The sequence below is a fragment of the Spermophilus citellus genome (assembly GCF_964194105.1).
Source record: "Spermophilus citellus genome assembly, chromosome: 1".
NCBI classification, from domain to species: domain Eukaryota; kingdom Metazoa; phylum Chordata; class Mammalia; order Rodentia; family Sciuridae; genus Spermophilus; species Spermophilus citellus.
This window is the reverse complement of record NC_138182.1, coordinates 258,268,663-258,340,751: the sequence shown is the minus strand read 5'-3', so window position 1 is coordinate 258,340,751 and position 72,089 is coordinate 258,268,663.

Below are 72,089 nucleotides of genomic sequence, written 5' to 3'. Positions count from 1 at the left end.
AAGATCAAAAGAGTATTGGTGAAGTTTCATACACTGCTAAAAATAAAGCAAAAGAGGCAGAGTTGAGCTGTCCTTTTTATACACAAGGACAAAATCACTGAGGTAGCTTTTACTTTCATTACAGTGAAATATCTACACACAGACAGATGAGTAATGATGACACGTGTCCCAGCCATTCCTGGGACCCTGCTAACTCAGTTCATTAAGTGTATGCAACTAATGAAGCTGAGGTCACAAGATCAATCCCCCTGTGGTCTCTATATTTTCCTAACTGCCAGCACATGAAATCATTTTGAGAACTCAGACTGGAAATATATAGTCACTCAATCTAGTTAAGCATCTTAATTAGGTCAGTCCCCTGCCATCAGAAACCAGCATCAATTTGAAAGCATTTTGTACAAAAGCTTTTTACAGTTTGTTTCATAACCTACCATTCAAATAACTACACTCTTCTAATTTATATTTCAGTATGCTAATCTGCATACATTTTTTTTCATTAACAGAGATGATAGTCACATGATCTCATAATTAAAGCACCATATTTATCCATCTTTCTCTCTTCTCTTCTCTCTTTCTCTTTCTTTTGGTTTAATTTCCATTTGTCCTTCAGACAGTGAAAAATTAGGTTAGTTAAATGACACTTAGGATCTCAAAGTAGACAAACACTTTCTCAATTATTAATATTTCTACCTGTGTTTTCACAGAAGGCTTATGCATTTTTATGTGCTTAAAATATATATGATAATTAGATAGCTATATTTTGGTAGCTAGCTAGATAACAATGTACATGTATTTTAAAACTTGTGGGTGTATGTTGATAAGCAACTACTTCATATAATGGGTACATGGTTATTAATCATATACTGAGCATTCAAACTAAGCCTAACTTAAAATTTAATTTTTTTCTATTTTAAAAGTATTTCCATATTGATAATTATAAACTTGCATTAAGTTAATGTCACTAAAAAGATTCATCATAAATTTGTTTGGTTCATAAGTATTTATTGATAAAACACCCTTATTTCTGGAAAATAATTGCAAGTTGGATGTGAAGTACAAATTATATTTGTATTATGTAGATGAATAATGTACGAGTGATGATCATGTAATTTTTATCATAATAATTATGATTTGCATTACTAAGGGCATATGAAAAAGGAATGAATTATAAATTTAATTTATACTCTACTAGTTGGTGAAATACAGAATTTTCTGTAATATTATTTCATATCTAGTTCTTACACACTCACACACATATGTATATTTGCATATTTATGTCCCACCAGATTTAGTGATAAAAGTTAAAATATATAAAATGTTGATAAACACAGTGTGTTAATTTATATTCAAACCTTGGAAGGTGGTGTAGCATTTTCTGTACTTTTTACAGTATTTGAATAGAGGCAGGATATAAGGGATTGACACCATCCAATAATGTGAAAGAACAAGAAGAACTTAAGACTGTTTATTATGGAACAAATTTACTTGGGTTTGATTCCTTATTCTGTTACTTATGAGATGAATAATGCCAGCTTTTTCTGTTATCCATACCTTTTCTAAATTTTGTTGTGATGTTTAAATGAGTCAATATGTGGAAAAGCACATAGCACATATATGCCACGTGGTAGTGCTATGCGTACTTTTCTATGTATTTCTTCTTACCATGACCATCATTATTCTTAATCTTCATGTTACAAAAATGACTGCCACCCTTTATAAAGAGTTTGAACTAGACAGATTCCCAAAGTTACTGGGTCTAGCCACATATGTAAAACTAAAATGTTTGTATGGTTAAAAAATTGCTTTTAATAATTATTTTAACAGGTTATTGGATTTGACTAATATGTTAAATTATTTCAAGAATTCCAGATTTTTGCCAGAAATGATTTCTTTTATTTAAAAAGTATATTAAAAATGAGTGTTAAAACAATAAAGTAAGCAGGGGTTATATATGGAGATTTGAGGAAAGCGATCACGTTTTGGACACAGAAATATTAACAAATATAGGCAATCATTTTTTGACTCCATAGCCTACTTTGAAAAGAGGCAGGCTATAAAATGTTTCTGATTGAAGGATAATCAAACTATGAAATTTTCTAAGATGAAATCCTTCTCAGACATTACTTGCCAAACACTCAAAAAACATTATAACCAACAAGAACAGAAAGTAGTAGAGTGATGTTTACCAACTAAGTAATAGAAACAACACCTGAAAGAAATGTAAGATGGTGTAGTTCTCAAACACCCACATATTGGTTTACATATATACTTTTTATTATAAAACACACAATAAGTATATGTATATTTAATGATAAATACTCAAGACACATTCTTATTTGATGTCAAAACAATGCACATTTAATCATATATATATATATATATATATATATATAGCTTAATATATAAAATGACATGCTTTTATAATTTTTATAAAGCTCAAGAATAACAAGAAAAATTTGGTTATGGTAAATTTTAAATATAAAGTCATAAACTTACAAGACTTAAAATTGAAAAGACTTCCCATTTTACAGAATAAAATTGTTTACTGTTTGCTGGTAGAAGAAATGGGAAAGGAACAGAATGCTTTTAATACTGATAACATTAACACAGATAATAAATTTAAATTGGTCCAAAGCACCTCTAGAGGTTTTGAAGCATGAATTTATGCAAAACACAATAATCTTCTACTTTTAATTTTTTGTGGCTTGTTGTAATAACTCCTTGGAGAGAATTTGGTACCCAGGACAATTCTATTAAACTGTCCATTTCTGTGCCCAAATTGCACTCTTAAATTCATCTGCCTTCATTTTCTTTATCATTAAAATGAGTGAATGTATGGGATAATTTAGCAACTGGAAGGTGATTTCAGAATGATAAATCTAATTCTACCAGATTTTCTTCTCAGTGTGGCACAACTGTCTGAAGTTTCTCTGATGAAATTTTGAAAAGATTCAGGTAATTACCTTTTATTTTCTCTTCTGTACCCTAAGCAATATTAAACTGGCCCATTGGTTTGTTTGTTGTTTCTGCTGCCCTTGTGAACTTGGTTTGTTTTTAGAGCTGTTTGTTCAGTTTAATAGATAATTAAGGGTATTTATTTTTAAAAGCACTATTAGAACTTGAACATTTTAGTATATTTTATGGCCAATTTTATTTCTCCTTTTAGTTCTAAAATCATCTACAGATTTCCCCCAAATAGATTTTGGCTCTACCACATGTGGCTACATTTCTCAGTGCTCTTTATTTCATTTGCAAATGACTTTTCTCTTTAAATTGTCATTGCATGGGGTGCAAACCCATTATCAGGGCAAATGGAAGTGATAACTGCACAGTGAAATCTTTTATAGAACTTCAAGTCAAGTTATTCAAATGCTAGATCCTTAGCCACTTTCTCTTACTTTTGTACACAGGAAAAATTCTCAACAATTCTGTCAGACAGATAGATGGATGAAAGCTAGATTAATGTCCACAAGATTTTCCTGACCAACATTTAGTCTATAAAATAGTAATTTTGGATTTTAAAAATTTGAATATACCTCTCTCTTTTCTTTGACAAATATACAAGAAAGACATCTCTAGTGGGTTAATGCTGCTCATTTGCAGAACCATAGATATGAGACATAACTATATTTAGTGTTCGGAGAGTTAATTTCAGGGACTAACATTAAGTTATAGCTTTAAAAATGACAAGCAAAAGACAATATGATTATTAGCAAACAAAAATATGGAAGAAAAAAATATTAAGTCATCACTAAATACAATAAATGCAAAGGTTTAAAATAATTGGTTAAAAGTAAAAAAAATCCATATTTTGATTTAAAAAAAAACATTAAAAACCAAAAGACAGAAACTATAGAAGTTGTTTTAACATGATCATTATCTGAGTAAAACATACATTCAGAAAAGTATGAAAATCAAAAGAAAACAACTTTATACATTTTCAAATGTTGAAGCAAGAGACTTACAGCTTCCTCTTATGATAACTACTAGACAGTCTATTTCTCTAAGACTGCTATTATTTTAATTTTCATTGCCATAGACCAGTTTTGTCTCTATATGCACTATTGATAGATGGAATCAAATAGCACGTACTGTTTTGTGTTTGTATTTTTTGCTTCAATTTTTGTTTATAATATTTATGCAAGTTCTTTCACATAATTATTATTCATTTGTTCAATTAGCTCTCTCTCTTTCTCATATCCCACTATTTTATTGCTGTGAGTTACCTCAAACATTGAACTTAAAACAACAAACATTTATTCTCTCAAAGTTTCTGAGGGTCAGGGATCCAAGCAGAATTCAGTTAAATGAGTCTGGCCCATGTCTCCATTAGGCTGCAGTCCAGGGTGGCCATCTTTTCAAGCTTTAAAGACGGACAGTTTATATATATATAATAGTTGTTGATGGACCTTTATTTTATTTATATGTGGTGCTGAGAATTGAACCAATGCCTCACACATGCCTCACACACTGAACTATAACCCAAGCCCCTAAAGAGGGATTTCTGATTCCAAGCCATTTAATGTGCTCACTAGATAGCCAGAGGTGCTAGTTACCTGCCTTGTGAGGATCTTCAGGGAGCATCTCACATTAGTGCAGGTTTCCCTCAGAGTAAGAGAGGAAATGAGAGAAAACACTCAAGAAAAAACCACAATCTCTTTATTACTTAATCTCAGAACTAAAATACTATCCCTTTTCATATATTTTATGAGTTAGAAATGAGTCATTAGGTTCAGTCCACTGAAAGGGAGGTGACTACGTAATATGCAAATACAAGGAGTCAAGAATCTTAGGGGCCATCTTAGATGCTGCCTGCCACATCTGGTGGGTGAATATATCAGTGTATCCATTTTGAAGGAAATGCATCATTGCATTTTTTTTTTGTTTTATAGCTGCTATAAAAGGAACTCTAAGGACTATTATCACACATGTTTGGGGAAAATATATACATATTTCTTGACTTTATTCCAAAAATGTAATGGCTTTTTTTCAGAGTATTTACATATCCAGCTTCCACAGACACGTTCAGTTATCCAATGTGGTTTCAAATCTTAAATTCCAATCAGCAGTGTATAAAATGTTAATAATTTTATTACATTATAAAATTTCATCTGTTTTATTTCTATGCCTTTTATAATCAAGATATTAAGGGTCTTTACCTTTGTTATAACTTCTGTTTATTTTGCTTATAGTTCATATTTTTATTTATATTAGAACTAAAATTTGTGTTATGAAATTTTTTTTTTGAAAATTTTGTTGTAAGTGAATATTTAAATATATATAATATGTATAATATATATATATATATTTTTTTTTTTTTTTTTCCAGTTGGTCCAGTGACATCTAGGAAATGACCTGCCTATCCACATTGCATTACAGTGCAATAATTACAAGTGATAGATTCTCTTCTGTTTAACTACTTTTGTTTTCTGTTCTAAAACCATGTTATTTTAGTTATTATAGTTTATAGATAATTATTCATATCTAAATATATATATGTATACACACATACATACATACACACACACACACACACACACACACTCTGGATTTTTCCTTTTCAAGGTGGTTATATTTTATTAATCTTCATAGTAATTCCTGCTTTTGTATTTCTTTTTAATATTCAAAAATTTAAATTAGCTCATCAATTTACCACAATGTGATTCTTCAATCAATTATCCTGGTAATTCCCTCAGTAGTGCTAAAGTTGCCTTTTATTTTTGTGACTCTTTGTTAAAGTTTTTCATTTTGGTGACTTTTAACCTTTTCATTTCCCATTCTTCCTGATTTCAAGTTATTGCACTTTTCTCACTTTGCTGACAGCTTTTACTGTTGATCAATATTATTGTGGAATTGATCATTTTCAGCTTATGTACTATTTTATCATGTTATTGATACTAGTCTTGAAGATAAGGAGCCAGTCCTTGTTCCCTGGTGTTGAAGATTAAATACCTGAGAAATGCCGGGACAAACATTGAAAGCAAGTTTTATTTAAGAAAGTGAAATCAATAGGTTTCTTTGAAGAAAAGAGGACCCAGATCTGGGTATCCAAGGAGGGGTTGCATCTTGCTCTTTTATAGACCCCAGCACCCTTCTTTTATTATTGCTTTCTCTTTCTTTGTGTATGTACGTACAGTAGGAATATGGAGATTAATTTTTAATTACCTAAAGTGCCCAGAAGTAAGATCACAGAGTTTAACAATCCATTGTCCTCTCTGTTTGATAACCAGTGATGAACAGTCATCATCTCTGCACCCCCATCATTCCTTACCTACACTGACTGCCTGACCTTTGCCCCTGACTCAGTTTGCTGAGGAATGTGACATATCCTGTCCACTCAGTTGGAGGTGCAGGCAGATTGCTTTTTTTGCAGAGAAAGAATGTGGGGTGTCAGCATAGTGGGCTTATTTTATAGAATCAATCTCCTAACCTTATTTTCCTGTTAATCTCATCTATCTGTACACATACATTATAAGATATGTAGAAGAAAAAAAAGTCATGAGTGGTCACCTTCCACTCTTTATGTAAAAAGCAAAGAAATACTCCTGAGCTAAACTGATTCTATCAGTCCTAGGAGCTGGTCTGGTTCACAGGTAAATTTTGGTTGCCTCTTGTTGATCACAGGCATTTTAACAGAACATTAGCATCATACAGGGCCACTCTTAACCACTATGGAACAAGACAAATACAAAATTCTCCCTCCTCATGTCTAAAGTCAGATCAACCATGTTCATGCCACAAAACACCAAACACTCACAATCTCTCTTTCTGATATGATTGAGTGTTGATTCTTTGCTAATTATAATAAGTATTTGGCTTGGTTTTCCTTCCTTCTAAAGATATTAAAATTCTCAATCATAGAATTACACTTACTCCCTGACAACATCCAACCTAAGGTCTTTCACTAAGCTAAATCATCCCCACAATCACCAACCTCCCATAAGCCCACATCCTGTAAGAAGTCTTCTCTAAAACTCACCTACTGATTCATTCCACAATATCTCATGGTGTATGTTTCCCTTCAGTGCAACAATAAACTCAGGCTTTTAATTAGAGGTGTATTCCTGGCCACCTTTGTCTACGCTGTTATGTTAACCAATATAAGTCATTTATAAACACCATCTTCATGTTGTATTCTTTCACAAAAGTGAGAGAAAAGTTTATCAGAATTCATTAGCTTTATAGTTGACAATTTACTTATAATTTTCCAGATTAATAACATAATTTGGGCTCTTTATATTTTATAAACATTAAAAATATTATTTGCATAAATATTTTGATTGTTTCAGACATTTAATTGAATCAATTCTTAATGAGAAAACATTTTTCTGAATATTAGTGATACTGAAAATATGAATACATCGAGTGAATAAAGGAACAAATATTTTGTCTGGTGTTGTTTACTTACTAAGGCTACTTATCTCTATCATCTTCACATTTCTAATCACATGCAATATTCACCTTCAAGCATCTGCCAATTCATGTCCCTAGAATGGATTACTTTATAAAATCTTGGAAAATATAAACATTAAATGACAAAATGCAATATCTCCATAGTGCTGCTTTATAGGTACTACCTAATATATGCATGTTCTCATATTAATTCATTTTATTTTCTCTGCACAAACAGTTTTCATGGGATTTATGTGCATTGTACTATTTATGAAGTTTAATGAGATTCAACATAATAAAGTCATTTGCATTTCAACAGGGTCCTTCAGAAGATTTTATGCCAAGAAGCTCACATTGCTATGTAAATCATTTGCTTCTTAGCCATCTCTGGATGGGAAATTTCATGACCTGGCCTTATTGCTTGATGGCACTTAACTCTCACAGACACTTCACATTTAAAAAATAAAAAGGTGACCGTCTTTAGGATAGATAAAATCTCTCACTCTGCTGAATTATCATATACTTTTATTGACACTCTTTTATCACATAATGAACACAAAATTGAGTCTCCTTTTGTTTTTACAACAAAAGTGAGTTATTGTCCCAAATCCATCCTAATTCTGCCTCATAGATAAAATTCTTAGAGATGGTTATTATAATATAAATTCATTCTTATTTCTTATTTACTTTTGTATTGGGTCCAAACTAAGTCATTCAAATTTCAATTTCCAAAACCACTACTTTTCTATCATACTTACCCCTCCATAAATTATAATAACATAGACAATCCTCTTTGTTACAACTGTCCTCTTCTGATTCTTGTGGCAAAGATTTTTTTTTGTTGTTGTTGTTGTTGTTCTTGTTGTTGGTGGTGGTGATGTTGTTTTTTTGGTACCGGGGATTGAACCTAGGGATGCTTAGCCACTGAGCCACATACTCAGCCTTTTTTGTTTTTTTTATTTAGAGATGGTCTCACTGAGTTGCTTAGGGACTCACAGAGTTGCTGAGGCTGGCTCTGAACTTACAATCCTCCTGCCTCAGCCTCTAAACCACTAGGCTTTCACCAAACTTTGCCTTCCTTTTTCCTTTTGGGGTGATTTTCTACCCTATGGAAAATCTTCCTCTTATTTTCTTGATAATACAAAGTAACTGAGGGAATTCCCAAACGAACCCCCTTAGCTTCAATTTATGTTAGTTGACTTTAAAAATCACAAATTTTGAACATCATATATCAATGTTAGTAGTCTCCATTAACTTGACTATGACACCTCTCACCGAAGCCTCCTCATAGTTTAAAAACTGTTCTCCTGAGAAAGTTCCCTTTTTGTTCTCTTCCCCTGTTCTGTAGCTTAATGAACAATTGCAGGTTTAGCTGTTCCTAAGAAAAGACATATTTCTAATCAGCATTTTTTGTATATAGTCAAAGAACCCAGAAGGTCAGGTGACCTTCAAATAACAGCAACATGTGTGTCAGAAAAGCAAATGACTGCAGAATTTTGACCACCGCTCTACCTTGTCCAAGACATCCCCCAAACCTCTATATAAACTAGTGACCATGAGGAAAGGCAAGATTTTTTATTTTTTTAATTTTTTTTTTTAAGGATGAGAGACCCAATCTTTCAATTTGCCATCTTGTTGCCAAAAAAGAAGCACCTTCACTCCCTGTCACTGTCCTCCAGTAATTAGTTTCATCAGATGGTAGCTGGACCTTTTTTACTCAACACCAGAAGGCTTCAACATCTGCATCAGTAACTCTTCTCATTCCTCTTCGCACCTTCACATGATCTTCTAAGATGAGCCATAATTAGCTTAAAGCTTCATTTCTGGATACTATGACTTAGGAAGGAAGCCTTATACTTATGAATGTGGTGAGAAATAAATGTACAATTTCTAATACACTTTCTCTCTGATGAACTGGCATGGGAATGAGAGAATGAATTACAGATGAATAATTCCTTAGCAGTGTGACCTGCTACTAGGAAAGATGCCATTGCAGACTACAAACATTCCAATATTTCTAGAAGGTATAAAATGGATGACATTGATTGATGAGAAAACATAACAAAATTGAGGGAATTAGAACTCACTATAGTAACTCAATAACATTAAACAATGTATTTTTTTCTTTTAAAATATTTTTAATACATTTTAATTTTACATAACAGTGAGGTTCACTTTCATATTCATATGTGCACATAACATAATTTAATCCAATTCATTCCCCAGCACTTCCTCTTTCACTTTCATCCCTCCCCTTTTCCCCTTCTTCTACTGTTCTGGTCTCCCTTTATTTATTTACATGTAATTTTTTTCATGATGCATTATAATTATACATAAAAGTGGGATCTATTGTTGCATATTCATTCATGTAGATATCATAATTTGGTTGATTTTATTCTCCATTTCTTCCCCTTGCCCTCCCATCCTCCCTCCCCTTTACCCCCTACCTTTCTTCTACAGATCTCCCTTCTATTTCTGTGAGATTTCCCCTTCTTTTTAACTCATCTTTGTCTAACTTCACACACAAGGGAAAACATTCAACACTTGACTTTCTAAGTCTGGCTTAATTCATTTAGCATGATTCTCTTCAGTTTCATCCATTCACCAACAAATGACATAATTCATTCTTCTTTATGACTGAGTAGAATTCCATTGTGCATATATATCACATTTCTTTATCCATTCATCTGATTATTGTAAATTGCACTGCTATAAACATTGGAATGCATGCACTACTATAGTATGCTGATTTCAGGTCTTTTGGATAAATCAAGGAGTGGAATAGTTGGGTCATATGATGTTTGCAATGTTAATCTTTTGAGAAACCCACATACTGATTTCCAAAGTGGTTGTACTAATTTGGTACACCAATGTATAAGTGTTCCTTTCTTCCTTCTTCTTAGCTGCATTCATTTTTATTTATATGCTTGATAGTTGCCATTCTAACTAGGGTGAGATGCATTCTCAGTGTAATTTGATTTGCATTTCCCTGATTGCTCATGATGTTGAACATTTTTTCATATATTTGTTGACAAATTTTAGTTTCTGTTTTCAAATATGTTCATTTAGGCTATTGATTGGACTTATTTGAGATTTTGGGTGTTGCTTTTTGAGTTTTTTATATATTCTGGATATTAAACTTCTGTTGGAAGAGTAGCTGACAAGGATTTTCTCCCATTCTGTAAGCACTCTCCTTTTGCTCTTGACTTTTTATTTTGCTGTGCAGAAGCTTTTTAATTTGATGCCATCCCACATATAAGTTTTGATTTTATTTTTTTGTGCTTTCGAGGTCTTATTAAGGAAGTCAGTGTCTTGTGCTTTTATGTTGGAGTGTTGACTCTATGTTTTATTTTATCATTTGCATGGTTTCTGGTCTAATTCCCAGGTCTTTGATCCATTTTTTTAGTTAACTTTTATGTGCAGTGAAAATAGGGATCTAGGGATCTTCACTCTTCTACATATAGACATCCAATTTTCCCAGCACCATTTGTTAGGGTGTCTTTTCTTTTCTTTTTTTTTTCTTTTTCTTTTTTTTTATTGGTTGTTCACAACATTACAAAGCTCTTGACATATCATATTTCATACATTAGATTGAAGTGGGTTATGAACCCCCAATTTTACCCCAAATGCAGATTGCAGAATCACGTCGGTTACACATCCACAATTTTACATAATGCCCTATTAGTAATTGTTGTATTCTGCTACCTTTCCTATCCCCTACTATCCCCTCTCCCCTTCCCTCACATCTTCTCTATCTACCCCATCTACTGTAATTCATTTCTCTCCTTGTTTATTTTCCCATTCCCCTCACAACCTCTTATATGTAATTTTGTATAGCAATGAGGGTCTCCCTTCATTTCCATGCAATTTCCCTTTTCTCTCTCTTTCCCTCCCATCTCATGTCTCTGTTTAAAGTTAATCTTTTCTTCCTGCTCTTCCTCCCTACTCTGTTCATAGTTGCTCTCATTATATCAAAGAAGACATTTGGTATTTGTTTTTTAGGGATTGGCTAGCTTCACTAAGCATAATCTGCTCTAGTGCCATCCATTTCCCTGAAAATTCCATGATTTTGTCATTTTTTAGTGCTGTGCAATATTCCATGGTGTATAAATGCCACATTTTTTTTTTTATCCATTCATCTATTTAAGGGCATCTGGGTTGGTTCCACAGTCTAGCTATTGTGAATTATGCTGCTATGAACATTGATGTGGCAGTATCCCTGTAGCATGCTCTTTTAAGGTCTTCAGGGAACTATCTTATATTTGATAAAGGGGCTAAAAGCATGCAATGGAGGAAAGATAGCATCTTCAACAAATGGTGTTGGGAAAACTGGAAATCCATATGCAACAAAATGAAACTGAATCCCTTTCTCTCGCCATGCACAAAAGTTAACTCAAAATGGATCAAGGAGCTTGATATCAAATCAGAGACTCTGCGTCTGATAGAAGAAAAAGTTGGCTCAGATCTACATATTGTGGGGTCGGGCTCCAAATTCCTTAATAGGACACCCATAGCACAAGAGTTAATAACAAGAATCAACAAATGGGACTTACTTAAACTAAAAAGTTTTTTCTCAGCAAGAGAAACAATAAGAGAGGTAAATAGGGAACCTACATCCTGGGAACAAATTTTTACTCCTCACACTTCAGATAGAGCCCTAATATCCAGAGTATACAAAGAACTCAAAATATTAGACAATAAGATAACAAATAACCCAATCAACAAATGGGCCAAGGACCTGAACAGACACTTCTCAGAGGAGGATATACAATCAATCAACAAGTACATGAAAAAATGCTCACCATCTCTAGCAGTCAGAGAAATGCAAATCAAAACCACCCTAAGATACCATCTCACTCCAGTAAGATTGGCAGCCACTATGAAGTCAAACAACAACAAGTGCTGACGAGGATGTGGAGAAAAGGGTACACTTGTACATTGCTGGTGGGACTGCAAATTGGTGTGGCCAATTTGGAAAGCAGTTTGGAGATTCCTGGGAAAGCTGGGAATGGAACAACCATTTGACCCTGCTAAACAATGTATTTTTTTTTTAAGAAGCACAGAATTTCTAATTATTAGAGGCAGGAAGATTTGTAGATCAGGATCAATTAGTAGAAATTAGAGAAATGATTAGCACTGAAAGTATAGAATAAGTATCTCTTCCAAGCTATCAGGTTAAATGAATGCAGCATTTTCTCTAAAATAAAATCTTTTAAAATGAAAGAGCTGTTTTATAACACAAAGCTGTAGAGATGTTATGTTGAAGGGAGACTATACTCTAGGGAGTTTATCACAAGAGAAATAAATAGAACAATAGAAACAGAACAATAACATTAAGTTGCCCCGAAATTCTATGATGGACAGAGATCTTGTGTACCTGGCAGACAACTTCTCTATAGATGCAGAATAGATAGGTCGGGTGTGAAAAACCACCACCAAAGATTTTATAATAATCACCTGCATTCTCTTGTTGACAGCAGTTTTATATTTGTGAAAAATTTCATTTGAAAATACTGAACAGCATTGAATACATTTTGTAAGTGTAAAGATGGAGTTGCAACTTATCTATTATTTGAGAAGAATTTCTGAGTAGTTAGGTATCAAACTGAAACAAAATCGTCAAAACAAAAAAGGGATCCAATCATTAAGGGAATAGTGTTTACAATAAGGGAAGATATGAACAGGTGAATAAAAGTCTGATTTCATAAACATATTTTGGGATAGAAAACTTTATCCATGACAAGAAAATAGTATACTGTCTTAAATTAACAAATAGAAAAACATGTATTTTTTAGCAATTAAAAGCAGGATTCCTAAAATGTACAAATAAACCAACCACGATGATATGCTGAAAATTAATTTGGTGATATACAAAAGTGAGTTAATTTTCTTCCACACAAGCAAAAGTGTGCTAATTTGCAACTTGTACACTATTTAAACCTCCTAGTTCAGAATTTATTCTATGAAGCCATTGTTTTTTCTTTTTCTATTGATAAACAAATTTTTAATTTTATTTATTTATTTTTTTTTATTTTTAACTTATGGTCGTTTCTGAATGAGTTCTTATCCAAATTCATTAGGAACTAACCCTGAAATATAACCATTGAATGACACTAAATATCAGATATTATTCTTTTCCAAAAAGGTTTACAGCTAGTTGACTTGTCATCTAGAAATAGGCACTGTTAGGGTTTGGTTGGTAGGTTAAGAACATCATCATTAGAGACCCAGAATCCTGCCCATGTGTCTTATTGTCTTTAGTGTGCTGGCTCTTCAACCATCTGTTCATTGCTTGTGGTGAAGACAATGGATGTTTTAGCCTTATATGTTTTTTACATATACACAGGGTAACACTCCCATGAAGAAATATTCTTTGTTTAGAAAGAAATTTTTGAGTTCTTTTTTTTTCTAAGAGAGAGAGAGAGAGAGAGAGAGAGAGAGAGAGAGAGAGAGAGAGAGAGAATTTTTTAATATTTATATTTTAGTTTTCAGTGGACACAACATCTTTATTTTATTTTTATGTGGTGCTGAAGATCAAACCCAGTGCCCCATGCATGCCAGGAGAGCGTGTTACTGCTTGAGACACATCCAGAGCTGAATTTTTGAGTTCTTAATCCTATCTGATCCAAAACTCAAAAATAGATTTTTGTGACCACTTTTCATTGATTTTATATAGCCAGAAGTGCTTTCTTCATTACTTAAAATTAGTCTTTAATACAGAGGACATATAATCATGTTCACATAAATCTCTCTGATTTTTGGAAACAAATGTTCACAGCAGCAGTATGTTTAAAAATTTTTTTCAGTACATTATACTTATACATAATTGTGGGTTCATTTTGATAATCATACATGCATGGGATATAATTTGCTTAAATTAAGTCCCCAGTGATTCCTCTTTTCTTCCCCCTCCCTCCCCTTATTCATTTTCTATACTCTATTGGTCTTCCTTTTATATATTTTTAATAATTGATGCCTTTTAGATATACATAAAAGTGCAAATTGTTATAGTATATTTATATATGTGCAAAATATAATTTTGTCAATTTCATTCCGCATTTCCTCCCTTTTCTTGACTCTGTTTCCTGCTCACCATTTTTCTTCTTCTACTCTACTAATCACCACTTTATTTTCATAGGATCTATCCTCATCCCCCTTTTCCATTACATTGTTCTACTTTCTAAAGAAAACATTCAGCCCTTGTCTTTGAGTCTGACTTATTTCACTTAGCATGATATTCTTCAGTTGTATCCATTTACCATCAAATGATATAATTTTGTTCTTTTTTTTGGTTGAGTAAAACGCCTTTGTATACATATAGCACATTTCCTTTATCCAATCATTTATTGATAGGCACCTGGCTGGTTCAATAACTTGGCCATTGTGAATTGTACATTTATAAACATTGATATGCCTGTATTATGATAGTCTGCTGATTTTACTTCTTTTGGATAAATACCAAAGGTTGGGACACCATGATCATTAATGGTTCCATTCCTAGCATTTTGAAGAATCTCTATATTGCTTTCCAAAGTGAATATGGTAGTTTGTATCCTATAAACAATGTATAAGTGTCCTTCTCCCATATCTGCATCAACATTTATTATTATTTGTATTCATGATGATTGCCATTGTAACTACAGTTGAGGTGTAATCTCTATGAAATTTTTATTTATTTATTCCTAATTGTCAGGGATAAACAATCATGAACTAGATCTAACATTAAATAGCACATGTCAGCTCTGTTATTTACTATACTGATGACCACATTCATATGAATAGCGGAGGGTAGAAATTATATAAGTTAAATATACCTAACATATAATGAAATTACAGTTCTTTAAATGAAGAAAAATTATGTAGAACAGAAAGAAAAACTTTGAAATATTTAAAGAGTGAATATAGGGAAAGCAGAAGGAAAGTAGCAGGTAAAAGTAATGGCTGTATTGAGTGAGAAGTAAAAATTAACTAAGAGTAATAAAGAGAGGAAGAGGTAACAGGAGTTTTTGGCTACTAGATGTGGAAGAAAGAGAAGAAGGAGTAGCAAGAGGAACAACAATACAGATAAGACAAATAAATTCAAAATATAAAAAAACCTAAAAACAAACCCATTGAAAATTTTACACCTTTTATTCAAGAAAAGGCTCAATAATAAATGGATAAAGAAAAAAGCAATTAAAATGAAAGAAAATTATTTACATATAATATATATACTAATATATGTTATAATTATATAATATATAATTATGTACATGCATATATTACAATTATATATTAATATATTATATAAAATATATATGTATTCTCAAACTTATTACATTCAATGAGAACATACACACACACACACACACACACACATAAACACACACTCTCAGAAACACAATATGGAAAAGTTAAAAAAAAAAACTGAAGGTAAGAAAATAGAAAAACAATTCTGTTTTTTCCTGGATGGGGGGTTTAACCAGGGATCGAACTCAGGTATACTTGATCAATGAGTCACATCCCCATCCCTATTTTGTATTTTACTTAGATATAATGTCTCACAGAGTTGCTTAGTGCCTTGCTGTTGCTGAGACTATCTTTGAACTCATGATGCTCCTATCTCAGTTTCCTGAGCTTCTGGGATTACAGGCATGCACCACTGTACCCTGCAGGAAAGCAATTCTTAATGAAAAATGAAGGGCATATACCCAATGAGGTGGTCAAAACTGTTGGCAAAGATGAATATTTTTGCTTATGCTCTTGGACCATTCTCTGAGTTTCATTTTGGGCTATGTACCAGTTGGATCAAGGGTTGGGGGATTGTTAAATCTGATCTCTTTGTGTTTCTCACCAAGATGCCAGCAAATGTGGCCTGGAACTTCAGATGGTTGTAGTAGCCCTGAGCTTCCCATCTCACATTATTATAAGGTAGGATAGTTTGGGGAGCAATGACAATTGGAGTTATCTCTGGACAGACTAGGTCAATCAAACTCCAGAGCACAACTGATACAGGGCTTTAAATGGGAAGTTTCTGCAGATGGGGTTTAGTTTTGACTGCCCTTTGTAAATTTGTGAGTAGATCCATATACCTTGTTGCTGTGTAGATGCAAATCTCTGCTGGACTCTGAGTCTCATGGGCCTCCCCTAAATTTCACACTTGAAGTAAGGAATCTAACCCTTCACAAGTCTCACATATTTCACTGCCAGAGATGGGAGTTTGTGAAGATCATATCTGGAGTGCAACTGCATCTAACATTTCTGGCCTCTTCCCAGCTACTTGCAAGGGTACCACAGCAATAAAGGAACTTGACTGTCTCTTCTCAGCATCTCCAGACTGGATCAACCTGGTCAAAAATCCTCTGTTTCTCTTTCGATCGCATTGGTCTAGGCACAGGTTGGACCTTGTTACCGGCAACTTTAGGGACAGACTGGCAACACCCTTTATGAGTTCACAATCTCCTGCCTCATTGCTATATGCCACTTGTATATGATTTCTGTCAAGACTCAGAGATTCTGTCCACTTTTCACTCTTCAACTTGCCCCATTGCCCCTGGATTAGCTAAGATCAGCCTGCCTTGCTGTCATGAGCTTTTTCTATAGACTCAGTCTGAGGCACAGTTAGATTCAACCAAATCTATTTTATTAATGTTCATTGCACTTCAGATACACATCCTAATTCTAAGTTTTTACCAAGTCTATACCCAACATGTCTTAAGTCTGTGTTGTTGGGACTCGATCTGGGCCAGAGGAGTCTGGCTCACTGGGGCAATAGTGATGGAGGTCTTGTCTCTCTGTGTCCTCTTAGTCCTGCTGGCCCCCAAAAGTCTGGGTTTTTAAGTCCTAGTTCGGTTGTGCTTGCAGCTGTGTGAGGTTTGAAGTGTATTCCCAGGGTGTAGACACTTACATCACTAAGTCTATCTAATTTCTGCAGTTTATCTAAGTTTTGTAGTTCACATTAGATTATGGACATATTGCTTATAGTCTTTTATCCAACACACATGTTAATTAATATAATCATCAGCCAATAATCCCATATACTTCTTGTACGTATATCACTCTCTATTCTACAGGTTCTCCCAAGCAAAATTTATTCAAAGTGCTTTTCTCTGTTTCTGTCTATCTGTTTTAGTCAGCATTTTTCAGCTGTGATGAAAGGACCCAACCAGAACAACTGTAGCAGAGGAAAAGTTTTTTTGAGGGGGCTCACAGATTCAGAGGTCTCAGTCCATGGAGAGTAGGTTCCATTCCTCACCACTTCAGATGAGGCAGAACATCATGGTGGAAGACTGTGGTGCAGGGAAGTAGGTCACATGATGATCAGAAAGCAAGCAGTGAGAGAAAGAGAGAGAGAGAGAGAGAGAGAGAGAGAGAGAGAGAGAGAGAGAGAGAGAGAGAGAGAGACTCCACTTGCCAGCTATAAATATATACGCCAAAGCTATGTTCCCAATGCCCCACTTCTAGCCTCACCCTACCTGCCTTTAATCACCACTCAATTAATCCCATCAGGTGATTAATTCACTGATTGGGTAAAGGTTCTTACAACCCAAACCTCTTCCCACTGAACCACTTTGCATTGTCTCACACATGAGCTTCTGGGGGACACCACATATCTAAACCATAACACTGTGTTACCCATTCCAAAACCACCACCAAAAACTAAATTGGCATGTCTCTAGTATATTATTCCTTATTTTATGTTCAAAGTTTCTGACTTTCTGTGTCTCTATGATTAGTTTGCTGTCCAATGTTGAATTTCAATGGATTCCCTAAATCACCCACTTCCCTGAGAAGCCATATTCTTGCTGTTTAAATCTCAACCTAAGGAGCAACAGAAGGGTACACTCTTTCTCTAATTTGTCATCTTCCCTCCCTGAATATTTCTTTTTAAAAATATCTTTATTTGTTTATTTTTTTTTCATGTAGTGCTGAAGATTTAACCCAGTGATGCACATGTGCTAGGCAAGTGCTCTATACCACTGAGCCATAACCTGAACATTTCTTATTAAAAATATAAAGAATTGTGATGTTTATATTTCTTTTCAGTAATAAATTGTGAAATATTTGAAAGATTAAATCTAAAATAAATCTCTATAGTGACTTGTTCTAGTTTCATACTCTATTTTCCACTTTTATGTTATATATGGATCTGGTCTGTGATGTGGTAGACATTTCATGTTTCAACCTTCATTTTTAATTTTTGGGCTTGTGATCAGTTTGTCACATATTGTTAAATACTTTTAAGCATTCTTTCATGTATGTAGTATAGGTTTACAACTCCTATATAAAATATGTGAAGGCAAGTGATCTTTTATTTATTTGAGTTTCCTCAACAAAGACTATTGTGTCTGGTGTTTAAGGCATGCATATTTTAGAACATTAAAAAATGTATGTATTGTGCATGTTTTACATGTTTCAACTATATTTACTACACATTATTTTAGCTCCCTAATGGAGATTTATCTTAAGACGGAAATTTGAAAACTTTAAGAAGTTTAAAAAATTATTAAACTCTTTAAAAATTCTAAAAATGTTGATTTTTTTATGAAGAAAGGACATTCAAATTTTCAATAAACTATATATAAAATAGATCTTTGCTTACATTTTTTTTGTTTAAAAGAGACATACTTTTAAACAAAATGATATCATTTGTTTTTCTTTAGATCAGAGATACTTTATGTTATTATGGATGAATCCTCCTACCTGAAAGTGAGAGAACTTTTTTTAGTAGTTACAAATTAGTATTTACAAATTTTAAAATTTACCTGGTTCCTCTGTAAAACATCCACCAAAAACCAAAAAAGCAGTTCACACTAAATAGTACTAAAAAGGGTTAATTCCTTACTTTCAGACAATATTGTATGAAGTATAAAGACATGTCAATGTAAAATGTATTACTTTTTTGATATTTTTAAGTTATATATGGGCACAATATCTTTATTTTGTTTGTTTATTTTTATGTGGTGCTGAGGATCTAACCCAGGGTCTCAAACGAGCACTCTACCACTGAGCCACAACCCCAACCCCTGTATGATATTTTTAATCATGCATTTATTTCAAAATGATTAGACACATATAACACATGTTATGGCCCACACTATATGGGCAATGGCCAAACAGACTCCATTTTACCCCGAGACTCCATATCATGTAAGAAATGCTTCTCCTGTGGGAAAGCCCCACCTCTGTACCCATTAATAGTTACCTAGCATAGCATACTTGCCAACACAAAATAGTAATTCTTATACAATGTAAAATTGTTCTCTTTGGTTTCCATCTTTGTTGGGCAATGTACCTTGTCAGAAATAGATTGTCTAGACATTAGTAACCAATCTCTAAATTTTACGGAACTAGGGTCATTTTGACCCACTGTCCTTCTGCTTGCTTGCCGCTATGCCAACCTGGGAAATACTGTGGGGAAATACCAATGTACCCATTGCATTTTCTCACTAACTGCCCAATTCAGCTTCTGTACCTGCTTGCTTGCACCTACATCAACATTGATGTGTTTTTTGCAGTTTTTGCCTTTAAATATCCTAAAACGCTCTGCCTCAGGGTTGTTCCTTGCAGCGACAGTCATGGGTCCTGTGGGGAGTCATCACCAGCCAGCTGGCTAAATAAAGGCTCTTCAATTTGGACAAAACAGGGACTTGGGTGTGTATTCCTGCCCCACAACACACTGCCCCACAACACACTGCATACACTTAGAAAAGAGTATAATAAGCTGCTTCATTTTACTTTAAAATCTTAGTCTATTTTCTTTAACTTGATACAAACATGGACACAGCCTAATTTGGTTTCTTTATGTTTTTATATACCATATTTGATTTTTATCCCAATCATTTGGGATTGCTATAATATACAAAAAGAATTGCTTGATTGACAGCTAAGGAATAGTTTTGAAAGAATATTATATGCATAAATATAACTGTAAATGGAAAAAATCAGTACTCAAAAACAGAATCTGTCAAAATTTCTGTTACAATTCCAATCAAGTGCAGCCCTCAAATATTCCTTTTAAAAGTGTACTTTGCTATCATAAAACACTCACATGAAATATGAGATAAAATTCCAAGTATAGTTCATGACATTTTTTATTCATGATAATCCTATCGTTTCTTTATGCTATTTCAAATGTTATTACCATAATCTCTTAAATATTTTTGCTTTTAGCTTCTATAATATCTTGGTATACTGAGTGAAGACCATTTCAAACAAAAGGACATTTTCCATTTTATGATTAGATGAGAAATTGAGTTTCAGATAGATTCTCCTGATGTATTCATATATCTTTGTAGGTTTGAATTATATAAAGTATTAAACTTTCTTCTCTTTTAAAAGTGTATTTTGAATGGCAGTATTTTTAACCTATCTCAACATGAATTCTCTTCTAAACTAGCTGACATTATTATTTCTGCATTTCAAGCTTTGATTTATCACTCTTTTATTTGCTAAAAGGACTTTATATGCTTTGATCCTGTTTTGTCTATTAAATAAAGAACTTAGTCTATTTACTATTTTTCACTTGATTTCTTCACTTCATTATTATTCCATTTTCTCTAATCTCTTTATCTCTCAATAAGCTGTTTTTCCTCTCTTGTGTTTTCAGGACAACATAGGAGCATACATTTTTGTAGCAATAATTTTTTGTGTGTTTTAGAAAAAAACTTTGGTTAATACAAATTCTTAAGGAGTAATTTCTACTACCATTAAAAGTATTTAGCAGCTGGTCTTGAATAACTGGTCATTTCAATTTTACAAACACACAAGAGAAACATAATTTATTTGTTTGTTTTATATTTGGAATAATTTTCATTATTTATCCTGTCCCCCTTTTTTTTTCTTTTTTAATAAGTCAGCTAAATTAGTACAAAAATAAAATTGAAAAGTTTTTCCTGGATATAAAATAGATATGAAATTGCACAAACACAATGAGAGTATGATAAATGGAAATATATTTATACTACATGTTAAGCTATATAATACTAATATGTAATATATAAAATAGTAATATTTGAAAAAAAATAATGCATCTCAATGCAAAGAGGGTTTATGGAATTTTTATAGGAATATATCAGTATAGTTAGGGCCCATACCTCTTAATATATTTATAAAGTAGATATAGTTTTACATATTATTTAGATTCTACCAAAACTTTACTTATTTATAAGTTACAGGGAACTGTAGATAATTGTATCAGGGTAATAATCCAATATGCTAATTAAATAAATAAAATGTTAGAAATAGAAAAATATCAAATTTAATCATTAAACATATTCTTTGGAATCTATCAAAAATACGATGAACCTAGGAAAGACTATTACAGGGTTATTTGAGGAATGTACAAATTAGTCTATTCACAATTAATATAATTATACATACTGAGTATTTTTAATGCATTTATGCACTCATACATATAGCAATGTATTTAAAATATGAGATAAATTTAATGATTTTAAGAAAATATAGTTTGATGAAATTGATTAAGTAACACAAATTTGAATTATTCAAAGTTATATCACAGGAATGAAAAGACATTAAAGTTATGTTCATCATATGCATAGTTTTAGCATATACTGAGTGATAGATCACTCCTCCAACATTTACATCTCTTTGTATAATTAAAAGGACAAAAAATGAAAAGACATGATTTCCACCTTTGATCTTCCTTATGAATAAAAGTGGAAAGTTCTACATAACGTATCAGAAAATCATATCCAGCTGAGTACTTACTTTGTTATAGCTATTCAATTTTCAGCTCCACATATTATTCTCAGTACATGACAAAATCATTGATTAAATTTCAAAGTCTATTCCTACATAAAGACTTAGAAACCTAAAAATAGAAGGAATACTTCATAGATTTGTATTGCTTGAAATAGAATAAATTCACAGTCACATTATGGAGATAGGAATTTCCATTAATGTCAAAAAGATGAACCAGTACTGTTCACTGTGCTTGTTAAATTTCGCTATCCATCTTAGACTATGCTCTACGTGGAAGATAGAAACTGAAAATAAATAAATAAATAAATAGACAAATACTTAAAATGAGCAAAACACAATTGAATTTTCTAAGAAAATAACACTATATAACTTGAACATGCAAGAAAACAAATTATAAAATATTACATATTAATAACATTCCGTATTTTACATTACTATCAATATTATAAGTAGTCCACTTTCTGTATGACATCACTTAAAATAGAATATTCCAGATGAAAGAAAACAAATCACATTTCACAAGAAAGTTGCTACAGAGACATATGTTTAATATACCAAATCTTACAATCTCTTAAACTTCAATTTTCTTTTAGGATTTTTTAAAATGATGCAAGTCATTCTCATTTTTCACAAACAGGGACAAGAATGATAAAATATTTATGAAGTAAGAAATTATCAAAATAAATAGGATAAAAGAAGCCCATTTCCACTACAACCAATTCTCCTCCTATTAAGTAATTGGTGAATATTCTTTGGTATCAATGGATTAAATTATAAATTCCAAAAATGATATGTCAAAAATAACAAAATAATAAACTTCAGAGAAATTTTAGCTTATAAGTTTTACATCAAAATCTCTTTAGTTAACTTTAAAAAAAGCAATAAATTTGAAATGCTATTTTCTGTACTCCAGCCCTAGATATCCTCTGTATGCTAGACAGGTGGATGGAGAGATAAATAGAATGACAGACATTTTTTTTCTTGCTTTCTCATTTTTTTTTTTTTTTGTACCAGGGATTGAACTTAGAGGCACTCAACTACTGAGTCACATTCCCAGTCCTATTTTGTATTTTATTTAGAGACAGGGTCTCACTGAGTTGCTTAGCCCCTCGCCTTTGCTGAAGCTGGCTTTGAATTTGTGATCTCCTACCTCAAACTCTGGAGCTGCTGGGATTATAGGCCACTGCACCTGGCACTTTTTCACTTTTTATTTTTCTAAAAACAAATATCAGGAAGAAAATCAGGGTTATATCAGAGCATATTGTTATGTGTCAATCCGTATATGATCATTTAATTTTTTGCACCAAATTTTTATCATGATAGTGAGAAGACTAAAAAAGCATTCTTGTGAAAGTATTACTAGTAATAATGAGAGATCAACATGGTTATTGAAAAGTTTTTGGCTTACGGTAGCAAAAAACTTATATTTTGTTTCTTTATTCAAGCAGATTTAAAGCACTTTGCTAAAATATTCTTACCTTTTAGCCATGGCAGATTAAAAAGTGCTTTGCTAAAATATTCTTAAGTTTTATGTATTCTGCTTCATTTTCTAGATTTTCCATGAATCGAGATGTAGAAAGAACCAGATGTTCTTTCTGCCTTATTGGTGATTTAATACTTTATTTTTTTATCATAACTAGATGTCAGATCACATGGATGATCTTAAAAAAATATTGATCCAGATTGCCATATTATCTAATTCATCTGAGGAAGATTCAGGTATTTATATTATATTAAAATCTCACTAGATAAATTAGGTTTGAAAAGATTTGATGATTCTTAAAATTCAAACCAAGTAGCTATGTTAGATATTTGATATTAAGACTTACCAGATATAAAGGTTTTCTGGTTGTCTTTCAAACTCAAAGGGGACTTATTTGTGGACTAAAATTCTTTTGAGCTCCTGAAAACTAGCAGTTAGGAATTTAGATCATTGCAAAATACCAATTCTTCTGTAAGTGAAACAATAATAACAAAAAACAGCTTTGTTATTTTCAAAGAGTAGCTCATAGAAACTGAAATGAACTTGTTTTTTGAAACATTGTTATGATTATTGCTTTAAAATCTTTGTTAGATAAGTCCAACATCTAGATTCATCTGACTTGCTATCACTTTATTATCAGTGTCTTTTCTAATTCTTGACATTAACCTGTGATCTTTGATTGCTGTTTGGATGTTAGATTAGAAGATTATTGATTTTGCTTAAACCTTCTGCACTCAGCCTTCTCTTAATTTAATTAATGTAATTGTCATATGTATTTATGAAATACAGTATGATATTACTATACAAGCTAATTAATATATCCATCAGCTCATATATTTCATATTTTTTTAAAGTGAGAACATTTAAAATGTATGACTTTAGTAATTTTGAAATATACAATAGATTATTATTAAATATAGTCACCATGGAATAGATCACTAAAATTTATTCTTTTTTTGCACAGAAACTTTGTACTTTTTGATCAACATTTCCTTTTTTCTATACATGTCACCATCTGACTGGTATTAGAAACAGTTTAATGGCTCACAACTTGTAAGCCTGTTCTGCTCATCTTTCTTGTTCTGGCTCCTGGAAACTGCCTTCTGCAGTCAGTGGGTGCTGGTTACTGAGACAGAAGGTACTACTCTAGGATTCCCTTATGTTTCTAGGCAGACGATATGGGGTACTGGGTGGAAAGTGTTTCCTCTGGCCTCTTGTTCACACACCCAGTACCATGAACACCAGACTTACCTTTGCTGGTTCTGTTGGGGGAAGGTATCACCTACCTGGTCAGTCAACTGTCCCTTGGTGGGAACTAGTAGTTTACCTTTTGCGTTGGGTGGAAGAAAAAGAGACGATACTGGACCTATGGGAACTGGGATGTGGTCATATCTGTTCTGTGTTTACCAGAGTTGTTGGGTGATAGATGTGCCACTCTGTGACATCACCAGTGCTGTCATCGCCACTGGGTTGATGGATGAGTCCCTTTGTTAGATGTCTTTTGATCTTATCCTTTCCTAGTTGTTTATCCAGAGATTGACTGGTGTGGTGTGTGTGTGTGTGTGTGTGTGTGTGTGTGTGTGTGTGTGTTTTCAATGCTCTGATGCTAGTTGGCAGATCTGCCTAGTGTGCATACTGGGGTTGGGTTGTAGGGAATAAGAGTAAACATCAACAAATTCATGAAGCAGGCTTTGGGCAGGGGATGGTAAAGAGATAGTTCTGCAAGAAGAAAATCTGTCATTGCAGGTGAAAGCTTCATTTAAATCTTATAGTGGGCAGTACTAAGACTAGACTATTAACAGTCATAAGCAGCAATTTTTATCATTGTTTCATAAAATAGAAATGTATTAAATATAAATTTCTGACCATTATGTATTCTTTAACTAGTTCCTTAATGAAATTTTTCATGACATTCTTCTTCAAGTTAAAGAAACTTAACCAGTTTATTTTCTTCTTTCCACCTTTCAGATACCCTTTACAAGTGTTTATTTAATTATTTCAATATATTTTGTTAAATTTTAAGGACAGGAGGAGAATGTAATATGCCTATACTATCTTATCTGGTACTAGAAATACTGAAATTAAACACTTTTCACCAGTAGAAATGCTGTTCAAATTGTTTCTTTAATATTTATAATGGCACAATCCATACTTTCATGTTCTAGATTTTATCACTCCAAATAGTAGAATCATAGCCAAATCTAACTTTAACATGTACCTACCTTTTTATATTCTTTAAATAAAGATTCGAGTCTCAGGTGACTACTTCAGTGACCTGAATGTTTGTGTTCATGATTTATGTTATCTTAAATCCTAAAGATAAGTCAGATATACCTCTCTTTTACTTTCTTTTTCTTTTCCTTTAAATATTCTACTTTTTCTTTATATATTTTACATTTCTCATTATGTCCTCTGTGATCTTATTTGCAAATATATTACATTCTCAGTGGATGACTAATTCAAAGTATTATTGAATTAGCCAATAATAAGACAAAAAGACAAAATTAATTAACAAATTATTAACCATAAATGAAGATACATTATAATTATCTTTCAATAATAAAATATGTGGGTTGGGGATGTGGCTCAAGTGGTAGCGCCCTCGCCTGGCATGCATGAGGCCCAAGTTCAATCTTCAGCACCACATACAAACAAAGATGTTGTGTCTGCCTAAAACTAAAAAAATAAATATTAAAAAAATTCTCTCTCTCTCTCTCTCTCCCTCTCTTTCTTTAAAAAAAAATAATAAAATATGCATTGAAATAAGAAAGATAGTAGAATAAATCAGACATTATTTTCCTATGTTCATATATGAATACATGACCAATGTAATTCCACATCATGTACAACCAGAAAAACAGGAAGTTGTACTTCATATATGTATAATGTCAAAATATATTTTACATGTATAACCTAAAGAACAAATAAATAAATAAATAAAAATAAAACAAAGTATGAATTGATATATTCTAATATAAGTAAATAAATGAGAGAATTCCTGTAAGAATACACATCTTCTAAAAATGCTGAAGAAGTTCTTTAAGAAAAAAATTCAACAAGGTGAGACGGTAAGTAGAGCAAAAACAGAATCAGTTAAGATTATTATGCTATTATAATAAGCAGTATGAATGCATATTTAGTTTTTAATTTTTTTTTAAATTGTAGATGAACACAATACCTTCATTTTATCTGTTTATTTATTATGTGGAACTGAGGATAAAACCAGTACTTCACACATTCTAGGTAAGCACTCCTCCACTGAGCTACAACTAAAGCCCAAATGCACATTTTTTTATTCTTTCTTCTCTTGACTGCTTAAAGAGAAATTGTAAATAAAACTATATTATTGGTCTTATAAAATATGTAAATGTAATATATTTGCAAATAAAATCACAGAGGATGTGGATAAGAGCAAAACTGTTTTGGAGTAAGGAAATGATCCTAGGTAGTAGCTTGAATAAAATAAAGTAAATGAAAAGACCAGAAATGCCTCACCTCCAATATATACACAGACATACATATGTATACACAGCACATATATACAAACACATAAATATCTAAATACCTGTGGATATGTAAATATAGTTACATAGCAAGTCCTTTGACAATATGGGAGCAAAATAAAAAGTCTAGGGGTGGGGGTTGTAGCTCAGTGATAAAACACTTGCCTAGAATGTGGGAGACACTGGGTTCAATCCTCAGCACCACATACAATTAAATAAATAAATAATGAAATTTTTTCTTTCTTTCTCTTCATTTGCATTGCTAAAGATTTATCAATTTTATTTATTTTTCAAAGACTTAACTTTTTGTTTTGTCAATTTTTTGAATTTTTTCTTTTGTTTCAACTTCATTGATTTTAGCTCTGATTTTAATTATTTCTAGCCTTCTATTGTTTTGTGTTGTTTAGTTCCCTTTTCTATGGCTTTGAGATGCAATGTTAGGTCATTTGCTCATTGACTTTTTATTCATTTAATGAATGAGCTAAATGCAATGAACTTTAGTCTTAGTACTGCCTTCGTAGTGTCCCAGATATTTAGATCTGTTATATGAGTAGTCTCATATACCTCTAAGTATTTTTTTTACTTCATTCTTGATTGATTTCTTCTCCTGTTTATTCACCATTAAATAGTGCATTATTTAGTCTCAAGGTGTTAGATAGCTTCTATTTTTTATTTTATCATTGATTTCTAATTTCATTACATTAGGATCTGAAAGAATACAAAACATTATCTCTATTTTTTTTGTATTTAGTAAGAGTTGCTTTGTTAAATAAGATATGGTCTATTTTAGAGAAAGATCCATGTGCTGCTGAGAATAAAGTGTATTTGCTTGTTGATGAATGAAATATTATATACACATATATGTCTCTTATGTCTAAATTATTGAATGTATTATTCAGTTCTATAGTTTCTTTATTTAATTTTTGTCTGAAAGATCTATCCAGTAGTGAGAGAGATATATTAAAGTCACTGAGTATTATTGTGTGGTGGTCTATTGGATTCTTTAATTTGAGAAAGGTTTGCTTTATGTACATAGATGCTCCATTGCTTGGGGCATATATAGTTATAATTGCTATGTCTTATTGATGAATGGCTCCATTAATCACTATGAAATGCCCTTCTTTTTCCATTTTAGTTAACTTTGGTTTGAAGTCCACTTTATCTTATATGAGGATGGAAAACCCTATTTGTTCATAATGGACACCATTGAAATACAGAAGATAATTATTAGAAATAATAATTACAAAATATAATAGTTATCACAAATAATTTTGAAAATTTATACTCCAATAAAATAGAAAGACATTGACAAATTTCTAGAGACATATAAACTACCCAAACTGAATCTTGGAGATATACAATATTTAAACAGATACATTTCAAGCAATGAAATAAAAGACACCATCAAAAGCCCACCAACCAAGAAAAGCCAAGGACCAGACATATTCTCAGTCAATTTCTAAAGACCTTCTAAAAGAAACAAGAAGAATTAATACCAATGCTAGTCCATTTATTCCATAAAATAGAAAAGGAGGAAGACCTTCCAAACTCATTCTATGAAGTTAATATCCCCCTGATATCAAAAATCAGAAAAAGACACATCAAAGAAAAAAAATTCAGACCTATATCCCTCATGAACATACATACAAAAATTCTCAACAAAATTCTAACAAATCACATACAAAATCATATTAAAAAGATAGTGCACCATGATTCATCCCAGAGATGCAAGGTTGGATCAATATATGGAAATCAATAAACATAATTCATCACATAAATAGACGAAAATAATTTAAAAAATCATATGATCATCTCAATAGAGGCAGGAAAAAAAATTAGACCAAATTCAGCAATTCCCCCCATTTTCAAAACACTAGAAAAAACTAGGCATAGTAGGAACATACATCAATATTTTAAAAGCTGTCTATGCTCAACCTGAGGCCAACATAATTCTAAATGGAGAAAAATTGAAAGTATTTCCTCTAAGAACTGAAACAAGACAAGGATGCCCTCTTTTACCACTACTATTGAAAATGGTTCTTTAAACTCTAGCAAGAGCAGTTAGACAGGAGAAGGAAATTAAAGGGATATGAACAGGAAAAGAAGAACTCAAACTATCACTCTTTGCTTATGACATGATTCTATATTTAGAAGTTTCAAAAAATTCCACCAGAAAACTTCTAGAAATCATAAATGAATTCAGCAAAGGAGCAGGACATTAAATCAACACCCGTATAACAAATGCCTTCCTATACATCAGTGATGGAAAATAAATTAGGACAACTACCCCATTTACAAGCCTCAGAAAACAATTACATGGGAATCAATCTAAAAAAGAGGTGAAAGATTTCTACAATAAAAACTCTACAACACTAAAGAAAGAAATTAAAGAAGACCTTAGAATATGGAAATACCTATCACACTCCTGGATAGACAGAATTAATATAGTCAAAATGGCCATACTAACAAAAGCATTATACAGATTTAATGCAATTCCTATTAAACTCTCTATGACATTTTTCATAGAATTATAAAAAGCAACCACAAAATTTATTTGGGGGAAATAAGAGATCAAGAATAGCCAAAATAATCCTTAACAAGAAGAGGGAAGCACAATGCAAATGGTGCTGCAAAAAGTGGAAATCCATGTGAAACCCTGCACAAAACTCAACTCAAAGTGGATCAAAGACTTAGGTACTAGAACAGATACACTGTGCTTAATAGAAAAAAAATAGTAGGCACAAATATTCACCATGTTGGTCTATGATCTGACTTCCTTAAAAGACTCCTAAAGCACAAGATGTAAAATCAACAATAAATAAATGGGATGGATTCAAACTAAAAAGCTTCTTCTCAGTAAAGAAAACAATCATAATGTGAAGAGAGATCCTTACAGAATGATAGAAAACCTTTACCATATGCACCTCAGCTAGAGCACTGATGTCCAGGATATATAAAGAACTTAAAAACATAACACCAAAACAAACAAACAAACAACCCAATCAATAAATGGGGTTAGGAACTGAGCAGTCACTTCATAGAAAAAGAAATAAAATCTATCAACAAATATATGAAAAAAATGTTCATCTTCTCTAATGATTATTGAAATGCAAATCAAAACTACTCTAAGTTTTCATCTCACTCCAGTCAGAATGGCAATTACCAAAATACAAGCAATAATAAGTGTTGGCAAGGATGTGGAGGAAAATCCACTCATACATTCCTGGTGAGACTCAAATTTGTCCAAATCTTATGGAAAGCTGTTTGGAGATTTCACAGAAAACTTGAAAAAGAAACATCATTTGACCCTGTTATCCCACTCCTGGGTTTGTACCCAAAGGTCTTAAAATCAGCATACTACAATGACAGAGCCACCTCAATATTTATAGCAGCTCAACTCACAATAGCTAAATTATGATGCCCTTTAACAAATGAATGGATAAAGAAAATGTGGTATATATACACAATGGAATATTACTCAGCCTTAAAGAAGAATGAAATTATGGCATTTGCAGGTAAATGGATTGAGCTAGAGAATATGCTAAGTGAAATAAGCCAATCCCCCAAAATAAAAAAATAAAAAACAAAGGCCAAATGCTTTTTGTGATATGTGGATGCAATTCACAGTTACAGTGGAGGTGGGGAGGGATAGTGAATAATAGAGGCACTTTAGGCAGAGGAGAGTGAAGGGAGAGAGTGGGAATGGGGGTAGGAGGGATAGTGGAATGAATCAGACACTATTAAGTACATATATGATTACATGATGGGTGTGATTCTATATCATGTACAACCAGTAGTTATACTCCATTTATATATCATGGTCACAGTGTCATGATATGTCACTACTGTCATGTGTAACAAATTAGAATAAATAAATAAATAGGTTTAAAAAGTTTATACCAACTCCAGGTTTAGTGGCATGTGGATGTATCAAGTTATGTGTGTGTGCATAACTTATGTGTGTGCACACACACATACAACAGCCACCACTTAAGAAAACATTTAATAGCAATATTTATAGCAAGAAAGTATAGACAGTTTAAAGGAAGAGTTTGGAATAGGTGGCTTTCTCCAATTATAGACCTCAAATTTAAGAGATCAAGGGCAATCCTGAGTATGGAGCTTCAGGGAAGGGATAAGAGATATGCAAATAAATTTAATGGAGAGGTTCCGAATTAAATGTGTTGTACTGTGAGAGCTAGAAATTCTTCAGTGATTAAGGGAAGCAAGAATGTTTAGGGCATAATGAGATATTTTCTGGTGACTTTTTAGAAAAAAATATTTGATGATTAAGCTTATTTCAAAAATGGCCATTCAGAATATAGTAATGGTGAAGGAGGAGCTTTGAGCAGGGGATGGCTGAGAGAGAGTCAGTCCTGCCAGAAGCAAATCAATATCTGGGAGTAAGATTTACTTTTAAATATTTCAGTGGATAGTATTAAAGCTAGATTACAAATAGCCACAGGCAGCAATTTTTGTCATTGTTTCATAAAAATAGGAAAGTAGTAAATATAATTTCCTGACCATTACTTATTTCTTCAACTCATTCCTTAATGCAAATTCTCCCTGTTCAATGTGCAAGCAATTAATCTCAGATTTAAATTACATCAATGTCCCTACAATTAATTCAGTAGATTTGGTAATAATAAATATTCACTCTTTCAAATGTTATTTTATTTTTATTTTATTTCTTAGTGCTGGAGATAGCTTTGCATATTTGCCACTAGAAGTTGTGCTTTTCTTTTTGAGATGAATTTTTGGAAGTGGGATTGTTGCACTTTCTGAATCAAGGTTACCTTCAAGTTCATGTTAACACCTAATAACAGATTGCTTTTAAGTTGTAATGAATATTGTGTAGGAAATAAATGACTGCCAATACATCTCTCCTTCTAATCCCTACTGGTTGTATATTAACATGAATTTTATTGTATTGTTTCCTCAGTTTGATGAATAAGAAATTAATAAGTACTTCACATTGATATTTTTGAATCCTATGAAGGTTGATGCTCCCTGCATTTACTTGTTTTCTTTCTAGATAGGTGTGCTCTTCTGTGAATGCTTTCTTTTTGTATCTGAAATGAAGCCATGGGTTCTTAACCACTGAGCCACGTCCCCATCCTTTTTTCTTTTTATTTTGAGACAGGGTCTCACTACATTGGTCAGCATCAGCCATTTTCCAGATTTGGTATTTCAGTCAGACTGTCAACTCAAGGGCTTAACATGTGGCTACTATATTGAAAGCTCAGGTGTAGAACATTTCCTTGACTCAAAAAAATTCTAAGGGGTAACACTGGACTATAGAATATATAATTTTTGTGGTCTCTAATATGAATATATTATTATAAATTTGAATTTTCTGGTTTGCTTATAAAACATCTTATCTGTATAATGTATGCATATTTTTTCTAAATTCTTTGATAAGTGTTACATTGTTTTAAATTTTGCAATCAAATTTTAATCTCCTGGAATAGATGGAGTAAAAGTGCAGTCACATTTAAAATTTCTTCTTCATATGGGAAAACAATAAAACACATATTGCCAGACAGAAATACCTTACATATTAGTAGATGCTTTAAGTATTGTATTATTTTCCATTGGTTTACTTGTTTGTTCCCGAGTCAGTGCTGAAATCTCCTTATTAGCATACAATATGTTTTCAACATTTGGCCTATTTGAAATAGGCCTGCTTTTATCTTCTATGCATTTACAAATACTCTCAGAAAATATTCTTTCATAAAAATATTAAAACCATTGTGTCAATCCCCAAAGAAAAAGTAAATGGCATTTCATTGAGGATTACATTATCTTAACATATTTAACTTTGGGAATTGATTTGGTGTCCTTTGTTCTATAAATCATTCATTTCTATAAGAAAAGTTCACAAAGGGAGAAAAATGTCCTTAATAATAAAAAAAGCTTTTAGACTTTTGTGTTCTGAAGTTTCCCCTTCAGTTGCAACAATTCTTAGAAGATGATATGAAAGGTTCTTATGAAGCAAACCCAGGGAAGAGCACCATGGAGGTCAACCCCCATTTGAAAATCTTCATATAAACCTGAGATGATCATATCCAAATTAATGTAGATGCTTAGAGAAGGTAGATGTTAAAAAGCTAGGTAGTTACATCTGGTGTTCCTCTGGATTTCCCAGAAAGGACTCAGAAACTATCTAAAAAGCCAGCCTTAGAAGGAGTCTTCTAAAATGTTGAAGCACACACACAGCTGGGTGTGCTGCCCATGTCATGGAGGGTGATACATAGCTTCAGATAATGTGTCACAACAGACAGCAACAAAAGGAATATGTGACTGTGGAAGTTGGGGATAACTAAATCATAAATTAAACCCATATTCCATCTAAGTGTTGAGAAGATATAGGACCCCAGAAGAAATCTGCAGAAGACAGAGCTGTTATTTAACAATTCTACAATGATGCAATCAGAAAAAAAATGTTTGGAACATGGATAACTCTCTACATAGTTTATTCATTGAATAAAGTGATGGGTATAAGTATAGTGGGTATTAATAATATTAAAATAATATGCTTTTTATTTTAGGTTATTAATAGTTTTTTGGGATATGTTTTTATAGTTCCTCACTTTTACAGATAAATACGGACATTCTTTTTAATTAAATTCTAGTAGTCCTATCTTATCCATGGAAGGTACACTCCAAGACACAAAATGGATGTGTGAAATCTCAGACAGTACTAAAGTCTAATATACTAAGTTTCTTCCTATTCATGCATACATGTTATAAATTTTAATTTATAAATTATTAGAGTAAGTGATTAAGAACAAGAAGAATAGAATAAAAAAATTGTACTGATATAACACTTCAAATTTATAAATTGTTTATATCTAGAATTTCCATTTAATATGTGTGAAACATGATTGACCTCATGTAATTCAAACTGTGGAAAGGGAAATCATAGCTAAGAGCAACTACTGTTTATGATTCAAAAAAAAAAAGAACATTGGGAGGATAGGAGAAGTGTTTGGAATATAAATATAATATAATCAATCAAGCATGGCATTTTGAGAAAATACTAAGTGTTTGCATGTACACCAAACATATATATGTTTTCTTCCTTACTTTTTTAACTCATTATATCCCAGTGTCCCCTATATAGGACACCTAATTTAGGTGGGATGTTAGGACATCCTACCTATGGGAAGCTGAGACATAATGGGATTTATGTTTTAATTTTTTTAAGCACAAGTTTTCTTTCCCCCTAAATCCAGTTTTGTTTTCTTTTCATTCAGTTGGAGGATTTGAGATTTGCAGAGGTAATTATTTTCATTAAATAGAAGTAATGGTTGACTGACTTGAAATTCATTGCTAAAGGCAGCAATTGATGTCAGAACTAATATTATGGTGTTTTTGTCATTAACTCTAAGATAAGACCTTCATTGACTTTCTTTGATATATGAATTACAGAGGAGATTTTTTTTTAAATGCAGATTGTGTTTCACAAAAGAAAATGAGAGTGGATCTTTGATTAGACCACTGACTTTTATTAGGATATTGGTTTAATATGTATTTAAATATATACCAATAGATATAAGAAGACTCACATTTGCCATTTTAGAATAAAGAAAAATTGTTAGAACAGTATAGGTTTGAATAAATTTAAAAAAATGTAAGAACATTATAGGTATGAATAAATCATTTGTAGTTAAAATTGAAAAAATATAAAACAAGGGTTCTCACTCTTAACACTTTTATTTTGATGTGGGCTGTGCTATTTGCTTTATTTCCAAGTAACAAAGACATTCCCAGGATGTGTGCTCAGTGGATAGTTGGCTCCTATTATCATAAATACTATGGTATGTTAGGAGCAGTGACTGAACTGTGTGTATTGAACTGTCCTGTGACAGAGGCCATGCCCCCCTGGAGAACTTTTGGGGCGAAGGTGAAGAAAAGATAGCCCAGTTGTTATGGTGATGCCCTGATCAATGGGGGTTCTGTGGCTGGCACAGAGCTATTCAGTTCTTAACATTGAGTTTCAGATGACAGCTGCTCAGGGGTAAAAAGTTATGGGTGTAATCTGACACTCATAACCGGGTTGCTCAAACTCATGACCTTAATGCTTTAGCTTGCTTTGAATTTACTTTCCCACAATAAGCCTTTTAATGTAAAACTTATATAATATATGTACTGAGCTTCCTCATGGTCAGTCTTCTTCCATCAGAGGCAGGCTGAACCACCAAGCCCCAGCTTTTTCTCTATCTATGTCTGTCTTTTCTCCATTCCTTCATCAACAGGTTTGGTTACCCCTGAATGAATTGTCTTACTGGTTGTGACAATGGTAGCTTCTCAAATTTCTTGTTATTTCACATGTTGTACTTTGCATGAAATATCACTAAATAAGTAAAAGTTTTGAGGAGGAGAATGAATATTAAGGTAGAAGTCTCCTCAGTATAACATCAAACTCTATTTAATATTGAGGAGACTACTACCACTGAGCCATGACCCCAGCCCAGGATGCAAATTATTTTTAAAACCCTTCTTGACAATAAAATAAAAATTGAAATAGAAATTGAAGTATAAAAGGTAAGGCCTTACTTCTCTTTCTAATAAACATGTATCATATTTTGCTGCAGTCCAGCTGCAGCAAAATAACCGGGGGGTGACGAAAAACTTGTGTAGATTGATATAGCAGGAGTGGGAGCCGTTTATTGTAGGACAGGAGTGGTATATATACATTCCACACAGCTTATCTTAATTAACATAAAATAGATACAGCAGTCAACCAATAAGGAATCTCCACACTTAATGGCTCGCTGGCGTTACTTCACAAACCACTCCCTCTGGCAAAATGCCAGGCGCCATTCTGACTTGTTTACAGACTTTAACAATATTTTATATGAATATTGTCTTAATAATAACTATATTCATCATAAAGTGGTCATTTCTTAGATTATTTTTAAATTGGAAATAATATTATTGCCAATATTTCATTTTAAATTTTATGATAGCAAAAATTTTTTTAAATGAATTCTTAAATATTTCCAATTCTTTTTCATTGAAATGTTCATTATATGGACATGTTTATCTAAAACTAATTCATTTTCTATTTAATTTCATTAATGGGAAGATAATTGAAATCGCTTTTGTAAACATTGTTAAAGATATTCAAAATTTCAGAATTCTATGAACACGTAACCCATTGTGGTTAGTGTTCAAAACTCTAAAATTCTTGTTGAGTTAATTCTTTTTTTTTTTCAGAAAGTAAAATTATTTGCACTCTTCTTTTAGGATTTAATTTTTTAAATATTAACTTGTATTTTGAGTGCAAATGCTACACATATGAACATATTATTTGCAATATATTTTTCTATGCAGTGTTTGCCCATCGCTTATGCACATTTTCTTTCTGTTGATCTTTTATTCTAGATTTAAAAAGGTCTTATTTGGGATGTGGGGTTATCTCAGTGGTACAGCACTTTCTTAGCATTAAAAAAAATGCTGTTAAGTGTTTAGTGCGTGCTTTCTTCTGTATGTGGTTTGTATTTTTAATCCGATGTGATGATTTTTAACATGAATATATATGATCAAATTTGTCACTATTTTCTCATTAAATACATAAGAGTTTAATAATATCACATACTCCCAACTTATCTATGAGTGAGTCACCAAGGTTTTTGTTTTTCACTTTTCTATCTTTATTTTTATGCTTAAATCTAATGCCACTTGAAATATCTATCCTGATATTTGAGGAGCAGATCCAATTTTAACCTTCTCCACATGACTCTATAATGACACTATAGCTATTCCAGAATCACTTACGTAAAGCATCATATGTTTTATGCTTATTTGAGAATTTGGCATTATCATATATGAAATTCCATATTCAATTTTTTTTGCAATTTCCAGAATGATTACTTAGATAGATATTGCTGTGCAAATGACTATAAAATGTCAATAATATATTCTATTCTGTTGCAATTTTGACTTGTTTTTTCCAGGAAGGCAATACTTTGTATAGCTACCAATATAAGTGAGAAAAGTCTTCTATTTGTTTTTCCACTGATCTCCACAGTGTATCACCCATTTTTCAAAAATAGCACTGGCTTTTTTTTTTTCCTACGCTTTAAAGAATCCTGCTTAGCAGTTCAGCAATGAAAAGAATGTGTTTTTGATCCCAAATGTTGAGTCCTCGTTCTGTGATCTCTTATGGTCACCAGGTAAGCAGATGACATTCTAGGCAGTTGAATAATGTATAAACTGATCACTTTGGATTATGATCTCAAGCAGTAAAAATTTTATTCCTAACAAATACCCTAGATCATTTATGATCAGGAACACTCCTCTTGATGTCCTGGAAGCAAGCCTAACCACAGCATGTCCAGTGGCCATCTTGAATTTGTCTCCTAGTGTACATGCTGGTCTTGGTTGTTACAACATAATTGACTCAAAGACAAGGAGAGACAACACCAAAGTTAGGCACATTAAGGGAAATTAAATGTCTTTTCTATAAGAAATATTAGCCCAATTTGTCCTTCTGTGCATTCATTTTCCTGCCTGATCCCGATTTTTTTTCCCAAAAGATGTCAGGAAAGAGAACAAATTTACCTAAAACAGAGATCTTGGACCACTTTTCCTACCAGTGACACAGAAAAATATTAAACCCAGAAGAGATCATGTCAATGTCAATTGTAATAATGTTTGTCACATTATATTGTTTGCCTATCTTGTAAAAACTTTTCCTATTTAAAAAAATATAGAGAAAGATATAATGTCCATAGCTAAAATTAAGAATAAAATGAGCAAGAAGGCACATGTATGAATTAATCAATTCCTTTTCTCTAGAATCCTCTTTTTATGGGTGCATATTATTATACATATTTATTGTGCATATTTATAATATTGTTGTACACCAAAGTTATATACTGGTTCCTTTTCTTTCGAATCCTCATCAGCATTAATTGTTGTTTGTATGGTTAATGATTTCCATTCATTCTGACTGGAATGAAATGGAACCTCAGTAGTTTTGATTTGCATTTTTAAGAGGAAAAAATATGTTGAATTTTTTTATATGATTTCTGGTCAATTGTGTTTCTTCTTTTAATAATTTTCTTTTCAGTTAATTTATTTACCCACTTATTAAATGATGATCATTTTTTTGATGTTGAGTTTTTCATGTTATTTATGTATGCAGAATATTAATCCTCTCTTGGAAGCATAGATTTTATCCCATTTGGTAACAACTTTCAATGTTGTTGTTTCCTTTACTATTCAGAAGTCTTTTAAAACTGGTACTATCCCATTTATTGATTCTTGGTATTATTTCCTGAGCTATAGGAATCCTATTTTGAAAGCTATTTCCTGTGCCTATAAGTTGGAGTGTTTCCCCTATATTTTCTTCTAGTAATTGCAAAGTTTCTGGCCCCCTTTCTAGGTATAACACATTTTGAGTTGACTTTTGATTTGGGTGACAGATAGGGATCTAGTTCCATGGTTCTATGTATAGATATTCATTTCATGTAACACAATATGCTTAAAAGGTTGTCTTTTCCCCAACATATATTTTTGGTTTGTCAAGAATCAGATGATTGTATTTGTATGGTTTTGTTTCTGTGTTTATTCCATTTGGGTGTGTGTGTGTGTTTCTTATACTATGCTGTTTTTGTTACTATGACTCTGTATTATAACTTGAAATTGAATGTGGTGGTGTCTGTATCTCCAATATTTCTGTTTTGCTCAGGATTGCTTTGATATTCTTTGTTGTTGTTGTTATTTTTATTGCATCTTAATTTTATGATGGATTTTTGTGATTGGTGAGTCTGTAATCCACTTATTATAATATGGCCATCCTAACAATATTGAGTCTGCCTGTCCATGAACACAGAAGGTCTTTATATCGTCTAGTGTCTTCTATTACTTTTGTCAGTGTTCTGTAACTTCTCTTCTAGAGAGTCCTCACCTCCTTGTTTAAATTTATTTTTGAGTATTTTCTTTTACTTGGTTTGAAGCTATTGTGAGTGGAATTGCTATTTTGATTTCTCAGTGGGTTTGTTACTTTTGTATATAAAAGCTCTTGATTTCTTTTATGTTGGTTTTGTACTTTGTTACTTTGCTGAATGCTTTTAATCATATTTAGAAGTCATCTGGTAGGATTATCAAAGTATAGGATCACATCCACTGCAAACAGAGATAATATATTTGACTTTCCTTTCCAACTTGTACTCTTTTCTTTCATTTACTTGTTCAATTGTTCTGGCTAAAACTTCAAGTACTATATTGAATAGGAGTGGCAAAAGTAGACATTCCTGTTTTGATCCTGATTTTAGAGAAAACATTTTTTTTCCATTTTGTATAAGTCAGTTTGAGTTTGTAATATGTAGATTTTATGTTTAGATAGGTTTCTTATTTTTAATATTTATTTTTTAGTTGTAGTTGTACACAATACCTTTGTTTTATTTATATATTTTTATGTAGTGTGAAGATCAAACTCAGGACCTTGCATGCACTAGGTGAGCGCTTTACCACTGAGCCAAAACACCAGTCCCTAAGTAAGTTTCTTTTATTTGTAGTTTCTTCAGATTTTTATCATGAAGTGGTGTTGAATTTTGTCAAAGTTTTTTGTTTCTATATCCATTAAGATACTCATGTGATTTTTGTTCTTGATTCTTGCTGAGGGCCATTGCCAAGTAGGAATGACACATCAAAATTTCCTTGCTAGCGTACCCCATGTTAAATGGATTTCGCTGTTGACATTGCATGTAAGGTGACCTTGCTCAAGGACCAAGGCGGATCTGGGTTTAGAGCTGATCAGGTTTGAGGAAGTATCCCGGTCCTTGGGTTTAGGGCGTTCCTGGTTTAAGACAATAGGGGTTTTAGGGAAGTTGGAGGTTGAAGATTATTGCTGCCGGGATTAGGGTGTTCCTGTTGCTTGTTCCGTTGAGTTCTCGTGAGATTCAAATGGGATATTGGAAAAAAGCCTCATGGAGTAGGTGAATTGGGCGGAGGAGAACTGGGATTGCCCCAGAACGTGTGTAGAGGCGGGTGTGAGTTCGGGAATAAAGAATTGCTGTTTGAATCTACAAAGCTGTGAGTGGCTCGTGATCTTGTGCCCAGCCAAGACATTGGCAGATTCTATTTATATGATATATTATGTTAATTGATTTCAGAATGTGGAACTATCCTTCTATCTTTAGGATGAAACCAAATTGATCATATTGCATGATGTCTTTGATGTTTTGCTAAATTTGATTTTCAAGTATTGTATTTACAGATTTTTTACATTAGTGTTTATCAAGAATATTGATCTGTAATTTTCTATTCTTCAGTACCCACATCTGTTTTGAAATCAGTGTGAAGCTGGCTTTGTAGGATCATTTTGGAAGAATTCCCTTCTTTTCTAATGAAATAGAAATAGGAATAGTTTAAAAGCATTCATGTTAGTAATTTAAAGATCTGATAAAATTCAGTTTTGAGTCCATATGGTCCTGGGTTTTTCTTTATTGGGGAATATCTTTTTTTCTTTTTCTTCTATGCTGTTGCAATTCTACCAAGCAGTGATTTGTTTAGATTTTTACACTGGTCTTTTTAAATTTTCTATATACATTTGATTCTTTGGGTAAATAATATGTGCCTAGAAATGTATGAATTTCTTCTACATTTTCTCATTTATTTAGATATTGACTTTAATAATACTCAATAATGTTCTTCTGGATTTCAGTGATATCTGTTATAATATCTTTTTCTTCTCTAACTGTATTAACTTGGATCTTCTCTTTACTTTAGTTAATTTTGATATGGGTTTATCAATTTGTTTATTTATTGGAGAACCTAATCTTTATTTAATTGATCCTTTGTATTTTTAAATTCTCTTTTTAATTAATTTCAGCTTGATCTTAATTATTTCTTTTCTTCTATTGGTTTTGCAGATTTGTTTTCTTAAGACATTGAGATACAACACTAGGTTATATATTTCAGATTTTTTTTTAATGTAGGCACTCACAACTATCATTTTCCTCTTAGAATTGCAGTTACTGTATTCCACAGGTTTTGTTATGTTTTAATTTTTATTTTATTGTAAGATTTTTTACTTCTCCTCTACTTTCTTTGATGAGAAATTCAGCAATCAGACATGTATTTTTAAATCTCTATGACATGATAGAGTTTCATTGGTTTGTCTTGCTGTTGTTTTGTCATTTCACACAATTATTGTCTGATAAGAAGAAAGAATTCCCCATTTTTAATTTTCTAAGTCTTTTTTCATGGCCTAATATATAATATATTATGAAGAAAATACTATGCTCAGTCTAAAATAATGTATATCTAGTAGTTGTTGAATGAAATATTATTTATAACTCTGTAAAGTCTATATGATCATGAGTGTTGTTGAACAGTAGAGCCTTTGTTGATTTTCTGTCTGGATGACCTGATAGTAAGAATGGTGCATTAAAATCACTAACTGATATTCCATTGGGACATATCTGTTCCTTTATTGGAGAGTTATAAATATTTGGAAGCATCTTATTAACATGCTTTCTTATATTTCTTGTGTTTCTTATTTGGGAATTGTACATCTGCTGGAATGAATACCTTTTGTGCCTTTTAGTCAATCTATCTTTCTTTCTTTCTTTCTTCTTTCTATTTATTTATTTTTTTTGTCAAGGATGAGTGTATATATTAGTGTAAAAGTACCCACTCAATGTATTCACAGTACTATTATCAATCCTTACCATCATTTTGAGGTGATATAATGATCAAAGGTAACTCTACTGCTAAACCAATCCAGAAGTTGAAAAGGGTAGCAATAGCCTATAATAGCTCAAATATTGGGCTATAGTACTGGGCTATGTGATTACTTTATTTATTTTTTATTTTTAAATCTGTTTTGATTAGTTATATATGAAATAAAATGCATTTATGCACTTTAATGTATCATACATAGCTGGGTTATAATTTCTAATTTTTCTGAGTATGCATGTTGTAAAATCATATTGTTCATGTAGTCACATTTATACATACAGTAATAATGTCTGTTTCTTTCTACTATCTTTCCTATCCCCACATCACCTCCCCTCCCATCCCATCAATTCCCTCTACCTAGTTTAAGGTAACACTATTCTTTCCTAGTGAAGATTACTTTAAAGACAGTAAAAATGTTACTAAATTATATAGGGCAAGAAAATAAAAGAGGAACAGGCAGTAAAAAGGGGAAAAGGGAGAGAAAGAAAACAGAAGAAAAGCAAGGAGAGAAAAAATATATTTTAGAGCATATAAAAGAGAATGAATAAATGGAACAAATAAATCAACACACTAAAACAATAAAAACAAAGGAGGAGGGAAGAGAAGAAAAAAATAATAGGGATAAAAAAGGAGAAAAGAATGATGATGGGGTGAGTAACTCCAATGAACTCATTACAATGTTATAAAAACACATAAAATTGAATTAATGTCTACAATGTCAAATAATGGGGTAAGCTATCAAATCGACACAGAAGACAATACCAATGAAATAAAATAAGTTAGCATTAAAGAGTCTAAAATTACTCTTTGCAGAGAGAGGTATTTACAGCGGCTTTCAGCTTTGAATTTGACTAGATATTTGGAGGTAGAATAATGTCCAGTAATCTATTATATGATCTCTTTAGTCTCCAGGTCAGAAGTAGAGATCATACTTGCCATCTTCATGTTGGTTAGTGAGCTGTATGTTTAGTTATTCATACCTCTAGCCTTCAGCTTTAAAAGCTGCTCAGAATTCAAGGTAATGTGCCTGTTCATAGTAACTTACCTACCTCTTATGTGAACTTGTCAGCTTCAGCATTTCTGTGGCATTTCTTGGCACCTAAAAGCTCTCAAAAAGGTCTAAAAAGCCTGCCCTGATTGCCTGCAGACTTATGGTCAGATTTTTTCCTGGCTTTGTGTTCCGCCTGGGAAACTCCCTGTCCTAGGGACCATTAATAGAGACTTTATCTTGCCATTTTTTAGGGCAGCAGAAGTGACCCCGAAAGTTCTGTGATAAATCCTAGTACATGTAATCCCTCTATGTATATAGATAAAACTGTGACAGACTTTGACAGGTGTGTGTGTGTGTACCCATGTAGTTATCGACTACAAATTCCCAAAGGAACTGCCATCAACCTCCTACAGTCCAGAGTTCCTAAACAGTCTCACTCCTGAGCCTGGGTTGTGTTTTAGTCTGTATATGCACCAAAGAAATGGCAAGAAATTAAAAATGTGTCTGTTGGGCTTTGGAGATATGTTATGGCTTGTGTTAATGCCAGAAGAGATATGATTAAACTATGAGATCCATAACCTGGTCAGTGCATTTGATGGATTAATAATTTGAAAGGTCTACAGTGCTGGTTGGTAAATGTAGGCAGATAGGGTATGGTTGGACAAAGTAGGTCACTGGGTCATGCCCTTGGGAATTTTCTCATGTCCCTCCTGGTCACTTCTCCTGTCTGTCTGCATTTTGGTAGTGGTGAGATAAGCACATCTCCTCTGCTATATCTTCTGCTAGGATGTTCTCTCTCATCTTGGGTCCAGTGTGGTAGAGCCAGCTGACCATGGACTGAAATTTTGAAACTTTGAGTCAAAATGAACTTTTTTCCTCTAAGTTCTTCTCATCAGGTAGTTTGTTCACAATGACAAAAACCTGGACTAATATAGGATACAAAAAAGTAAAAAAAAAATAAATAAAAACAGAGGTTTCCAATCTCCCATGAATACAGCCTAAAACAAGTTTCTTAGAAGTTGGTTTACTTCCCAGCTCTCACTGAATATGCAGGGAAGTTCAGGAAGTTGAGGTATGTTCTTATCCCATCCTTTTCCCCCATGAAGTATTTAAATCTATTTTCAGTTCAGACTGCATATTTTCCCTGGTAATGCAGTCTGCATTTCTTTAAGTCTTTATAATTCCTTTTTCTAGCTCTCCAGAAGAGATCTTCTCTTCCTCAACTAAGCAACCATTCACCTTCTGCTGGTGTAGTCAAGTTTTTATTCTTTTTCTAACTTTATTTTATATTAAAAAAAGTAAAGAAAAACAGCTATTTCTGATTTCCACCTGTTTGCTCACTCCTGAGTTGGAATCCACCTATTTCCCACTGCTTCCCTAATTGTGCAGCTGTACAATGGTGGATTTGATTCAATCTCAGGGTGTAGCCAGTATGTTCCAGATGCCACTAGTCTGACATTTTCTGATCTTTTCTTCAGGACTCCTCTTGATGTTTGCTCTAAATGAACATGCTTCTTAGCCAGGTTCAGTGGGATATGGTGTTAGTCTCAGCTACTCAGGATGCTGAGGTAGGATGACAGATTGAATCCAGTAATCCAAGGCCAGCCTGGGCAATGTAAAAAGACCTCATCTCAAAAAATTATTATTATTATTATGATTATTATTATTATTAGTAGTAATAATAATAATACTGCTTACTTTTATTACTTTGGAAATCAGTCTGTGTTTACATAAGTTGACTAAATCAGGTATCCATTGGCAGAAGTGGTGGAAAGCTCAAGGATAGCAGAAATCCACATACTGCTTAAAGCAAGGTTAATGATTCCAGGAGACACCTAGAAATTTTGTGGTCATGGCTTGTGTATTCAAAGTTAATATGGGAACACACTATTTGGGAAAGATAATATGGGAGTATCCTAGCTATCAGGATTATTGATGTTGGAGGTCCAGCAGGAACCTGTGAGTATGGTGGAGAGGTTGTCTACTCAGAGTTGTATGATTTCATACAATAGGAAGAATAAAGGAAATGACATCAACATTACATAGGTGTTTTATGGTTAAGAATTAAGCAACCACTGCTCATTCAGCATGGTTGTGAATAATCTTTGCTAAAAATAATTTTATATTTAAATTATAAGCCAGACAAGTATGAGAGCAGGCAGTTATACTATTATTTTTAGTGTATATTTAATAGTCTAAGAAGTTTCAAGATTATTTTTAAAGTCCTACTTCAGAATACAATACAGTATACATAGAAGTATAACAAAAATAATTAATTCCTCTTTCTTTCTTTAGTCCAAAGTTAAGCTATTATATCTTCCCAGTCAATATAGTATTTGAAATTAAAGTATTAAAATTTAATTTTCCATAATTAGTCTTCATTAAAATTAATTATTTAAAATTAATATATAATGATCCTGATAGTAATTTTACTTTTTGAACTTTAGTAAGTGATTTAATCCCCTCAAAAAGTCTGAAAATTGTACATAGGAGATAATCTACCTTGGTAAAGGAATGAGTTATGTCAATGTCAGAGAGTAGAAGAATTACAATTTAGTGGAGGAATTATAAATGGGATATCAGTTATTTATATGTTTGCTTAACAAATATATCTTACTCAAGGATTCAATAAACCCTGTCTTGTTTTAGTTTTTATTTCTGAAAAAAAATTAAGAAAAGTAATCCACACTGATAGAAACTGAGGAGAAACAGTATTGATTACTTTTCTTAATTTTGCTTATCTTAAAGGTTTAATTCATTGACTTGCTATCTTACAGAAATTTAAATCTTAACAATCAAAATACCAAATACAAATTAAGGCAATCTATGCCCCCCAAAATAAACAAATAAGATGTATTATTAATTTAAAAATAATCTCATCCATATTTAAAAGAACAAGTAAGTGTGTGCAGTAAAATCATGTTTGGCTTTAAACTCCAAATATTGCAAAAATCCACAGTATGAATAGATATTTAGAGATTGTCACTCTTTTTAACAGCAATTTCTTTTAAAAATGGGAATGCAAGGATATTTGCAAAATTGACACATCTTTAACTATGGTTTAAATGTGATTTTTTTTTCTAGTTAGTTGGGGTGTTTTCCTAAAATAGAATTATAACATCTGAATGTAACCCAGGCAAAATAATATATAATCCTGAACATACAAATATGCGTTTTTCCCCTACACAGAGCAAAATGTATCAGAAAAAGGAAGTTTAAAAATCATATATTGGTCATATGTCTCAGATAGAGATACTCTGACATTTAAGGACAGGTTACATCTTTAAGAAAGTCATATACCTAAACTGGAGAAGACACATTTGCCAGGTGAAGTTGAGTAGAAACTGGTCTTAAGTGAGTTACATTTGTTTCTTCTTCTATGAATATAAAATATATTTCATCTATTCTATATTTGGATATAATGCATTCACTACTTCTCCATTCTAGTGGTCAGATGATACAACATGTTATAATTTAAAATTATAATTCTGTCATATCAGTCAGTCTCAAATTCAGTTCACTAGTCAAATTTGCCTCCTCTAGAGAATATTAAGTCCTGGCCAAACAAATTAAAAACTGAGTGTCTGAAATTTTAAAGCCAACTAGGTGTTAAAACACTAACATTAGTATAGTATGAAAAAAATTACAATTGCATCTTGTTAGTAGTAAATATATTACAACAAGTTAAAGAGATAAAATAGTAGTTTTATATTTGTGAGAAAAGCATTGAATTAAATAACATTTATTTTTTTAAAAAATAGGATATTAGAAAAATAGAAAGGTTTAAGTGATTAATTCTGTATGAAATCCATCATAGTAAAATATTTATTTATCTTTTTAGAGTTGTTCAGAAAGTATTTATAGTTCTCAAAATTTGCTGTATTTTAACACTGTTGAAAACTGTGTCAATATATATTTCATATACTTTTGACTCAAATTTTTTAGTCATTATACAGGTGATATTCAAAAAGTTATAATCAATGTTTAAAATAAAAATAGAACTGCTTTTTTTCTCTATAAAAGTGCCCATTTTACTTTATCAGTTCTAAGTGGATTACACATAATAATTTACAGGTGCATGTACAGAGAAAAATCCTTACCAACCCATTTCTTGGTTTACTGTTAGTATAAACTCTTGGGCAATTAACCTATCATTTATAACTTGAAATACTGGTTAAGTAAGCAAAACAATATTTCCTCAAATTCCATTTGGAGCAAGGCAGGTTTAATAAACAAGAGAACAATTGAAGATTTCTTCTCAATGTTATTTTGACTTTCTGTAAGAATTACACAAACAATTTTGAGTACTTTAAATACTTCAGAGGAATAAGGTGATAAACTTAAGTCAAAACAAATATTGCCTGTGTCTGCACTTATATATCTGGTTATATCAATATAATAGTACGTAAAATCCATCCAAGAATAGCCTGTCCATTTTGGTTTTCATTTCTGTAACTACAGTAAAGTTCACTTTTCTTGAATTGTTTAAACATTTCCAGCTGTGAGGCATGAAACATAATTTATGTGCTTTGTGATTCCCACAGTGAGAGTCTAGACATCTTTCACTGCTGTTCTGCCTTGAAGGACTCTCCACTGACTCAAAGCTCTACCTATGTGATGGTTATCAGAAACAGTTGTCCTGATCCTAGGGTAAATACCAGGGCTATCTAACATTTGTGGAATACTTATTTTTCATTAAAATTCAGAAGTGAAACTTTTTAAGTAGAATTACATCATTTCTGCTTTCCTCTGTCTTATGGACATATTGCCATTTGCTGACTACTTCAGCAAATAAAAAATTTACCCTTTTAGCTTGAGAGATTGGAGGATCTATGGGTCCAATCTAGTTTTCCAGAAAAGCAAATACTCAGGAAATCAAGCTGATGAGACTATAACAAAAAAGAACCATATTTTTTTCCTGACTATATTCACCCATTTGTCTGATTCCTTTATATTTGTGATATCTCTTGTCAAAAAGAAGGTTTATATTCTTTACAACATGCTTATTACACTATTTTTAAAAATGACTTTTTTGTCCTCTAATGTTATCTGACATTGTCAGATAAATAAATTAATATTATAATGCCTCATCCTCTTGCTCACTTTTCCATACTTGAGCAAATTCATGCTTTGTAGGAACTGTGACCACAGCAAAACTGGAATCCTCAAAATCTTACTTCGGGTGCATAGAAGAAATCTTCACAGATGCTCTTTTTTTTAATAATGAATATAAAATTGCAATAACGTAATTCTCTTGAATTTTAATTAATCATGAGCCTTATGAGCATGTCATTGAATTAATAAGAATTGTCAGAAATCTACCAGAGTTTAAAAGGATTCTTGCATTCTGAAAAGAATCAAATCTAGTTTTAATATTTTCAAGGATTCTGTCCCCTTTCTCCTCCTGATGCAGCCTTTAGGATTAATAAACAAAATTGGCTCATCTCCTTAAGAAGAAGCACTAGGTTGCAAATAACATACTCTTTTAAGGAAAATAGATCTCTGTAAGCTTAACTTCAGTATAATTGACAACATTCTACTTCAACTTTAATATGGTTGCACAGATTAACATTGGCTTTGATAAAATATTTTAATAGGGAATTGATATATTGGGCATATAAAATGCTTGGATTAGGTTACATACTAACAGGCAAAACCAATTTTCAATTTTTCTCAGTATTGTACTCAATAAACTTAGTTGAATCTTCTGTCCTGCTTATTGATTGTTTCTTTGGAAATTCTAATGGCTATTGCAGTCACTGATTGTTGCTGAAAGCATCTTGTCCCTTAATATAAATAAAGATTGTTTTACAACTGAATGTACTTTCAAATAGAGGGTAAGAGGACATACTCTGGAAAATATCTGAAATTGAAAAGCAGCTATAACAGTTGCTTAAAGTAACTATGGGAAAGTTAATTCAACCTCCATGTGCCCTAGTTTCCTTAATTCTACAATTATAGTAATAATGTTGCCTATGGAGTTATTGCAAAGATTAAGTATTTAATATGTGGAGATTGGTTGACATATAGTATGCACTCAATTAACATTAGCAATTTAGCATTATTCCTTGGAGAATTTAGGTTCCAGTATTAAGGAAGGCAGATGCTATATTCTCTTTGATAAATCCACTTGCATCTTCCACTTACCATTCTAATTTCTCCCCAAACTGCTTCATATCCATGGTTTTCCAACTAGTAAAAGGAGAATTCTCAGGCTTTACTTGAATGCTGATGCTATGTAGCATTAGTTCCTCATGTGATAAAAATGCTGGCTTTTCTTTCTTGAGGCATTTCTGAGTGTTTTGATTTATGTTATCAATATTGATATCTAGCTGACTTTTTCAAACTTGACCTTTCGTGAAGGTTTTTGTATTAGTAATATACCCACCTTACTTATTTTAGCTTTTACAAAATCATTTCAGCATTCAGTTTTTTCAGAATACCTTATATGCATTCTTCGTGGGATCTATTTCAATAATAGAAAAACTTGAAATATTTGTTGAGAACAACTTCTGTAAGTGCAGGCTCTATTTCTTCAGCATTTTCTCTTTGCTCTGGCCACCGAGAGCTTCACAGGAGCACTTTAGGCTTTTTCAGTGGTGTGCAAGAATGCCCCCTAAGCTTCAAAGAACATGCATTTTTTCTTTTTTATTCTTTTTCTTCTTTTTATAGAACCATGATACTGGAAAGTATCATATCCATACATTACTGGGGATTTTAGTTAATCCTCCTGTCACACCCTGAGATTCTTATGAAGAAATTCACATGGGATGAAATTCACATGAGATGCATGGACAACTTGGGACATTTGTTTCCCCATCAAATGATGCTAATGGCTTGAACAGGCTGTCTTGTGATCCCCGGAGCTGTTTTTTATACAGCATCATTTCAACATGTAAGCACATGAAACAACTATTGTAGTTTCTTGAACTTAGTTGAAATCTTGGATTTTTTTTTTAATCAAGAGAAAACATAAGAAAATGTAAGTTGAAAACATGTTGAGACTTCATGAAAAGTTCTTCACTGTGACAACACTTCAGATAAAGGAGATATTTAATAATATATATTACATATATATAATAATATTTATAAATTGCCATGAAAGTTATGAAATCTTATGAAATAATAATTTCTCATTGTGTCCATTAGTCCCAACACAACAGGTGCACATCTATATTCAAAAGAGATAAGTTGGTAACTTTACAGTGAAGGAGCTATCAAATCTATGTAAGTTGAGAAGGTCTTGAAAATGGGGTGGGGGTGGGACAAGGATGAGAAAACGGGGTCCTCCTTTCTCCAGTGATTTGCAAAGCTTATTATGTGGTAATTCTACATTCTATACATGTGAAATAGAGGTGTGTGTGTGTGTGTGGTGTGTGTGTGTGTGTGTGTGTGAGTGTATGTGTGTGTATGATTCTGTAGGATTTCTAATATGCCCTATTGGTCAATTGATTATCTCCCTATTAATTCATTACTGACTTATTTTCTGTAGGTTTATTAAAATTTTGTAATCTGGCAGCACAATTTTTCTTTAGTCGTCTTTATAAGAAGGATGCATATTATTTTGAAGTTTTGGTTGTTAATATAATGTCTTAAAAGCTAATAAATTTACTTCATAATTGTCTTAGGCTAAATTACAAATCCTGAAACAATCTGAGGGAGATAGCAATATAATGGTAGACTATTTTTTGTTGGTCATTGATTTTCTATGCCTTTGTTAAATTGTCTCAGTTAACTTCATACAATTAAGGTTTACAGTATATTGTTAAAGGTGTCAATTACATTTCATTAAATTTCTTTCTAGGTATCTCTTTGCTGTAGTCATCAATTTATACTTGTGAGTTTAAATTGACATTTTTGCATTGTTGGAAGTTTTGAAGAAAAAATTGTACTTAAGACAGTATAGATCCAAGGAATAGTTTCTCACTAAACTCTCTTAATAATTTTAATAAATCCCTTACATAAACTTTAAAATATTTTCTTTAAAAAATATATTATTTGAGGGACTGGGATTGTGGCTCAGCAGTAGAGTGCTCACCTAGCATGTGCAAGACCCTGGGTTTGATCCTCAGAACCACATAGAAAGAAAGAAATAAAATAATTGTGTCCAACTACAACTAAAAAATAAATATTAAAGAATATATATAATATTTGCAAATATTTTTTATTGTTTCCATAGTTCACGAACTTATGTCTTCACTTTTCTTGGAATTATCAACCATGCACAAAAAAATGACACTAAAGTTACTTGTATACATATTTATTTTAAATTTATTAATTGTATCTTATTTTTACAATGAATACTTTAAACATTTTCCTGGTGTATATATCCTTTGCACATATAGACTAGGTATCATTTCCTCAGAATAAGACACCTTATTTGGAGTGGCTCCGGAATTTTATCAAATACTCTTTCGTGAGCTATGAGTTGACCATGTATATGCGGACATGTGTGCACATATAATGTACATACATATATATATATATGTGTGTGTGTAATATTTTGTACTGATATACTGATATTCTATTTCTGATTTGGACCCTACTTTGTAATATATGATCTCAGACATTCCATATATGTTATGCATATTATATGTACATGTAATTCATATATTTGTTTATTATAATGAGGTAAAAACATTTGGGCTTTCTCTCTTTGAAGAAAAAATAAAATTGGAGCAATTATTTTTCTTGAAATTTTGAAAAAAGAAACTATAATATATTTATATTGGTCTCTTTATTTTGAGTTGATTTTAAATTTCTTTGATTATCTTTAGTAGTAAAAATGCTACATCATTTTAGTTATCTCAGATTTATTTAGGTAAGATATAACTTTTTATCTATGATATTTCATCTAAATTTTCAAATATATTAGTTTTTTATTATGTTTAATTTTATTTCTGCAAAATATGGAGCGACTATTTAGTTGTGACATATTTTTTGCTATTATTTAGTTGTGACATATTTTTTCCTTTTAATATTCTCAGTTTTTAATATTTTATTATTATTTTTTAAATCCTTTATATAGTTTTAGATGGACAGTATGCTTCTCTTTGATTTCTTTATTTTTTTATGTAGTGCTGAGGATTGAACCCAGTGCCTCATACTTGCTAGGCAAGTGCTCTGTCACTGAGCTAGAGTTGTAGCCCTTATTATTTTCAAATGATTAAATTAGGCCTAATTTGATACATCAGGTTCTGTATTTTCCTTACCTTCTTTGATTTTTCAACATTTTCATATTCACCTCTTTTTAAATTGAAACTTATTAAGTTTTTATATTTATTCTTTTCTAATATTCAGCATTGCTACAAAACTTCTTGCTATTTACCTTACGCATGGTTTCCAGTGAGTTTTGATATTTAGTATTTTTTAAAATTATTTATCTCAGTAATTTTAAATTTTTCTCTGGTTTTCTGCCTCAATTCATATATTATTTAGAAGAAAGTAGCTATATGTTTGTATGTGAATCGATAATTTACTTTTAAATATATGGAAGATTATTTTCATAATCTTATTGTAATTAGAAAATGTGGTTTACAGTACAGATTCTTTAGTATTTAATAGCTTAATCCATAGGACAAGGTTGTTAAATTTACGTATCTTCACTGACTTCTGTGTTTTCCCAATCAATAGTTGAGGAAGATTTTGTATAATATTCTACTTTATAGGTTTATAGTTTCCATGTGCGGTTTGCTAACATTTTCTTTATTTTTATTGAGGCTATTTAATTAAGCATGTGAAGCTCTGTTAAATCTTTCTTTGAGTTAAATATTTTATCATTACGTAGAATTCCTCTATGATGAAAAGGCTCCTTTTAAGTTTTCACCAATCATAGTTGATCTCATGTTACTCAAATTATCTACTCTTTCCTAAATGATGCTATGCTATTTCAAAGCCAGTTAATACTGAAGATATATGAAAAATGAGTGTATCTACAAAGGTGTTTCTCTCAGTTTTCATTCACCCATGATAAATTCTTTCAAACATCACAAAAACTAAATAGACAAAAATAATTTTTTTCCAACCTACTCCATTCTCTTTTTATATGCCACCCATCAATTTACTCAAGATTTATATGTTATATTATTTTTCTTACCTCTCTTCCTCTGCTCTTCCAGCTTGATTTCCATTTTAGGTATCTCTTTCCTTCCATAAGTGATTTCTTAGTTCAAATTATGATTTGGTGCAATTCTTCATACTGGACTTTCATTGGAACACGTGAACTACTACTATCTTAATACAGGAGATTTAAGCTGAAGACACAGAATGTCTTTATGTTTCCTTCATCCTTAAAGGATGGTGTCACTGTATGTGGAATTCTGGGTTTGGTTGTTGCTTTTGCTGTTTGTTCAGTATTCTCCAACACAGAATATTTTAATCCTGTCTCTTCATAGTTGTGTGGTCTCTGCCAAAAACCACTCTCATTCTAATTTTTGTTTCTTTAGGGGTTGATTTCCTCACGCCCATGAACAACTTATAGGATATTCCTATCAGTTTTTGCATTTATTTATTTATTTATTTACCATATTATGCTACCTTGGGATTTTGAGTCCTGTACATTTGGCTTTATCCACTCTTATAAATTTATATTAGCTTGTTAGGGATTTTTCCCCTTATACTCATTAAAAAATCTGAAATCTTTGAGATGTCTCAAACTTTAAGCAGATGCAGTCAGCTAATTCAATGTTATTGCATATATAGGAAAATTAGGCAGCTTTTAATCTATATAATGAGATCTGCTAAAACACAAATTTGGGCTAAAGATCTATATGAAGACATCTTACACATTGACTGAGAGACATAACAGATTTTGTCAGTCATATTTTTAATTTGAAGACTTTACTATTTTTTACTTGCTAATTTGCATATGTTATACTTGAGAGCATTGTGAATTTATGTGTTAATGGAGTTATCATTATGTGATCAACTATAGCTCATATAGTCTAAAATTCTTTTGATTGAAAAGATAACTATTATAGGGCAGCAATTTGCTTAAATAATGATTTCTTAGAAGTTAGCAGTAATTTAGAAAAAAGATAGGAAGTTATTATGTAAATATAAGAGGTCAAGTACATGTCTTTAAAAGACACTTATTGTACTGATAACACCAGATAGCCTGGACTTAAAAATAAGTAATTTGTTTTAATGTTGAACAGTCATCACATTTTCCAACATGTAACCTTTTTTATAGTTATTATATTGTTCATTTTACACATTGCAGCGTGAAGTATGTGTCCTTGTGGTATGTTCTATGATTTGAATGAGTTCCCTCCAAAATTCAGGTTGTGCCAATGCAATGCTTTTAAAATTTAGTTGTGTTATCATTTATTAGATTATGAGAGCTTCTCCCTGGTGAATGGAATTACGGCATTTAGAAAAGACAATTCAGAAAGAATTTGGCTACCTTACACTTCTTTCTGCCATTAAGCACAAAGCAATAGTGTTCTCACCAGACTAAATACAGGAAACTCAATCTTGGACTTCTTTATCTCCTGGATTGTGAGACATAAATTTTGTTTCTTTATAAATAACCTAGACTACAGTGTTCTGTTAAAACAGTACCAAAAGGACTAAGACAGTATGTTGTTTGAACTCCCAGTGAATTTGATTATTTATTATAAAATTTGCAAATAGAATTAAAATTTTCAAAGGCATACGTAAATTCAGCATGTATATATTTCTAATTTTGTTCCAGCTCTACAAAAATTGTGAAAAAAATTAGACAAATAGATAATCCTGGTGTCAAGATTTTTCTAAAACTAATGTCTTACATGGCATATTGTATTAGTTACTCTAAAAGTTAATTTTTATGTTGTTAAATATGAAGTAAAGAAAAAACATTTCCATAAGTAGCAAACACTTGATAATGAAATAACATAGAAACTCATTTTAAGAATCATTCCATAAATAAGATTTCTATTTGGCCTGAAGAAACACCCATGAATTTATTTACTTACCCATATTCTGAATTAATTAACAAGGGGTAAATTGATATATTAATTATAGACTAGACACTACATTATAAGTAGAGGATAAAACTAAGTAAAAAGAACCCTAATCTATATCTGCTCACTGATCAATCATTAGACATAGGCAAGTTTTCAAGTAAAGTTAGTAATATACCATCAGTGGTATATTAAGCAAAAGTGCAGATGAAGTAGAGAAAATATGTGTAGGCTCAATGATGACTTCTTAAAGTTCCACTTTACATGTTCCCAACCTTGTTCCTGACTGTTTTGTTCTGTAATTGTTCCTTTATGCATAGATGATAGTGAATTTTCTACATTTTCATAATCCTGCCAGGGATTGGAGATGATATAATAGAAAAAGGAGCATAATTGTCGCTCCCTGCGACAAGGGTACATGGGAGACCAACCTTCCCTCTCCTAGGCACCAGCTGTCGGAACCGCCCTCCTAGTGAAGTGCACTAGACCAGCTAGTGTCTCCTGGGCTGAGCGAGAGGGTTAAGTATCGCGACCTAGCCTGCCACCCAACCTGGCCCACAATCACACCGGGTTGGGACATGAGTCAACCGTGAAGGTGCAATAATCTCCACTTTATTGTGTCAGGGACAAGGTTATATAGTGATAGAAGGAGGGAGTAAGAAGAGACAGTAGCAAGAACCAATGAGGAGCAGTTACGTCACTATCACTAAGGTGCTTAGGCTGATTTCAGATTAAACCATTAGGTGGGGCTAAAGTCAAAAAAACCCAAGCGGAGTTTTTAGCCCGCTAATGCCAATCCAGCCAGGTCACGTATAGGAAAATTCTCTGGAAGAACCCATGAGGCAACCTCAGCCAATACCCAATAATGGCCGCGATCCCAAGGGAGGTAAAAGGTCCCAACACATAGTTACTCCATCCAGGCCATCTCAAGTTACAAGTGCAAGCATAGATACAGTACCATAGAACCATGAGCACATCAGCAACTCCAAAATTAGCCTCTTGCTTTGAAAGTTAACTATTTAGCTCTATAAATAATCTAAAAATACAGATTGTACTAAATGAACCTAATTAATTAACTCTTCCCCACTCTTACACTTTTTATATTCTTCTGTACAATTTTAGGAATATATGACTTTTCCAATTAAAAGTTGTGTGTTTACTATTACACTTAATATAGCTAATGAATATTTTGTCAGTGTATTCCTCCCTCACAGTCTATTTTAAATATCCAGATAATAACTTAAAATATGTCAGAATTCTCTAAGTTAGAATCACATACTTACAGTGAATTGAACAGCTGTTTAAATATGAGTACTGTGTATTGTGATATTTTTAATGCTTAAAGTGAAAATCAGATCAACTAATCAATTCATATTTTGGGTCAGCCTTAATATATACTTTTAAGTAAGTTCAATAAAATATAATGAATAGGTGTCAAAGGGAAAAACCAAGTGTATTTATCTTCCTTTTTGCCTATGTATGGTCTTTTAATGATGTATTTAGAAAAATTATTAACATAAATCTATTTAGATCTACATGTGTACACTTATCTTCAATTTTAAAAGGTTTTTTAATAGATATTATGCATCTAGAAACAACAATGAACACTAAATTCAAAGGTAAGTATTTTATATAAGAAATGATAACTGCCATTGAATATATTAATTATTGGCTTTAAAATAAATAAGTAAACTAAAAAATTTAGAAATAAATAATTTTATTAGTATTAAGAAAATAAATTTCAAATTAGAAGTTTTTTTCAAAATAAACTCTTCATAATGAGGATTATCATGATAAAAAATTTAATACAGCAGGATTTTCCAGGGAATATTAAAATTAAATGCATTCTTTTATTGTAATTGGTCTTAAGCAGAAGATACTAAAAAGAAGTCATCAATTCAGTGATCCTGGAATAACAGGCCTATACTAGTAAGAACTAATTAAAATCATTTTCTTGGCCAAAAGACAATGGGACTTTGTACTTAAAATATTGCCTAGAGGTCTTTGAACTTAGAACGTATTCTCTTGAATAAACATATTAAGGTATTTCCTGGGTCATATAATATATTCATGTTTTATTAATACGAAAGTGCCCCAAAAGTATTTCACAGATTAGCCATAATATTTTACATTTTCAGGAATGTCTGACAGCAAAATGTATGCAAAACTTAGAATTAACAGTCTTTTTCATTTAGCTATTTTGGTAAATATTTAGTGGTATTTCATTATAGTTTTTAAATGTATTTTTTTCATTGGCTGGGGATGTGGCTCAAGCGGTAGCGCGCTCACCTGGCATGCATGCAGCCTGGGTTCGATCCTCAGCAGCACATACAAATAAAGATGTTGTGTCTGCCGAAAAAACTAAAAAATAAATATTAAAAAATTCTCTCTCTTTTAAAAAAATGTATTTTTTTTTTCATAAATGATGACAACATTTCACCTACATGGATTTCTTTGTCTATCTTTCTCTCCTTTGCTAATTATATGTTAAAATTTCTTGCCATTGCTCATTTAATTGGGTTATCTTATTACTGAGTTGCAAATCTTTGGCTACTCCAAAGGCAACATTTTCTCCCCTGTGTTTTCTTTTTAATTTTACCGGGTACTTTTTTACCATGGCATGTCCTAACATCTGCTGCCCAACCTTCAAATCCACACTGCAGATAGTCAGAAAGTAAAGAGAATCATGAAAAGTGGAACAATGCAAGAATAAGTGGGAACTCAAAAATATGAGCTAGATTAGTGAATGTGAACAGAAATCATGTCAGACCTTATAGCTTCTGATTTATCTAACATTCACATACTGCAGAGTATGGAGTGTTTCATCATGGAAATAATCACAAACACCTGGGCCAGGATTTGGAGAAACTGAAGGAGTGTTCTAGTGAGGGTGGAGAGTGGCAGGTATGGCCATTACTTAAAGCAAATGAGCTGAGCCTGTAGGTAAATGACAACATAAATGGGTGCTGCAAAAATCTTTTTTTTTTTTTTTGTTTACTTCTGTACTCAAAATTACACAAGAGATTTCTACTGTGGTTCACTCTAATCAGAAACTTTAATGAAAGAGAATTCTGGGAAATGTAGCCCAGCCTTTCAAATGGACCTAAAGGCATGACACTACATTCCACTCTTTGAGAATTTGGCAACTGTATTTATTAATACATAATCTCCCCCCCAAAGACCATAACAATGTCATGATTTCATCTATCATAATACAAATATCTCAAACACAACCAAAAATATAGACTAATCTTCATTTTCCTCATAAAAGCATACAAATTCCTTTTAGAATTTGTGCAAGTTTTTTTTTTTTTCCCCAGCTACCCCTAGCTCTCCTTTTTATATGAAATTTGTGAAAGTCCTTCATCTTCTGGGAATTTTCAGTTTGTTGGGATTCCTTCAGTATTTGATTCCTGTTCATAATTAAGCTGGTTGTGTCACCTGTTTTGACATTGAAATAAACTTACAGGAGGGCAATCATGCTTGCCTTCACTGCAAGAAAAAAAATGTTTCCTTTCTTTATGCCCATTGTGGAATAACAACACATTTCCATTTTATACTAAAGATAAATCACCCAGAATCAGGATCATCCCCTTTTACCTGTCTACTCAATTATGTCAAAAACCCTATGTGACTGTAGCAGTCTCATCTTTTATGGTGCCCTCAGATGGAGGTATTCCTCCTTTTGGAATTAAGAGCTCTCGTGCCCTAGAGCCTAAAGCCATGGGTACAGGAAGCAAATTTTGCTATTGGATCTCCATGCAATCGTTCCTATTCATATCTCTTGATTTCCAGACCCATGAAATCAGCAAGCAGTAAAACAATACCCTGTGTTGAATGCTGATTTAGAGCACATATTGCATATTACCTGACCCTGACCCAATGCAGCATGATGTTGTCATGTGATTGGCACTGTAATTGAATCTTTAATACTATCCAACAATTCTATCAAGCCAACTGCTTTTGGATGACCAAGAACATGACAATCTCTGTGAATTTTGTGTATTAGTACATTGCCACTCCTTATTTTCTGTGAAATGAGTTATTTGATTTAAAGTATTGCTATGTGGAACACCAGGATGGTGGATAAGGTACATATAGTTCTTAAGAAGCACTGCATGTAGGAAAGACAAATAAATATGCAGTGTCTATTCCAAAGAAGAAAAAGTACCTTTCCATCCATGTTATTAGGTATTTAATATAATTAACTTACCTTCAGATACCTGGCTTATGTCATTGGTGATTATTGGGAAATCAGAGGCTAAAGATTTTTCTCTATTGTAGTTGGTTGGCAGTATCCTTAACTGGATTACATATGTTGAAAGTAAGTCTATGTTGTTGAGTTAATACACAATCTCTGTCTTTGCCACCAGAGCCGTTTTATTCAAGTGGCTATTGAAAGAGGAAGATAGCCATAAGATTAACCATCACTTGCACCTGATTAAGATTCTTATCTCCTGCATTCATCTTTCTTAAATATTTACAAGGGAATATACTTTTTTTACCTTCTTTGGAAACGTCTCTCTGCATACCTATTCCCCAGACTTCAGTGTAATCACATTTTCAGGCATGTTCTTTTAAAATTCTTGAGCATTCAACCAAATCATTAGCCATCAATGTTGAATTAAAGCAGACCCAAATGTGAAAGGTCTTCTCTCAGCTAAACTCAACCCTGAATTGAGCTCTATTTTTTTGGTTGTTTTTTTGGTTTAAACTGTGCCATCATCTGTTTTTAATTTAATAAGAAAGTATTTGTACAACTTTTATTTACTTTTTGTAAATATTTCCAGTAAAAATTATTTGATTGGTATTCTCATCATGTTTCTCTCTCTTTTCTTGTTAAATTATTTTATAATACTGAAGTGTACTTTAAAAAATCTTTCTGAAATTGTTATATTCAGTAATCTAGATTTGGAATGATACTTGTTTTTCATGTTCTATCTAGCAGAATTTTATTTGTGATGTAGGATTGTGTGTGCAAATTTTGGATATCAATTCTATGATGTCTTTGGTATTTCAAGTCTCAAATTAAATCCATGTCTACAAATTTCTTTCAAATGTGTATATTTTCATATATGTTTATATTATCTTGTTTTTAAAATATTTCATCTAAATTAAGATCTACATGAACTTTGTAGTATTTAATTGCTTGTCTTTTAAAAAGTTTCTAATGTATAATTTCAAAGCAGCATACTATTGTCAAACAACAAAAACCCAGATACACAGAACAATGGAACCGAATAGAGAGCTCAGAAATAATTATGTACATTTACATCAAACTGATTTTCAAAAAGGTGCCAAAAACATACACTGGAGAAAGGACAGCTTCTTCAATAAATAGTGTTGGGAAAACTTGGTATTCACACTCAGAAGATTAAAAATTAACTCCTATCTCATATGATACAAAAGATCAAGCCAAAATAGGTCAAAGACCTAAATATAAGACCTGAAATGATAAAAAAGCCTTTTTTTGTCATAAATAGTTGCCCTAGCACCAGGGATGCCATTTATCAAAGTTAATTTTTTTTTCTGCCTTTAAGTCACTCCCATTAGAAAAGTCAATTCTTTCCAGTACTAAGAATAACATTTTTACACTTACACAATTATTTTTAATAATATCATGTTAACTCAAATATTTCAAAGCAATTTGTAATCATATCTAAATTTTTTCAACATGTATCTTATATACTGGAAAGACTCTAATAAGATTATATTTCTTGCATTCAACATTAGTACTTTTGGAAACCAGAGTAAATCTTTAACAGAGCCAATTAAGTTCCAATTACAAAAGACTGTACAGTGCTTAGAGACTCTAAAGTACTTAAACATAATGAAGAAATTTGGTATTGGTGAAAATATTCATTCATTTTTCTATTTATTCTATGAGCTATGCTAATCATATGGATGTGTGCACTCAAAGAATAATGAAAAGAATTTATAACATCAAATCCAGTGGCACTGTGATTTCACTCCACAGTGAGCAAACTGTCATAATAGATATGCTGTTCTGTTGCTATGGAAAGTTGTATTTCAAATTATTCCTAACTGCATATCATAACTTTTATTTTAAGTTAACCTACTTATATATGCAAACATAGAAAAGATTTACTAAACCCATTAATGTGGATGGTTAATAAATGTTGTTGCATATTTTACTGTGATTAAAGGTAATTGGCACAAAGTTTCATATTTTGATATTTTAAAATCTTAAATCCTTGAAATTATGTTATTACATTGCTAGCATTTTAATATAAAATAATACACTATTATCAGTTTAAGAAAAGTGATTCCTGTCAAGTCTAAACCTCTTTAGCCTGGTCTGTTTCCATCACCTTATAGGTCTTCCTGACTCCACTCCTGTTATCCTACATCTCTCAGCAGCAAGTTATCTTTTCTAAATGTAAAAGTAATCATGTCAGTCATCTCTGAATGCCATTCACTGACATTTTATCATATCCCAGAATTGAAAATATCTCCTTTAATTAATTTTCAAGAATATGCATGATTAGGATTTATTTTTGTCACATCTTTTGACTGCATTTCCTGCTATTGTTCTAGAACATTCTCAATTTCCCTGCTCTTCTTGACTCCAGATATATAATGACTTAACCACTGGGTGCCTTGAGGTTCTTACTTACATGTCACTATATTTGAGAAGTCTTCCTTAATCAATTTATATAAAACAGTAATCCACTTTGCACAATCTATCTCTCTTACTTTCTCTAGGATGAGATAAAACATCATCTGACATTTACCTTATCATTTATTTCATTCATTTTACTTGTCTTAATCCATGAATTGGCATGGACAGGTATCTCTATACACAGAATTTCTTAATGACATTCACTGGGTTTTTGACTAAAGGATAAATAATGCTTAGATTTTATTTTAAATTTATTTTTAAAGAGTAATATTAATGTAATTTTAATACATATATATGTTTAAATGTTTTTTCACATTACTTATTGATTAATTTCTTGCTTAAGAATGTCTAAATTTACACAATGTAGAAAGCAGTAGTTAAAAAGTCAATAATGACTGGAGTCATTATGGACATAAAACGACTTATAAATTCAAAGTGAAATATAAATTCATCTGTTTTGGAGAGGTTTATTTTAAGATGCAGACCAAAATTTAAAAAAAAATAAAAACCTACTCTTTAATATTTTCAATTTAACCAAAGAATTCTTATAACATTTTATATTATATAATGCAAATTCTATCTATAAAGCACAAAAGAATAAGTGGACTTTACTATTTAGTTATATTGAACGTTGACAAATACTATTGTTATGTTTTCCAAAAATTAGAAATATTTGAAGAATGCAGTTCTTTCAGTATACTATGTTTATGGCAATGTAGACCAGACTAAATTTAATATAAAAGTATCTCAGTAAATGTATTTGCCTTAATGTAATTTTGCACTGTGATTTATCATTTTATGCGTTTGACAAGTACTTCTTTTTAAATAACCAGTCTTTTAGCATTGAAAATATAGCTAAGATAAAAGTGCCAATGACTTAGCTCATGCCACAATTATATACTAGAACTTAGAGATGCAAAGCAAGCAAGTCCTCATGTCAAATGTCTTAAAAATGACAGGTGAAGAATTTTGACATAATAAATAAGAGATTTATGGAGAAGGATGAGCATTCTTTGGGAAGACTAATTTTAGGTGAAAAGTATTTTTTTTGAGTGAAATTTTATACTTTTAGAGGTTTCTGAACCACAAGAAAAGAATTCAAAGAAAAGAATCACAATTGGTGCTGAATATAATCTGTTGGAGCTTGCAGACCATTTACAAAGTTAAAAGAGTCATTATAACATCCTAAACTGAAGTGGTATTAGTGCAGGTGTTGAAAAGTTGATCATATCTGAATGTATTACATTTGTTGATGACCTGAGTATGGGCTATGAGGCAGTCACAAGTGTCAAGCAGGATACCATGTTGTTTGGCCAGTGTTATAGAAAAAAGAGTTCTAAAACATTGTTGAGATTGGCAGACATACAAATAAACAGGTTGAACAGTGATGGGAGAGTTAACTGGGCCAGGCTACAGATGCCAGTTACTCAAACACCAATTTGATGTTATGAAGAAGGCAGATGTGATTAAAGTCTATGTTCAGTTCATTTAAAGGAAGTGAAAATATCCTGGATTATCTGGGTGAGCCTGACTCAGTCAATTTAGTAACCTTAACAGCAAAGCTAAGGCTTTCCTGATTTTGATGAAATTCTACCTATGGTCAGCAGCTTCAGTTCATGCTCTGGAATTGCAAACTGCTCTTTAAGCTTTTCCTGTGATTTAGAAATTACACAAATCATGAGGCAGGCTGCATAATTTCTAAATCGAAGGAAAAGTTGGAGAGGCAGTTTGGAAGTTCAGAGCATGAGCTGAACTGCCTCAAGGTTTGTGTAAGCCAGTTCTTTGCAGTTAATATCTGTTTATATTTATTTATTTATTTTTTTGTGGGTCTCTCTCTTTCTCCCCCCCCCCACATTTTGGTAATGATGATTGAACCCATGGGTGCTTAAAAACTGAGCCACATTCCCAGCCCTTTTTAAAATATTTTACTTAGAGAAAGGGTCTCACTGAGTTGCTTAGGCTTCACTAATTTGCTGAAGTGGGCTTTCAACTCATGATCCTTTTGCCTCAGCATCCTGAACCACTGGGATTATAGGCATGCGCTATAAGCTCCCTGGTAGTATTTTTTTTTCTTGGTATAAGTATAAATATCACAAAGGGAGATTTTTTTTTTTTTACTTACATATCTGACAACTGAAACTAAATACCAAAGGAGATGAGTATGCTGAAAAAGTGGATTTATTTCTTTGTGGTAGGCCAAAAATGTCCTAAATTATATCCACATCAAATTCCAGGAACCTATGAATGTTGCCTTATTTGGGAAAAGGTCTCTGCAGATGTAATTAAGTAAAGGATCTTGAGATGAAGAGATGATCATCGTGGATTTTTCTTATGATCTATGTTTGTGACTCTCCAAAAATTCACATATTGAAACCTAAAGTCAAAGGTGATATTTGAGGCCTTTGGAAGGTGTTTACATCACACGTTAGAGACTTGGGATTGGTGACCTTAGATACAATGCCACAGGCAGCTGGTTTTCTCTTTTTACTAGGTGAAAAGTTAGCATATGCAACCCATAAGAGGACCCTCTCAAGAATCTAATCATACTGGCACCCTGATCTTGGACTTTTCAATTTGAGAACTGCAGGTTCACAAACTTCTGTGGTTTATAAGCTACCCAGGTTATGGTACTTTGTTGTAGCAGCTTGAATGAACTGATACAATTATGGAGGTGTTTCCTAAATCCAACTGCAGGTGTCCTTAGAAGAGACAATGTGGAGAGCAGACCCACAAAGTGGTGATGTAATCACAGAAGTATTAATAATTAATAAGAAAAATTAAATGATGAATCTAGGCAGAAATTAGAGAGTTATAAAGAGTGACTCATAGAACACTTCAAAATCAAGAAATTGGGAAAATACAATAAATATAATGAAGACAATAGAGAGGGTAAGAGGTAAGAGGAGAGGCAAAGGAGAGGGCTATTTCAGCATCTAATTAAAACAGATGTTTTGAAGGTAAATATGGTTGGTCAATGTCACCAAATTCAGTTGGTTGGAGAAAGATGAACATGTGGATCAAAACTTCTATTTCATTGACAACCTGTAAAATAAATATGTGGCATTAAAGGGCTGACTTAGGGTTCATCAGAGAATAACATGAGTGAAATAAACACATTGAGTAAAGGTAGTTCTCTCATGGCACTTTTGCTCTAAGGGGTAAAGAAAAAGATCATTGCCCTTCAATAGATGAATGGATTAAAAAATGTGGCATTTATACACCATGGAATATTACGCAGCACTAAAAAATGACAAAATCATGGAAGTTGCAGGGAAATGGATGGCACTAGAGCAGATTATGTTTAGTGAAGCTAGCCAATCCCTAAAAAACAAATACCAAATGTCTTCTTTGATATAATGAGAACAACTAAGAACAGAGCAGGGAGGAAGAGCAGGAAGAAAAGATCAACATTAAACAGATATATTAGGTGGGAGGGAAAGGGAGAGAAAAGGGAAATTGCATGGTAATGGAGGGAGACCCTCATTGTTAAACAAAATTTCACATAAGAGGTTGTGAGGGGAATGGGAAAATAAACAAGGAGAGAAATGAATTACAGTAGATGGGGTAGAGAGAGAAGATGGGAGGGGAGGGGAGGGGGGATAGTAGAGGATAGGAAAGGTAGCAGAATACAACAGTTACTAATAGGGCATTATGTAAAAATGTGGATGTGTAACCGATGTGATTCTGCAATCTGTATATGGGGTTAAATTTGGAGTTCATAACCAACTTGAATCTAATGTATGAAATATGATATGTCAAGAGCTTTGTAATGTTTTGAACAACCAATAAAAATAAATAAATAAATAAATAAATATAGAATCCTATCATCAGTAAAAAAAAAAAAAGATTATTGCAGGTAAATAGACTAGCAAAGTCAAGGCTGGGTGTGTAAGTGTGTGTGTGTGTGTGTGTGTGTGTGTGTGTGTGTAATGAGAGACAATGCATGGTACTGTGTCACTGGTGTTACAGAAGTTATAAACTAAGTAACAGCAGCAAACAAAATAAAAACATACCCTTATTACTAGAATTGATTTATTGAGATCCCAGGGAGAAGAGACACCCTATTTGAATGTGATCATCAGCAAGTGGATATTAAAAACAGGGGCTCTGAAACTTCTCTGACTCACTATATGATAAACCAGTCCTTCTTTCTGAAAAGAGTAAATAAATACGCTACTTTAATTTTATAATTTGACAAGGTAAGAGTTATTTTGTCTCCATTATAATTTTCCAGTTTTATTGATTAAAGAAAGAAGAAAAATAAACAGTTTTCAGATTACATATAAGTGAGATTGATCAAAAGGTGATGAGTATTGTCTGTTTTGTTGGTTGGAAGGTTTCCTGAGATGGTTCTTATGGTTTGGTAATTGATCTGGCTAGGCAGCTTTTTTTTTCTTTCTTTGTTTTTCTATCTTGGATTCCCATTAATTTCAACATATTCACAGAAAGTTGACTGATTTTTTGGACAAAGCTTATTTTTTTTAATATATAAAAGAGTAATGAGGTGAACTGTACAGTACCAAAAGCGAATGGTAAAATGTCTTTCTTTTGTCCTTTTAATCTTTTTTTTTAGTTGTAGTCTAACACAATGCCTTTATTTATTTGTATGCAGTGCTAAGGATCAAACCCAGTGCCTCACATGTGCTAGGCAAGTGCTCTACCACTGAGCTACAACTCCAGCCCCCCTTTTAAGTCTTCATTTAAAATAATTTTAAATATCTTTTATGTTTATCCTAAGTGGTTTTTGTGCTGCAGGAATGTAGTTTTAAGAATTTTTCAGGCTGGGGATGTGGCTCAAGTGGTAGCGTGCTCACCTGGCATGCATGCAGCCCAGGTTCGATCCTCAGCACCACATACAAACAAAGATGTTATGTCCGCCAAAAACTGAAAAATAAATATTAAAAAGTTCTCTCTCTTTCTCTTTAAAAAAATAAATAAAAAACCAAGAATTTTTCATCTCCCTCCCTCCCTTCCTTTCTCTGTTTCTTCCTTTCTTTTCTATTGTTTCTGTCTCCCTTTCTCCCTCTTCCCATTTCTCCTTCTGATCAAATTTATTTCTACATTATCTTAGCACTTTTGGACAGAAAATATACAAAAACATTTTTTATGGTATCATATTCTTTGGGAGAAACAGAGAGAGGTTGAAAAAGACCGTTTTATTAATTTTTTTACTTTCTTATGCTTTTGGAAAGGGTAATGCTTGACAATGCCAATATACATTTATCCATTTTTTCACCCTATTAAATACCAAGGAAATGTTTTTACTTTTACTTTGCTTACACTAAGAAATAAAATAAAATAAATGCAAGTTTCTTATGTTTCACCCAAAAAGTATCAATAGAAGCTCCTAAAAATAGTATGCACCTCTTTCCTTTCCTTGTTTCCACATGCATCAATTACCCCTGGTGATGATGTGGTTTGAATCTGTCAGGTCAAAGCCATAGAACTCTAGTGACAGGTTATCAATAATGACAAAGAAAACCTTGACATGTCACCAATACCTGGAGTGTGTTTTGGCCTGAAATCTGGACTATTTGAGTATTTCCTTGAGTAGATTCAATGTATTGCTATGGTTTTTACAATGGGCCAAAGGCTAGATGTGGACTGTAATAGCTTCTTAATTGATAGATGTTTCAACTGTGCGAGAAAAGGTGAGATACTGGGGTAGGAAATAAGAACAGAGAAGATGAACCATACCTATATTAAGGGGGAAATGGTTTCTCTGATTTTTAAGTAATCAGACCCATCAATTGTGTGGACCCTATGGGTAGGCAAAAATGAGGTGCTTTCTTTATATTTGGAAGCATACTGTAAAAGAAAAACAGAATATAAGATTAGATTTCAGTAAGACCTTTTGTCTTAGTGGGCATTTTACTTCAAATGAATGGATTTTTTTCTGATGTTTATTTCCTTATTCAAATTCCTAGTGGTATGAATATACTGAGCCCTCATCTTGACAAGGTCATTGCAGAACAAAGGAGAGTTGGACATAAAAAAGATATTTTGGGCTGCCACGTTATACTTCTATATTCCAATATCTGAAATCCTTGGTTATTGACTTTTAATTTGTTTTAGATTAACCTATAACACAGGACAGGTGATATTCTGTGTGAGAAAGAAATGAGAGTAGATATAAGAACAAATCTACGGAGAAAACAATTGAAGCACACATCGACAAAACAATGCTGGATACAAGAGAAGACTTTACCCTAGTAAAAGCAACAACAACAAAAATATAAAACAAATATAATTTTCTTTTGTCAAAGTTTTTAACTTTGTTTCTACTGTAGCCTAATTATTCTTTCTCCCTTCACTGAATCTTAATCAATACATTTTTAAAACAAATTCTCACAAAAATATTGTATAAACTTTTAATATTTTTAATTCATTGACTCTCCATAAAAAGTTTATGAAGGTAGCTATTTTTTAAAGTTCAAAAACAGATAGATAGAACACTTTTCATATGTTTGCATTGTTAAGCAGGTTCATAACTGGAATTGAATTCTGTCTGAGATTAGAATTTCAGTATTCTTTAGGTCTATACTTTATATTTGCAGGATGGATGTATATGGATGTCTTCATTATGGATATTTTTATTTTAACTTTCATTTTCCTAACATTTTGTGCCTTGGAAAGGTTTTTATTTTTTCATTATATCTCTGTTAGGAGGCATTATATATATCCAGAATATATATCAAAAACAAATCAAAATTTCTGCAGAAAGCCGCATAACCTTTCTCTTCCAATTTGAAGGCTTTGTCTCCCAGAATAAAAGAGAATATTCCAGGGCAGTGTTTTAGCCATTTTTTCATTGTTGTGACCAAGTGACCTGAAAAGAGCAATTTTAGGAGGAAAAGTTTATTTGGTGCTCACAGTTTCTGAGGTCTCAGTCCATAGATGACCAACTCCACTGCTGAGCCCCAAGTGAAACAGAACAACGTGGCAGAAAGGTATAGCAGAGAAAAACAATTCGGTTCACAGGAAAACAGTTCAGACCAGATAACAGAAAGAGACTAAGTTTGTCTCACCAGGGACAAAAAATAAAACCCAAGCAGCAATCCACCTTCTCCAGCCACAGCATACCTGCCTGCAGTTACCACCCAGCTAATCCATTCAAGTGAATTAATGAACAGATTAGTTTAACACTTTCATAGCCCAATCAGTTTACCTATAAACTTTCTTGCATTGTCTCACACATGAACTTCTGGGGGACACCTCATATATAAACCATAAAAGGCAGGGTCAGTCATGACCAAATCATCTTTGCATAAAATTCTTTTGAAATACATCAGTGACCTATAACTTGTCTTCAGGTTTACCTAAACTATTAATCTTGAAATCCACAACACACATAAGAATTCACACACATTATTAGACAGAGTAACAGCCCATGGTTTCCATATATTCCATAGATTATTCTGTTATTTTTTAATGTTTCTGGGGATTGAACCTAAGGTCTTGCACATACCAGGCAAGACCTGTAACACTGAGATACACCCCTAGTCATATCCTGTTGATTTTTGAGAAAAAGTTTTTCTACAGAGATGATGCAATTGCCTGCAGTCACTTTATTTTCCTGGGGATAAAGGATCAGTCTCAGAGAGTCAAATAAGTTTTTCATTTAAATCATGTGTTTGCACTACATAAAGTTTATAAATACTTTAATTCTGTCTATATCCACTTTGTGTTATATAAATTGCTTTATTAGTTTTGAAAAAGTCACTGTTAATTTCCTATAAGACTTTACAAAAAACAAAGCAAGCAGATAAAACACATCAGATATTTCCATATCAGTTGAATTTTTGTTTACAGGCTGTATTTGTTTAAGCCAACTTACAGTTAAATGACTGTATATGATCTTTTCTGTTGTGTCTTCAAGTACATTTTTCTAAAGAAAAATCTTTAATGAAGAGAAATTTGTTCCAGCTGTAAATATATGAAAGTAACACACAAGTAAATGCTATAATGAAAAGGGATTGCCTATAGATAACATTTCAGTACTTTAGAATTAATTTTACTTCAATTAATTATATAGATTTATCCAAATAAAACCAACCTATTATATGGTTAAACAAAATTCTAAGTATTGGTTGCATGCATTTCTATTATCCTATTTTCTATGCTTTGTTGAATGTTTGAAATAATTTACAATAAAAAATAAAACTTAAATTTTGAATAAGCAATGTAAATATATACATTATGTATATGTGTATATATTATGGATATATTGTGTATACACACACACACATATATATATATATATATATATATATATATATATATATATATATAGACAAATGTTATTGTAAGGGAATGTAATTAAAGGGTTGTAGAAGTTTTTAATTTATCTTAGGGATTAGAAAGAAAGAACAGAGTGGCAACACATATTTTTAATACATTGTTAAAAAAAGTAAATATGGGCTATACATAGGTTAAATCACCTTGAATATTGCTAAATATGATACAAAGAAATAATACTAAGAAACAAAAACATTTGAGTAACATTATATTTAATTATATAAAAGTAAATTGGACAAAAAAGGAAATAAAAATTTTAAAAACCACAAAGTTTCAAGGAATAAAATCAGAATGTTACATTAGGCCATAAACAGAACACCGTTGAGTAAAAGAGTCATTGTGTTGGTGTATATATTTTCTACACTGATGACTTGCATTTAAATTTCTAAATAGACCTACCCTTATAATCCATTCAGAAATATGTTTCTTGCTGTTTTCACATCCCATAGATAGTATTTTATACTGAAAGTGGTCTTTAGAATACTATGAATAATTGAAAAGAAAAGATAAGTTATACAATACAAAAGAAAAGCAGGCCAGGCCAGTATTCAGATATAATTTTTTACAGTGCTGAATAAAAAACACTAGAATGCACTTGTGATGTTACATTTGTATTAATATCTTTGAGAAAGAGTTTTTCCAATTTTTATAACCTTGAAACCATTTCTTCAAACACAGTGTTATCCAGAAGCACAAACAAACAAAAAAATGCATTCAGGGCAATATGGATCAAAAGACACATTGGGGGACAGTAATGTAGGAGACCTGACTTATTCCCACACACATAGACACAAACACAAGACACCTAGTTTGCTTATCACTGTCATTATGCTGGTTCAACAATTTTATATTTAATTATGATGCATCTCAATGCTTATAAAGTAAGGCCAAATAAACATTGAAAGTGGTATTATCACAGCAGTTATATTGAAAATAGAATATAGAAATGAATACCTTGTAGATAGGAAATACATGCTATAATTTACCAAACAAATACTCTTGTTCTTGACAAAATTTATTTTCATATTTAATTGTTACATGATGATTTTTGAAATAGGGCCTTTGGAAAGGAAATTAGGTCATGGGAGTGGAGCCCTTGTGAATGGTGTTAATGCTCTTATAGGAAAAGGACAGATAGCTAGCTTGTTCTTTTCTGCCATGTGAGGAATAATGTGAAATTAGTCTATAATTCAGAAGAGGTTCCTTACAAAACCAGGACCAGGCTGGCACTCTGATCTCAGAATTCCAGTATATAGCACTGTGGGCAATACATTTCTGTTGATTATAAGTCACTCAGTGCATGATACTTTACTGTAGGGACTAAAGCTGATTAAGAGACTATAGTATATAATAGATGCAGAAAATCAACCCACAGGTTAAAATATCAAATATCAGATATAAGGCATTAACCATATTTTCTCTACTTCTCCATAAAGGTCACATTTTAAAAATTGTTTTTAAATATTGTGGAATGCTAAGTCATGAATGTATGATGAGCAGTTTTGTCATACATTTTTGCCAATAAGCTCACTGAAGTTTATGTATAATTTTGAAGAGTACTGCCAATGTCTAGTGTGATCTCCTGTACATACTTATGGCCTCACACACTTTTAACTCCAAATTCAAGTAACAGGTTTTAAAAGTTATAGTTTGTATGTGTGTCACTTATCTTAAGATTAAGTCTAGTGCCTAAAAGGTCATTCATCAATGCACTGTTTCTTTGTTCAAAGGTAAAGGACTGTATCATTTAAAATTCATTAGGTACTGTATTCATAAACACAACTACTTCCTGCAGCATTCCGATGTAATTTTTCTGGTAACTTTTATAAAAATATTTTTAGAAGCTGTGAGCATTAGGTAATATTTAAAAACCACTCATACCATAACAGAAGATATATCTTGCACAAGAAAAAAGTTGACAGCAGAAAAATATTTTTTCAAAATAATTAAATTTGCAATTTTTTAACATTGAAAACAATATAATGCTCAAATGAGCAATCATTTTAAAAAAGCTCTTATTTTTAAAAAGTTAATATGTGCATTATAGTCAAATGAACAATCTTTATATCTTCACATTCAAAAGTAATATATACATTTCCCCAAGAACTTTTAATTTGTAAGTTCTAGAAAAGGCATTGCAACTGCAAATTACTTCAACAAAGACCTTATCAAAGAACACACAGAAACCCAATTATATTTCTAGAAGCATTGAACATTTACCTAAATTACAGTCATCAGGAAAACTAGCTGCAACTACACTCCTTAGATTTTGGCTGCAGGCAACTTAAATCTTAGAACTACTTTTGAGAAAAGAATCTAGGAAAATTAAATGAGATAACTAATTATTGAATTAAACTTATTGTGGCTTGGGGAAAAATTTCATTTAGTAAGAGGGCATCTCCCACTAAAGCCTCTATTATCTAAGTTT